This window comes from Hordeum vulgare, chromosome 2H, assembly GCF_904849725.1.
Source record: "Hordeum vulgare subsp. vulgare chromosome 2H, MorexV3_pseudomolecules_assembly, whole genome shotgun sequence".
Classification (NCBI taxonomy): domain Eukaryota; kingdom Viridiplantae; phylum Streptophyta; class Magnoliopsida; order Poales; family Poaceae; genus Hordeum; species Hordeum vulgare.
Window position 1 is genome coordinate 211,348,830 of NC_058519.1, and position 72,089 is coordinate 211,420,918.

Sequence of the window (72,089 nt, forward strand, 5' to 3'; positions counted from 1 at the left end):
ATGAAACTATGTTGTGTTCTAAAGTGGAATGGAGCGTGTCTCTCTCCCAAACAAGGTAGGCTAGGTTATGATTTGTTATGAAAAGCAAGAAAAACTAAAACAAACTAAAAATTAAATAGCAGGACGCTCCAGGCATGGCACATATCATATGAAGTGATAAAAATATAGTATGGAGACGGACGACCTGAAGATTGTTGATAGAGAAGGGGATGCACGGGGGCATCCCCAAGCTTAGACGCTAGAGTCTCCTTTGAATATTTCTTGGTATGCATGGGGGCATCCCCAATCTTGAGCGTTTGACACTCCTTTATCTTCTTTCATCATCTCTCCCATCGCAATACTTGAAAACTCCCTTCACACAAAACTCATCATAAGCTGATTAGAGTAGTTAGTTCCCTTAATAAAATAATTCAATACCTGCTGGAAATAAAGGTTATCATGAAAAGCTACTGCTTCTCATGAATGCCAAAAGATTTTTGCAAATAAAGTACACGCTTAGGATTCGCAAAACAATGAAAACACAAAACATGGAAGAATCTGTGAAAGACAGAACAATAGGTAGTAAATAATTTGTTCGGGGCACTTATGCAACTTGAATTAAAAAAACTCAGAACAGATGCGAGAAAGACAATTATATAGAGCATTCTTTCAAAAAAATTCAGATCAAAAAGATGATCTGGTGATTTTTGGCGATTTGTTCCGTCAAGCAGACAAAATATGTTTGTGGACAACATGTCACGATTCTTGATCTTCCTTGCAATCGGAGGATATAACTTGGCACAAAACTTAAAAATAAAGATACAATGATGTTGCTACAATAGTAACACACATCAATACCACTAAAAAAGAAAGTAAAAACATATTGGGTTGCCTCCCAACAAGCGCTTTCTTTTATGCCTTTGAGCTAGGCATAATGCAAGAAGGAGGATCAAAGTTCTTCAAAGTTGTTAGAATTATAAAGACCTTCAAATGGAGCCTCAACAAGTTCATCCTCATTTTTCCTAGGGAATAGGTACATACCTTTCACTTTCCCTCGTAAGCGTATGTGTCCTTTACCTAAATAAATGAAGCCTCGCATGGCTTGGAGGAAGTCCCTTCCAAGCACTATATTCCCTTTGTTGGCTCCATGATGAAGAAATCAATTGTTGCACTCCTTTTAGAGAATGTAACTTGGACATCTTTTACCTTTCCCTAGATCTCAGAAATATCACCATTATCATGTTCATGATAAGATGAAAAAGTTTCCATGTCTAACCAGAGAGAATCATAAACAACTTTTGGCATAGTAGAAACCATGGATCCAATATCACAATAAGCAAGGAAGTATTGGTTAGAGATGCTAATTCTATCGAAAGGCTCCCAGTCATCATTTATTTTCAAAATATGCTCCTTATCAACCATGTGTTTCTCTCTTTCTCTTAAGTCTAGAGCATATATTTTTCCTTCAATAGTAGCAAGTCTATATATAATAGTGTCATAACCATGATTATAAACAAGATTATTAGATAGACCATGTATAATATCAAGAGCTCTTGCCTCATCACACTCTAAGAAATCTCATTTAGCTATAATATCAAGAGAGTGTTTGCACCATATAAAGAGACCATGATAAAAAATTCTAAGCACAATTTTGATGGGTATCCAAGGCATAATTCTTTTGTGTGCTTCAGAAATTCTATCCCATGCTTCGTTTATATTTTCTCCATTCCTTTGATGGAAGTCTAGGACCTCAGATTCCTTCCAGGAATCAAACCTTAACATGCTTGAAAACTAAAGCAAATTAACTAATATTTTTGTGGTTTTTTGTATAGGACTCTAAAGCAAAAACTAGAAAGCAAACTAACAAGACTAAGAAGCAAAGGTAAAAGATAGTGTGCAACTCCCCTATCTTGAAGAGTGGACTCCCCGACAACGGCGGCAGAAATTCGCTTGATGACGAGTTGATGTATATACTTCTCACCCCTCGTTGGATACCCCAAGTGGAAGGTGGAGATGTAGTCAGCAGCGAATTTACCTTACACGGAAACTGTAAGGTTTATCGATCCAGGAGGACTCCTAGGTTCAACAAGTAGGTGTCTTCCACCCTGGCGCTAGCAGAAGACGCAGACCTACACACACAACAAATAACTTTTCTCCCAACGAGTACAGAGATGTTGTCAATCTCTCCGGCCTTGTGGTTTGCAAACGATCAAAACACAAGTGAGAAGGTAATAGTGATTGCAACGGCAAAGTAAAGAAAGTGGTAAATGATGGAGGTGTAAACAATGATGGTGATATGGGCCAGAGTCAGATAACGTTCACTAGTGATGTCTCTCTCCCAAAAGACGATAAACAACTATGCTAGTGTAAACAAATCACAGTTGGGCAAATGACAGAATTATGTTCCTTGATAGTTAGAGGTTCAATAGTAATGGGAAATACACCGAGACAAGTAGACCGTTTATTCATCAACATCTACTTACTGATCATCCACCTTGAGATATCTATCTAGAACATCTCTCCGGTATTAAGTTGTGAGCCCCACCCAAAGTGTAAACTCAAAGCAACGGACAACTGCATTAACGAACTATGTGTAAGGTAAACAATCCTTGCAACCGTGGTCACAAACACCGTTGTTTTCTCCCTGGTGGCAACAAGCACACCCCCTAGTCTCATGTTTCTGTCACTCAAGCTAGACATCGAGGGCCCCGAACCCACAATCATGCATAACGCTCCCTCTTGGAGTTACAATCTACTACTTGGCCAAAGCAATAAAAAGCAACATAGAACATGCAAGAATCACTAAGGAACATAATATAAAAGGATAATAAAATATATAACTCATAAAAATCTGAACATAATCTCATAATCCATCGGATCCCAACAAACCGAGCATAGCAATAGCAAGAGAATTACAAAGATGCCTTGATCATGTAGGGAAGCTCACAAGGACTAACCATTGAAGCACAAGATTGGAGAGAAGAGACCACATAGCTACTGGTCATGGACTCATGGTCCAGGGGAAACTACTCACGACACATCCGGGAGGCGTCCATGGTGGTGGAGAAGCTCCCGGAGGTCAATCCTCCCTCTGACAGGGTGCCGGGAAGAGGTCTCCGGACGCTCTCGATCTCGGAAGCGCTGCGGCGACGGAACGATGGAGAAATTCGCGATTCCAGAAAGTCTCCGAGGGTTTCCTCACGAAACACTAAATAAGGGCCAAAGGAGGGCACCGGAGGAGGTGGGGCCCACCCAGGCGACCTCCTGGCGTGGCCTAGGGCCAGGGCGCGCTAGCAGGCCGCCTGGGAGGCCCCTGGCCCTCCTTCGGTGATTCCGAAGCTTCTGTTTTGCTGATTTTTTATATATTTTTCTGGATTTTTTCGGGCTTCGGAAAATTGGGCAAAATCCCCTTCAAAAAAGACATCCACAGACAAAAACTTGCACTGGGTGCATTAAGTTAGTAGGTTAGTCCAAATATGTGTAAAATGATATAATAGTATAGGAAAACATATAACAATGTCACCCAAAAGATCATGGAACAAGCAGAAATTATAGATACGTTTGGGACATATCAGAGGCCGTTGAGGAGGAGGAGGGATCGCTATCTCGCCGCCTCGTTGTCGCCGCGCCTCACTGCCTCGCTGTCGTCACGCCTCGCCGCCTCACCTCCTAGTTCTCGTCGTGCCTCCCCGCCTCGCCGCTTCGTTCTTGACGCGCCTCACCGCCTCGCTGTCGTTGCACCTTGCCGCTTCACTGTCGTCGCGCCTCGCCGCCTCACCTTTGCTTCACCCCCTTGCGGACACCGGCGCCAGCGCCCCCCTGCGGCGCACAAGACGAGAGGTGGATATGGTTTTGAGAGAGACAATGGGGGAAAACGATGGGAGATGGTATGTATGGGATACCGGCGTCTTACGGGTGTAAACGAGAAAACCAACATAAAAATTACAGCCCGAAAACAACATATATACCAATTACCTGTGCGAGGCCCATCCGTATTTTTTTCACATGGGTATATTTTACATGTGTTTTTGGGTCCAAAATGACGAACCAAGTAGGCCCTAAACAAGTGATGCACATTTTTTGAAATTAAACTTTGATCCTAAATAAAATAAATAATATATCTTTTTGGGATCTTAAAATTATAACATCGAAAACTTCATTTAAATACAAGTTTAATAGAAAGATTTTTATCACATATAATGCACTGGTTGGTCCAAGTTATGGTTAAAGTAAATTTTGGGATACATACACTACATGATAGAAGTATGTAATTGATGCCATGTCCCACCAACAAAGCATGTGTTTGAATGATCTCTTAGAGTAGAGAAAGTTGCATAAACCATCAACTTTCCATAGAACACTATATATTGACACTACTTATGAACTCTTCATTGAAAGGTTGGAACCGGATTGCTATCTCTAACCTTTCAATTTCATTATTTGGCTGCACGCCAAATTCGCAGTTAAAATGCAATATGTGGGATCGTGAAGAAATGTCTAGAGGGGGGTGATACGTACAAAATGCATCACTATTTTGTATCATAATTTATCTCTATTCATTGATATATTTCACAATATGATGCTGTTCTTATAGTGTTTTGGCTTATTTTACACATTTTACAACTTTTCGGTGCCGAAGCAGCAGACGCAGGATTTAGCGGAGAAAAGAGCATGAAGAGTTGCCATATCAGAACATCTCCAACTGAGATGAAATTTACGGAAAAGAAGTTTCCGAACAAATCATGAAGACAGGCCGAAGAAGGGCCGGAGGGGGCCACAAGGCACCCAGACGCCCTGGTGGCGCGGGTCCCCCCTAGGCCACGCTAGGTGGCCGCCTAGGCGGTGGGTCCCACCTCCGGTGCCCTCCTTTGGCCTATATTACCCTCGTGACCTAAAAATGCCGAGGAAAAGAAGTTTTTCCGGAGTTCCATAGCCGCTCCGCGATGAAAACCTACAAAGAAGAAAAGACCTTTCCGAAGGGTAGATTCCGCCGGGGAGAACTCCTCTCGGAGTGGTAGATCGTCCTCATCGTCATCACCATCGTCAGGGGCATCATCACCATCATCTTCATCACCAACACCATCTCCATCTTCACCCCATCTCACTTTACCATTGCAAACGGAGTTGTACCTTGCACTATTCATCCCCTTTACTCTACCAGTGTTGATTACTCTTTTGTGGTGAATGCTATTGAGTTTTGTTGGAGAATTATTGTTATGACTAGGTTGTTCATCATATTTTCATCCCCTCCGATCATGATCTCTTTTATGCCTTGTGAGTAGTTCATTTAGTTCTTGAGGACATGGGAGAAGTCTAGTTGGTAGTAGTCATATGATGTTGAAGTAATATGTGTTGATTGATATTTAATTTGTGGTGTTATTCTTCTAGTGGTGTTATGTTAATGTAGACTACATAAAACTTCGCCTTTTTAAGGACCTAGAGGAATGCATCGTGTATAAAGAATGCTTATGGTGGGTTGCCGAAGTGACAGAAACCTGAACCCCAGTTTGCAAGTTTTGCACGAGGGAGTGTTGGATCCTAAAGTTTATTTCTATGGTTAGACTTTGCCTTAATTTCTCTCTTGTATTTGTGGATGCTTGAAAGGGGTTTAACCAGAAGAGTGTACTTGTCTTAGCCTAGACGGTGCACTAGCAAAGATCCCCCACATAACACTTATCAACACAAAACATAGTACTAGACGGAATTTGGCGAAAGCACTTGACTATCTCTCCCGTGTGTCCTGAGTAACGCCTTAGTCTTTGTAAGTTTAGTCCCCCGGCTTATCCTTTGTGTTCAAAAGGATTGGGCCACTTGCTGCACCTCGGCACCATTTACTTTCTGTGCATTTATTTCCTTGTTTCTTATACCAGAAAACCCATAAAAAGTTACCTTTGAGTGCTTGCAGTTATTACTTGCTCAAGATCGCTTGTTAGTACCTTCTGCTCCTTGTTGGGTTCGACACTCTTACTTATCAAAAAGGCTACGATGATCCCCTACACTTGTGGATCATCAGGACCATTTTCTGGCGCCGTTGCTGGGGAGTGTAGCGCTATTGGTAAGTGAAATTGGTAAGGAAACCTTTACGCTGTACATGCTGTTTTTATTTTACTATTTCCGCTTCTTGTCCCCATGGACAACTCTTCTCTTGGTTTGTTTCTTGTGGGGAACCGAACCACCGCTATTGTGGTGGAGAAGCCTCCCCCACCTACGAAAATCGTGCACTTTAAAATACCAACTAGTATTATTGATTGTGTCTTGGCTAATCGATATGCAGGAGATAGACATCCAGGCGAACACTTGCTATATCTTTCACAACTATATGCTCCTTATTTAAGCTTGCAGGTATATCGATGGCTTTTGTTATGAGAAAGCTATTCTCTCTATCATTAAAAGATAAGGCTTTGGATTGGTATAGGCTTCTTGATAAATCTCATTTGCTAAATTGGCAAGATCTTATGCCTCTCTTTTATGCAAAGTTTTATCCTCTTCATGAAATACATCGAGACAGGAACTATATTTATATCTTTTGGTCTTGTGACGGAGAAAGCATCGCTCAAGCTTGGGGGAGATTGGAGTCCCTAATGCTCAAATGTCTCAATCATATGCTCCCCAAGGAAATCATTCTTACAAATTTTTATGCAAGGCTTTCTCGTCAAGATAAAGAGATGCTTGATGCCTCCTCTAGTAGGGCATTCTCAAACAAAAGCACCGAAGCTAGGTGGGATCTGATTGAAAGGATCGAGAAGAACACTAAAGATTGGGAGATTGATAAAGGTATTGAACCATTATAAATTATGAGCATGATTACATTGAGAGCTATGTGAAAATTGATTACTTCAATACCTTTTGTGCTATGATTGGTCTTGATTCCCAGCTTATAATTGATTTTTGCAAAGACTTTGCCTCTCATATTGATTCCTCTAAGAAGGAGGATCAGCACCATAAACATTTTAAGGAATTACCTGTTGATATCAATATTGCTGACCCTATCTTGCCTACAGATTTATATGAAAAGCCCCCTTTCCCCACAAGGATGAGGGAGCATTCTTTTGTCACAGGCATACTGAATAAAAGTGAAAGAACGTCTGATGAGCATGAGGACCTGATTAAGTTTAATCCTCAAGTTGCATTAGTCAAGGATCTTGTTACTAGTATTATTGAGGATTCCAATATAAATTTTTGTGTTGTTTCTACTAACCTTGTTACAGCCAAGAATAAAGGCCTAATTTCAGGTACTCCAGTTGCATCTGTTAAAATAGGAGATCATAATTATTACGGGCTATGTGATTTGAGATCCAGTGCTAGTGCTATTCCTTTTTCACTTTATCAAGAGATCATGCATGATATTCTACCATGTGAAATTGAAGACGTTGATGTTACTATTCATCTTGCAAACAAAGAAACTATCTCTCCTATTGGAATTGTACGAGATGTTGAAGTCCTATGTGGAAAGGTAAAATATCCTACCGACTTTCTAGTACTCGGTTCATTGCAAGATAGTTTTTGCCCTATTATCTTTGGTAGGCCTTTTCTCAAAACTTGTGGAGCTATTATAGATTGCAGGAAAGGAAAAATATCTGTTGAATTAAATGGTGAGCCATACGAATTTAACTTTTCTAAATTCTCAAAGCAAACTCGTGGTACTCATTTGCCTAGTAATGATAACATTATTGAATAGATTACTTCTATTGCTACTCCTCCTAACGATCCTTTGCACCAATTTATGGAGGACCACGAAATTGATATGCATATGCACGAAGGGAATGAGCTAGACGACATATTCTTGAGACAACCTGCTATCCTAAAGCACAACCTTCCGATTGAGCCTTTGGGAATTCTATCGAAACCAACAAAAGACCCAGTGTTTGATCTTAAACCTCTTCCCAATACGCTCAAGTATGCTTATTTTGATGAAAATAAAGTATATCCTGTTATTATCAATGCTAACCTTTCGGTATATGAAGAAGAGCGATTATTGGAAGTCCTTCATAAACACTGAGGCGCTATTGGCTATACCATTGATGATCTTAAGGGGATTAGTCCATCTATTTGTCAGCATACTATCAATCTTGAGCCTGATGCTAAACCGGTTGTTGATCATCAATGATGGTTGAACCCGAAGATGAAGGATGTTGTGAGGACCGTAATCCTCAAGCTTCTAGCCGCATGTATTATCTACCACATAGCTGATAGTAAGTGGGTAAGTCCGGTACATTGTGTTCCCAAGAAAGGAGGTACGACTGTGGTTCCTACTGATAAGAATGAACTAATACCTCAAAGAATTATTATTGGATATATAATGTGTATTGATTATAGGAAGCTGAACAAAGCAACCAGGAAGGACCACTACCCGTTGCCGTTCATCGACCAACTGCTTGAAAGGTTATCCAAAAACATTCACTTTTGCTATCTTGATGGGTATTCTGGCTTCTCTCAAATTCATGTTAACACTTCCGATCAAGAGAAGACCACTTTTACTTGTCCCTTTGTTACTTATGCTTATAGACGTATGCCTTTTGGTTTATGCAATGCTCCTGCTACTTTCCAAAGGTGTATTTTTGCTATATTTCATGGTTTTTGTGAGGAAATTGTGGAGGTTTTATGGACGATTTCTCTGTCTATGGAACCTCTTTTGACCATTGTCTCCACAACCTTAATAAAGTTTTGCAGAGATGTGAGGAGACAAACTTGGTACTCAACTGGGAGAAGTGCCACTTCATGGTCAATGAGGGAATTGTTCTTCGCCACAAGATTTCTGAAACGGGAATCGAGGTGGATAGGGAAAAGGTCGAAGCAATCGAGAGGATGCCTTATCCAAAGGACATCAGAGGTATTCATAGTTTCCTCGTTCATGCTGGTTTCTATAGAAGATTTATTAAAGACTTTCTAAGACTTCAAAACCCCTCACTAATCTTCTCGAGTAGGATATTCCTTTTATGTTTGATGAAGATTGTAAGGAAGCCTTCGAAGTTCTTAAGAAAGCTTTGCTAACTGCCCCTATAGTCCAACAACCTGATTGGAATTTGCCTTTTGAAATCATGTATGATGCTAGTGATTTTGCTGTTGGAGCTGTGTTTGGACAAAGGGTTGATAAGAAATTGAATGCTATACATTATGCTAGCAAAACCCTTGATAGTGCTCAAAATATTTATGCTACTACCCGAGAAAGAGCTTTTAGCGGTAGTGTTTGCTTGTGATAAGTTTAGGCCTTACATTGTTGATTCCAAAGTCATCATTCATACTGATCATGCTGCTATTAAGTATCTTATGGAAAAGAAGGATCCCAAACCAAGGCTTATCAGATGGGTCCTTCTTCTTCAAGAATTTGATTTGCAGATTGTTGTTAGGAAGGGAGCAGACAACCCTATAGCAGACAACCTTTCCAGGATGTAGGACACATCACACGATCCTATTCCGGTCAACGATAGTTTTCCTGATGAACAGTTAGCTATTTTGAGGGTACAATCTAATTCCAATCCATGGTTTGCAGATTATGCTAACTTTATTGTTGCAAAGTTTTTGCCTCCAGGTTTAACATTCGAGCAAAGGAAGAAATTCTTCCACGACTTGAGGTATTACTTTTGGGATGACCCACATCTTTTTAGAGAAGGTGCAGATGGGATCGTGAGGAGATGCATACCGGAGCATGAGCAGAAGGATATCTTGATACAATGTCATGACAGTCCTTATGGATGACATCATGCCGGTGAGAGGACCGCACACAAGGTTCTCCAGTCAGGTTTTTATTGGCCTACTCTCTTTAAAGACGCTAGAAACTATGTTTTATCTTGTGATAAGTGTCAGAGAGTTGGTAATATTAGTAGGAGAAATGAGATGCCTATGAATTATTCTCTAGTCATTGAGCCTTTTGATTGCTGGGGTTTTGATTTTATGGGTCATTTTCCTCCTTCACACAAGTACACTCACATCTTAGTGGCTGTTGATTATGTGACCAAGTGGGTTGAATCAATCCCCACTGAAAGTGTTGATCACAAGACATCTTTGAAAATGCTCAAGGATGTAATCTTCCCTAGGTTTGGTGTACCTAGGTACCCCATGACCGACGGAGGATCACATTTTACACATGGTGCTTTTAGAAAAGCTCTAGCCAAATATGATGTTAATCATAGAATTGCTTCACCTTACCATCCTCAAACAAGTGGGCAAGTTGAGCTCACAAATAGAGAGATCAAGTTGATCTTGCAAAAGATAGTGAACAGTTCTAGAAAGGACTGGTCCAAAAAGTTAGGAGATGCCTTGTGGGCGTATAGAACTGCTTACAAAAATCCCATGGGAATGTCTCCGTATAAGATAGTCTATGGCAAGGCATGCCATCTACCTTTAGAGTTAGAGCACAAAGCTTTTTGGGCTGTTAGAGAGCTTAATGTTGACCCAAAGCTTGCTGGTGAAAAGCGTCTCATGAACTTGACTTCTCTAGATGAGTGGAGAAGTGAAGCTTACGAGAGTGCAAAAATGTTCAAAGAAAAGGTATAGAAGTAGCATGACAAGAGAATTTTTAAACGTGAATTTAATGTTGGTGATAAAGTTTTGTTGTATAGATCTCGTTTCAGGTTTTCTCCAGGTAAATTACTTTGCAAGTGGGAAGGACCATACCATATCGAAGAAGTCTACCGCTCCGGTGCAATCAAGATTAACAATTTTGAAGGCACCAAATCACAAGTTGTGAATGGGCAAAGACTCAAGCATTACATGGAAGGAGACCCCGTATATGTAGAGGTGGATGTGATACAGATAGCCACTCACGAAGAACATATTGCAATACTGTGTCAGACACCACCATAAGCAGAACAAGAATAGGTATGTAATACGGTAAGGAAACTTCACGATCATCAATAGAAGTTCTGTATTATGTGTTTTTGCAAAATTAGGAAAATTCCGAGCCGAAGTGGAGCCCGAAAGGAGCTCCCGGGGCTCCAGGCGACCTGGTGGCATGGCCTGCCTCCTGGCCGCAGGGAGCCTGCTTGGGCTACCAGGAGTCCGTCTCCGACCCCACTTTGGCTTGTTTCCTTCCTTTCGGTGCAACAATTTTTTCTATATATTTTCCCGGATCGTCCCGGTTTGTATCTTGCGATTTTGTGTGTTTTCTTTTTGATCTGTTTATGCGAGGAGAACTTTCAGCAAACCTAGGTGCCATGGCTTCCCGAAAGTCCCCCAAGGACAAGTTCTTCATCAACGTCATCAACCCTTACCCCGCAGAGGTAAAGAGACACCCTTAAACACTTTGGGTGGAGGATGGTGTCCTCCACAAAGAAGATCTGAAGGGACATATCAAAGAGGGGAGCACCAAGGCCACGATGGAAGAAGTGGAGCCAGAAGTCTTCAAGTACAAGTTGATGATCGAGCATGGTGTCGAGGCCAACTTCGATATCATCGCCGAGCTGAAGAAGCAACATGAGGAGGAGATGAAGGAAGTGTGATGAAGCATATACTCACTGGAAACCAAAGTGTTTGAACTTCAAGGGCACATCTATGACCTCCAAAACCAGAAATGTGAGTATGAACTAAAGTTTTTGCGCATGGGCTTATCTGCCGAAAGCAGGATCCCGGAGAATGAAGAATCCTGTGTGGAGGGAGAACCTTTGCCATGGAATCTTTTCGCTAAGGATTACCCGAGGAACAAGAACAAGGATGAAGAGTGAAATCTTCATGGGTAATGGCATCCCCTTAGCTTGTTGCAAGCTTGGGGGAGTGCTCGGTATCTTTATCTTTATCGTTTATCTTTTATGGTCAAGTCTAGTGTCGTATCATGTCTAGGGAAGTTATATTATGAATTAGGTGTTTGCATTGAGGTCTATCACTCCTTTGTGGAGAGTCTTGTATCGGTGAGTGTGCAGTTGTCTATAATGGAATATTAATGAGAAGTCTATTGGTTTCTTCGCTGCACCTGATATTCTCTTCATTCAATCGACCTTATATGTTGATTCTTATGAGAGTATTGATCTTATATATCAAGTATGGCTTTGAAAACTTTATTTAATCTTGGCAAACATAACATTGGTCATAAAAACAAGCATGAGGTTTTTAGTAGGGACATAGCCTAAACCTTAATGTTCTTATGCTTGAAGTGTTATGTTGACAAGGAAGACAACATGATGTTTCATGCCAATTCTTTATGTTAAACTTTATATTGTTTTGCATCCAAGTCAACATCATTTGTCTGCTTTCAAAAGCCTTTGCTAGACAACCCTTGTACTAAGTGGGAATACTGCTTGTGCACCCATACCTTGAAACCTCAGCCTTCCCAAGAGTCCACCATACCTTCCCTATATATGGTATTTCACCACCACTCCTAAAGTATATTACTCATGTGCTATCTTTAAACCTTCAAAATATTATTCCCTGTTTTGTGCCTGTTGACACCGATTTCGGCCGTAGTAAAACATAGTGCTTAGATATTATGCAAATAAAATCATTTACATAAAATAATCAAACAAGATAGTGAATCACCGAATACACGAAAAAAAGGATACAATTATTAAATTTCGCCGCGCGTCTCAATATAAAATAACAAAAACTAAAAAAGAGACATATTGTCGTATAAACTACATGACATATGACTTTCATATACATACGCCATCATCAGCGGCTAAATTCCAACGTTGACCCAAATGCAAATATCACCAAAATGTTATTTATGAACATTATTCTGTCACCGCTAAAACAAATATTGGCACAATAATGTCCGTATAAAATAATATAGCATGCAATGATGTATGAGGGTAAATATCAAACCGTCATATAATTATCAGTAGAAGAAATGCTTTTCCATGTCACAACAACTAATTTGTCCTAGCTAGCCCAATCATACAAATGGCTACGTACATATATGGTGCAAGTACAAGCTACGTGCATGCATGTATTATACATGGATTAATTATGTGGCTAGATTAGGAACTAATGAAGTAATTATCTAGCCCATGCCCAAACGCATACACCCATATAGCAACATCATACGAAATGGACGTCCTCCTCCCATGCTTAGGCGTGCATGCATGGATCAGGCTCCAATTATATCAAAGGCCCACAGGTGAGCACCACAGGAGCGCGCCCACAAGAAAAAAAGACCACAACTTAATTTAGCCCATGTCAGATGATGGGACGTTGCCGGTCAATTATGAATTAAAGAAATAAAAGAAAGAAGGAAAGAGAAGCGAGCTCCACGATCTCACATGATCGCATGATCGAGGATCGTGGGCACGCGCCACAGTGTCCCGCTGCTCGCCCGCTTGTTACAAATAGCTGCTCGTTCAGCGTAGAGGAGCTGCTCGCCGATCCATCTTACGTTCATTCAGTCCATTGCTGCTTTCATCCATCCAGCCACTGCTTTCATACACATCAGCCCATCGTCAAGCACATCATCCATCCATCGCTTCGTTGCCGCCGGCCGTCTGCTCACCGTCATCGCCACCGGCCGTTCGCTTGCTGCCGTCATCGTCATCCGCTCGCCGTCGTCGTCGGCCGTTCGTCTCGTCGTCGTCGACATCACCGCCGGCCGCTCGTCCGACTCTACTGCCAAGGTGAGAAACAAGGCAAATTGAACTCATACTTCTTTTGCCCTTGCACTACTCCATACGTGAAAGAAAAAAGACTTGAAGAAGATGGGATTGTAGTTCTTTTCTTGCTCTTTGGTTGGTTATATTGACACAACCATGGAGCTTCCTTTTCCTATTCCCTAGTTTGGTCATATTGACACAAACTAGGAAATATTTCTTCATATTGGCTACATGATTTTTACTTCTTGGTTGGTTATATTGACACAACCATGGAGTTTTATTTCATAATTCTCGAGTTTGGTTACATTGACACAAACTAGGGAATCTTTCTTCATATTTGCCAGATGTATTCTTACTTCTTGGTTGGTTTTATTGACACAACCATGAAGTTTTCTCCTCATAACTTTTGGTTTGGTTACATTGACACAAACCAAGTTGCTATTAAAAATTGACATCTTGATAAAATATTGGCCCTTGGTTTGGTTATATTGACACAAACCAAGTGGCACTAAGAACATATATTCCTGAAATTTGACATTTATTGGTTCATGATGGTATTATCTAAATATCTCTAAATTCACATATCATTAAATTGGGCCTCTTGGTTTGGTCACATTGACATGAACCTAGTTGCACTAAAACTATTTAACTTGATAAAATCATGTCTTTGGTTTGATCATATTGACACAAACCAATGTGTACTCTAAATGTATCTAGAGATAAATATTGTGCTTGGTTTGGTCATATTGACATAAGCCAAGTCACTTCAAATGTATATCACTAAATCATGTTGCACCCTCCATATGTGTCATTTATCCTATGATGCAAAGTAAGATGAAATCAAATAGTATGCCTTGCTAAACCAAAACTATGTTATCACACCAAATATTTTGGTAGTAAAATAAATGAAGCTCGCGAGGTAAATATGTTAACTCAAACAAAATATTGTATGACAAGCATACCATGCATCGCTTAAATTCTCATGCATGTAGGAAATACCACGAACATGATCCTATAGCCCTTTAGTGCATGCGACAATTAATCATTAAGGAAAACCATGTAGTATAATCAAAAGTACAATCTGCTTATGATAAAAAAACATAAAGGTTGATTAATTGATCAGACATATTAAATAACCCGTGCATGCACTTAGGAATATTTCGCATGATCAAACTAATGTGAGTAAAATCAAGTAAATATGATGGTTAAAATATGTCATGTATATATTACCAAACATCATGATTATTTGAAGAAGATTAAATGCTCCTTCCAACATCCGGCGTCAACGACAGCGAGGAGGATCTTCCATTTTATTTATATTTTTGTAATAGTCATATGTGATGTAATCCTTTGTATTAGAAATGTTGGAATTCTTAATCAGGGGTTTTCTCTTCGGAGATGTAATTAAGAGTTCTTTTATGTAAATGTAAGAGTGCTGGAAATAAAGTACCCGCAATACTTGATATTTGTCTCGTTTACATTCGCGCACTTTAAATACTATATTCTATCTGTCTCTATGACGTGGACGCGTAGTTAGTATTTGTCTATCGCCCCATTTTCCCGTCATCAGTGCCTCTCTTTTAGCTCATGAGGAAGTAGTAGATAATTCATGATCTTCTCATACTAGACAAGCTTTATCCTGGGTTTGCATGTCTAATCTACGAACCCCTAATACAAGGAGGGACTGGCATGACCGCGCCCAGCTCGTAAAAGATAATAGCAGCAAAGAAAACCTTCTTCACGCTTTGTTGATGAGAAATCAGAAAACTTTGGTAGTGATAAACAAAGGAGACTAAGGGGATGTGATCATCCCCACTTTGGGAGCCGTTCCTCCAAACTTGTCCAGCATGAGAAGTATTGGGCTATCTGCTAGCATTTGTTGACGAATTATGCACCTCCCACAAGCTTGTTTTACAATCTTATTGATTTCAGAATCTCTAAAAGCTCTAGCACATGAGTTTTCCCTACTTCCCTCTGTGAAGGGCTAATCCTTTAATTTTATGTTGAGTCAGTAAACCTACTTCTTTCTATCCTATAAAGAGGAGACACCTTATGTTGACAAAGATGCATGCATTTATATTGTTTCATTGAGAATTTCCATGTCACAACTTTGTTGACATTGTCATTAATATAAGTAAGTTGTTTGTTAAGCCTAGCTAAAGCAAACATCTTCCTTTGTATTAGCATTTTCACTTCTTGACTAATAACATGTTCTTTCAAAAAGCTTCAATTGATCTCATCAAAATATAAGAGGAAGAGTAAAAGTTAAAAGTTATTAGTTGTTCTTTGACCAAGGATATGTTTGCCATGGTTTGATGAGTTTCCTTAGCCCTGCTTTTGATTGTAATTAATATTACTCTTTCATATGAACCTTATGAGTTGAGATTGGTGTTGAGGATGGTTGAGTTTAGTACATAAATTACGATGCTTCTTGTGTGTATTCTTATTTACCGACACTTCACTCTTTAAACTTGTGGACAGGTTTATCGAGCTTAGTATTCGCTTGGGGACAAGCGAGGTCTAAGCTTGGGGGAGTTGATACATCCAAAATGCATCACTATTTTGTATCATAATTTTTCTCTATTCATTTATATATTTCACAATATGATGCTGTTCTTATAGTGTTTTGGCTTATTTTACATAGTTTACAACTTTCCGGTGCCGAAACAGCAGATGCAGGATTCAGCGGAGAAAAGAGCATGAAGAGTTGCCATATCAGAACATCTCCAACTGAGCTGAAATTTATGGGGAATAAGTTTCCGAACAAATCACGAAGACAGGCACAAGAAGGGCTGGAGGGGGGCCCCCAGGAACCCAGGCGCCCTGGAGGCGCGGGTCCCCCCTCCGGTGCCCCTTTGGCCTATACGACCCTTGTGACCTAAAAATCCTGAGGAAAATAACTTTTTCCGAAGTTCCGCCGCTGCTTCGAGGCAGAAACCTACAAAAAAGAAAAGACCTTTCCGACGGAAAGAATCCGTCGGGGAGAACTCCTCTCGGAGGGGGAAATCATCCTCATAATTGTCACCACCGTCACGGGCATCATCGATATCATCATCACCATCATCTTCATCACCGGCACCATCTCCATCTTCACCCCATCTTACTTTACCATTACAATCGTAGTTGTACCTTGCACTATTCATCCCCTTTACTCTACCGGTGTTGATTACTATTTTGTGGTGAGTGCTATTGAGTTTTTGTTGGAGAATTATTGTTATGACCAGATTGTTCATCATATTTTCATCCCCTCTGATCATGATCTCTTTTATGTCTTGTGATTAGTTCATTTAGTTCTTGAGGACATGGGAGGAGTCTAGTTGGTAGTAGTCATATGATGTTGAAATAATATGTGTTGATTGATATTTAAGTTGTGGTGTTATTCTTCTAGTGGTGTTATGTGAACGTCGACTACATAACACTTCGTCTTTTTAAGGACCTAGGGGAATGCATCATGTATAAAGAATGCTTATGGTGGGTCACCGGAGTGACAGAAACCCGAACCCCAGTTCACATGCTTTTGCACGAGGGGGTGTTGGATCCTAAAGTTTATTTATATGGTTAGGCTTTGCCTTAATTTCTGTCTTGTATTTGCGGATGCTTGCAAGGGTTTAACCATAAGAGTGTACTTGTCTTAGCCTAGACGGTGCACTAGAAAAGATCCACCCACATAACACTTATCAACACAAAACATAGTACTAGACGGAATATGGCGAAAGCACTTGGCTATCTCTCCCGTGTGTCCTCAGGAATGCCTTAGTCTTTATAATTTCAGTCCCCCGGCTTATCCTTTGTGTTCAAAAGAATTGGGCCACTTGCTTTACCTCGGCACCATTTATTTCCCCTGCATTTATTTCCTTGTTGCTTATACCATAAAACCCATAAAATGTTACCTTTCAGTGCTTGCGGTTATTCCTTGCTCAAGATCGCTTGTCAGTACCTTCTTCTCCTCATTGGGTTTGACACTCTTACTTATCGAAAAGGCTACAATAGATCCCCTACACTTGTGGGTCATTAGGGGGTAATTACACTACTTGACCAAATAAAAACTTAGCATTTTCTCAATTTTTATAGTTGACAAGTTTTGGCGACTATACCAAGTCAAGCACACTTTACACATACAAGTCTATGAGTATATCAGCGGAAAAGTAAATACATTCACATATAAGTAGAGTATAGGGATTGGAAGATCAAATGCGACGGGGACTCAAAGATTTTTCCCGTGGTTCCGGTAGGTGGTGCTATCGTACGTTCATACTGATAGAGACTTCAACCCGTGCATGTAAAGGCTCCGCGATTCCATGGAGGACTCCACCCACGAGGGGTCCACAAAGAAGCAATCTTGTCTATGCCATCCTGACTTAGGTCCACGAATAATTAGCCTCACTCGTGGTAGATCTTCACGAAGTAGACTATCTCATTACCCTTATAAACTTCTTGGTTCAACTCCACACGGAGTCGGACGCTTCCAAGTGACACCTAACCAATCTAGGATCCACCACTCTCTAAAAGGTAATAGATGTGGCATGTATGATGAACTCATTGCTCTTGTGCTTCAAAAGATAGTCTCCTCAACACTCAATCACTCTCTCATAGATTTGGCTTGTAGAATAGATTGATTGGATGGAAAGCAACTTGGGGAGGCTAGAAATCAAGATTCATATGGTAGGAGTGGAATATCTTGATCTCAAAACATGAGTAGGTGGTTCTCTCTTAGAACATGAATGGGGCTAGTGTTGGCTTGTTGTGGGTGCTTCCTCCACGAATGAAAGGCACCTGCAGGGGTATATATATAGGCATCTTCAAAAATCCAACAATCACAACATTATTGCCCAACTCGGTGAAACTGAAGCAAAATCTCGGTTGCACCGGCTAGTGCAAAATGTGGCAACTTTTGGCATTTCGATGATACCGATATATAATTCTTGGTGAGTCCGATTTGGCTGTCCTAGGCAGTTACCCAAACTCGGTGGCATCGGTTTGAAAAAATCAAAATTTTTTATTTATAGCAAATGGACACGAAGTAGTTGGTTAGTGTTTTTCGGTTGCACCGAAATCAAACTTGGTGGCACCAGGATGCTAGGGTTGGCTCTAGATTCTATCTAGGATCAAACTTGGTAGGGTCGACTTGGAAGTATTGGTGGCGCGGAATTTGGACAATGGGGTTTGGATAGAATGTTTATGTGGGAGAATTTCATGAGGGTTTTTGGTGGCTAACTCTAAGCACTTTAGAAACCATATCATCATAAATACCCCATACCCTTTTAACTGTATTGGCTTTCCTATGGACTCTAATGTGATTTCTTACAAAATGCAAAATGTAGAGTCTTGAAGCTTGGACAATCCTATTGTTCACCTTCCTTGGGGCTTCTCCTCACATTCCAGCCAATTCTCTCCATGGACTCCATTTGAAATAAACTAGATAAAACTATTAGTCCAAGAGACAATGTATGTTGTCATGAATTATCAAAACCACCAAGGGGGCATATGTGCTTTCAATCTCCCCCCTTTTGGTAATTGATGACAACATACAACCAAAGCTTCAATTTAAGATATGCATGAGTATGTGATAGCTTTGAAAGGCACATGACTAGGATAAGCTCCCCTAAATGTGTGCAATCCTTTTGAAAGTACACTTGCTTTGGAATGCATGGACACACACATAGTAGAGAGGACATGATGGGTCATGCGTACCTTGGATATATGCGTCAAATGTATGTGAATAAGGTGTCCCCATGTTCAGGACTCACTCTTGCAAACAATATGTGCAAGAAACAACAAATCATCCTGACCAGGGATATGATGCATATACTTACCTTGAAGTTCTTGAGCATTTTAACAGTAGGAACACACTTGAAAAAACAATGTTAGATAACACAAGAGTATTCTTCTCATCCAAATGAAAAACAATCCAAATTTACCAAGGTATAGAAGACATATAGGAACTATTATTTCTTAAGATTGATATGTCTCTGATACGTCTCCAATGTATCTATAATTTTTGATGGTTTCATGCTATTATATTGTCAAACTTTGGATATTTTGTATGCCTTTTATATCTTTTTTGGGAATAACTTATTAACTCAGTGCCAAGTGCCACTTCCTATTTTTCCTGTGTTTTTGACCCCTTTCAGAGGAGGATTTTAAACGGACTCCAAACGGAAGAAAACCTACGGAATGATTTTTTTCCATAATAGAAGACGCGCAGGAGACTTGAGAACCAAGGAAGGGAACCTCGGAGGAGGTCACAAGCCCACCAGGCCCGGCCTAGGGGGGGTAGGCGGGCCTAGCAGGCTTGTGAGCTCCCCGTGGCTCCCCTGCCCTAGGTCCTTCGCCTATATATTCCCTAAAATTCTAGAAAAAATCAGGAGATCATCGGAAGAACTTTTCCGCCGCCGGAAGCTTCTGTCTCCGCAAGATCCCATCTGGAGCACGTTCTGGTGCCCTGTCGGAGGGGGGATTCGGATACGGAGGGCTTCTTCATCAACACCATGAGCTCTCCGATGATGCGTGAGTAGTTCACCATAGACCTACGGGTTCATAGCTAGTAGCTAGATGGCTTATTCTCTCTCTTGGATCTTCAATACAAAGTTCTCCATGATCTTCATGGAGATCTATCCGATATAATCTACTTTGCGGTGTGTTTGTCGAGATCCGATGAATTGTGGATTTATGATCAGATTATCTATGAATCTTATTTGAGTTTCTTCTGATCTCTCTTATGCATGATTTCATATCCTTGTAATTCTCTTAGAGTTGTGGGTTTTGTTTGGCCAGCTTGATCTATGATTCTTGCAATGGGAGAAGTGCTTGATTTTGGGTTCATACCGTGCGGTGACCACACCCAGTGACAGAAGGGGCAGCGAGGCACGCATCGTGTTGTTGCCATCAAGGGTAAAAAGATGGGGTTTTCATCATTGGTTTGAGATTATCCCTCTACATCATGTCATCTTGCTTAAGGCGTTACTCTGTTCGTCATGAACTTAATACACTAGATGCATGCTGGATAGCGGTCGATGTGTGGAGTAATAGTAGTATATGCAAAAAGTATCGGTCTACTTGTCTCGGACGTGATGCCTATATGTATGATCATTGCCTTAGATATCACCATGACTTTGCGCGGTTCTATCAATTGCTCGACAGTAATGTGTTCACCCACCGTAATATTTGCTATTTTGAGAGAAGCCTCTAGTGAACATTATGGCCCCCGGGTCTACTCCACACTATATTTTCAGCCTTACACTTTTACTTTGTTGCACTTTCCGCCTTCAGATCTCACTTTGCAATCAATCTTGAAGGGATTGACAACCCCTTTATAGCGTTGGGTGCAAGCTCTTTGTGTTTGTGCAAGTACTCCGGACTTGACGCAATTCTCCTACTGGATTGATACCTTGGTTCTCAAACTGAGGGAAATACTTACTGCTCTTGTGCTGCATCGCCCTTTCCTCTTCAAGGGAAAAACCAATGCAAGATCAAGATACGACAAAAGGTTTCTGTGCCGTAGCAGAAGGATTTCTGGTGCCGTTGCCGGGGAGGATCAAGTCAAGAACTCATCCAAGGAAGTGTCGCAAACTCATCTCTTGCATTTACTTTTTTACCTCTCGTTTTCCTCTCCCCCACTTCTGAAAAACAAAAAATTACAAAAATATTTGCCTTTTTCATTTGCGTTTTTTGTTCGCCCTTTTCTCCCGCTTGCTTTTTGTTCGTTGATGTGGGATAGTCTACCTGTCCTCATGGCTAGATCCACCACTTCGAACGATACTCCCGAGAACGAAGTTCTCAATTTCAAACAAACTGAGGGAGAAAACTTAAAGGACGCTTGGTATAGGGTTTGCAATGCTGAGAGTAGATCTACTCATAAGCAATCTACTACCGTCCTGCTTCACAGTTTTTATGTGGGTATTTCTCCTTAGAATAGGTATATTCTTGACACCATCGTAGGTGGAAATTTCTTGGGTAGCCATATCGTTGATTCTTACGAAGCTGTAATAAATTTGGTAGGCTCACCCCCACTCATGGTTAATGGAACTACCTTAACTCTCGAACATGTGATGCGTAGGCTGGATGTCATTGAAAATAAAGTTGCTACGATCGAACTTATTGAGTATTTGGATAAAAAGATCCACAATCAAATCACCGAGTACGGATCCAAGGTGGGAATGGTTTTGAAAAACTTAAAGGAGAAGGAACCCACAGTTAACGAGAAACTAGGTCATGATTCCGCTAGGATTGGGAAACTAGAGGATGTTATAACCAACTTGGCTTCCGCTTTTGCCCTTGTGCAGAATACTCCAAATTTTGCCCACAATAAGGTCACCAAGTCTATTTTTGTTCCTAAAAATAGTGGTGAATCTTCTAGTAAGAAAGATGAAGACCTTAAGATGATGAGTGATCACGCTACTTATGGTTTGAGCACCAAAGACGACGATACGTGATTCTATCGCTTTATGCCTAGCTAAGGGCGTTAAACAATAGCGCTTGTTGGGAGGCAACCCAATGAATTTATTTCTTTTTATTTCTATTTTGTTTCATCCACACCATGATAATTCTGTTATGGTTGTGTATTTTGTGTTTCCTTTTGTGTTTGAGCCAAGCAAAACCTTTATGACTAGTCTTGATGATGGTTGTTTAATCTTGCTGGAAAAAGACAGAAAGTTTTCGCTCACGAGATGATTTTTCATTTTTATTAAGAAAGAGATTTTGAGTTGATTCTTTTTGCTGCTGGTTGATATGCCTTTTTCACAGGCATTCGTAATGTTTCAGAATTTTTGAGATACCATAAGAATACGAAGTATACAGATTGCTACAGACTAGTCTGTTTTTGACAGATTTTGTTGTTGTTGAGTTGGTTTCTTGTTTTGATGAAACTGTGGATAGTATCGGGGGGGGGGGGGGGGGGGGGGTACTAGCCATGGCAAAGTGAGAATACAGTAATCTTACTCCAATATAGATAGAACTCAAGTTTGCTACAGTACCTAAAGTGGTGGTAGTTTGTTTTCTGGTGCTAATGATATCACGAGTTTCTGTTTAAGTTTTGTGTTGTGAAGTTTTCAAGTTTTGGGTGATGTTCTCATGGAAAAAAGGTAAAGAGTGGAAAGATCTCAAGCTTAGGGATGCCCAAGGCATACCAAGCCAAATTCAAGGACACCAAAAAGCCTAAGCTTGGGGATGCCCGGGAAGGCATCCCCTCTTTCGTCTTCAATGAGTGCATCCATCCTTGTGTTCTTCCTGGGTGTGTCCTGTTTCTCCATAGATCTTGCATGCACAAGTCTTCTCCTTCGGATTATCATAGCACTTCTGAATAAGTCGGGATCTTAATAGAGTGTCCTTGAATTCGTCCCGAGTTTCTGCAACACTAAATCCTGGTATGGCATGGTGCATTTTCCGCCAGATAGCATCACTTTGGGTAAAGTACTGGAGAGCGTGTTCCACTTCATACTTCCTTGAGATCAAGTTGCTCCCGAAGTGGTTCTCCATGTTCTGAATCCATATTTCAGCCTCTAGCTGGGTCATTGGTCCAGAGACTACAAGTCCAGCTTCATACTCCATCAGGTAGGGTTGAGGTTTTGGGGATGAGACGGGTAAGAGAGGGAGGGAGATACACACAATGCAAACAATATTTTTTTGAGAATAGGTTTTATTTGTGGCCGTCGGAAAACACACACCAATGATGGCTCACAAATCATCGTATCTAACGTGAGTATATAAAAGGGGTTTGGACTTCTAATGATCATATAATTATTGGAACGCTTCAGGGTCTTTGAATTCTTCGGGTCTGGAGAGTCTTCAATTGGTGCAGCTTCAATTCTTCAATGCATGATGAAATCCTCTTTACTTTGAAGTGGGACTCAGTTGATCCTTCATGTGGTCAAAGGGGTAAGGGTATTGTCTAACTATTTGAGATGAGAGGGAACCTTCGATGAAATCAGAAGAGATGAGAAGTAAAAGGTGTTGTTGAAAATAATTTTTTTCAAGAGATCCTATCCTAAGAAGTTTCCAGTTTCTAGGGTCACGTCCTACAGTCAACATGTGCTCTGATACCATTTCTGTAGCGACCCGACTCAAAACGAGTCAAGCCTGTGTGTTTCTGTGCCATCCCTGGATCAGTATGCTGGCACACACAGTACATCAATGTATATATCAAAGTGCAATCACATGTAAATAGCGTAAAACTGATATATACCTTAAATATTTCAGCGGAAGCAGTCAAGGGAGTGGAGTCCCAATAAACACCAACTGCAAGTTGAGAGTGTAGACCGTAACCCTGAATCGTACTCTTACTCGTCGAAGAAAAATATCTGCAACATAAGACGTTGCAGCCGTGTAGGTCAGCATATTGAATATGCCGGCAAGTCACATGAGAGAGGGGTGAAAAGTAATCATCTATACTATATGCATATATGGCAGGTGGGGCTATGAGTTTTTAGCGAAAAGCAAGTTTTCTCCTACATCAAGAGAGGGCTAAAAGCAAAATGTTACTACGTTGTTTGTTGTTAACGAGATGGTTCCGCCAACCAATTCTCGTACCCATGTTGTCAATAATAACCACATCAATATTATTATTTGTGTTGAGAATTTCAGATAACTTCAGTTCCTTTGGCTCAATTTGTGCATGATCGTGGACACGGCTAATCGATTAGGTTTGAGTACTCTGCAGAGCTTTGCACACGTTCCCCACAAGATTTCATCGCCTCCGTGTATGTCCTCGCACTTCAGGGTGTTTGAAGACCGGATGATCAAAACATGGTCTTTTAACGGGTCCCTCTGAATCCCTGTCGGTGCCCATCCATTCCTACAGTTCTTCTACATCTGCTAGCACCGCCTGTCCAGAGTCGCCGTGTTGTCCAACCAAGCCAGAGCCCATAATGACTTGTGGCTGTGCAGGTAAGCCTTGGGTCTTGAAAATATCCGTCCGTCTCTTTGAGCCTGGGTGAAGCTTTCCGCAGGATGTCATGGCCGTCCCCAGCATCCCGGGTCATCCACTGGGTTCTCCAAGGAGCCGATCAACCGTCCTTCACCCAGAGTTGCATTGCGTCATGAGGTCTTGAAAATCTTGTCTTAACCGGTCTTGATTATTTAATCAACCTTGCATCACTCGTGTTATGCACTCAACCGAAATCCCGTCTACTCAAGCAATGCAATATGAAACTTGTCGCCCCGAAGCCAACTATCGGGGTTGTTTTGTGCCTACCACATGATACTACAATCTATACTAAAATTTCCAAGTACCTACTCGGCATGCAATTGGGCATAGGATGGTAGAACTACGATGCATAAAACATAGGTGATAGTATGATCAAAGTGACATGCCTGGTAATGTTGACGAAGAAGAAATTTCTCGAGAAATAACTTGATAGACTACTCGTCACTCTCCGATGAAATCTATAAAACAAATATATCCTTCACATAAGCACTCATACTAGCAATCATTCTAGCAATCAAAACAAAAGAGAGAGCGAATAAGAATCCGAAAGAAACTTCAAATAAGTCTAGGGAGTCTTCTACTACATCAGACACTAAATAGTTTTTGTCCAACGGAAAATAATAATAGGGAACTAAGATATAAATTTAATTAAGATAAAATAAAGTATTTTTCACAAAACTATTTGAAAGTATTTCCAAACGGGATTTGAAATAGTGGAGAAACCAATTGCAAGTTATTAGGGAACTAGAATTGATTTCATGATAACATATAGAAATAAAAATCAAAACTTGTTGCAAACCTACTGTTAACTAACAGAAACGAAACATAATCTTTCTGAAATATAAAAGAAAATAATTTAAAAACAATTATAGAAAAGGAAATAGTCATAATCCTAAAAGAGGTGAAACAGAATTTGTTTGACAAGAAACAATGAGCTAAAATACTCAAATAAATCTGAAATTTTTACCACTGATAACTAAAATCACTAGTGATCAGTAGCAAAAGGAATCATTTTAAAAGCTATTTTTAAACTCCTGGAATAAGCAAAACAAGGTTTAAACTAAATCTGATCTAATTCAAATTTGAAAAATTTCAAACATAGACAAATTATATGTTTTTTAAAAACTACAGAAATTTTTTGATCTACTGGAAAAGAATCAACCTCATTGGACTTCGGGATCAAAATCTATGATCCAAACAAACTTGAAACTTTTCTGTTTTTGGAACTAAACAGATAAAGAAAACAGATTCTAACCGAATACGTGGCAGTCCCTGATTGGCTAAGGGGTGAGTGCTGCAGGGAAAACTAACAAACGGCCGCTATTTAACTAAAAACTCCGGCTAACTAATAAGTAAAGAAAAACCGCCTCAGTCTTTTAACTAAAACCGAAGGGGTATCTGCAATCTAATCTAACGCGTATATTTGAGATCCAACGGCTACGGGAGGGGCTGATGGGGTGCTCACAGGGGCTGCCGGCGATGGCCCTGTTCCGGCGAGGCAGAGGAGTGGCGGAGGTCGGGGTGGGCTCTCCAGCGATCTCCGGCGGCGTTCGAAGGTCCAGGAAGATGGCGGAGCTCCTCCTGCGTCCGTTGGCACTCTCGGCAGGGCGCGTGGGCGACGAGGGCGAGCTCCTCGAGCTCAGGGCCTTCGGGTGGAGGTCGGGCTCCGGCGAGGTGATTGCAGAGGCGGCTGGGTGGAGGGCTCGGGGTTTTGGGAAGGGGAATGGAGTGCGGAGGGGGCGGCGGTTTCTCTGGTGGCGGCAGGGGGCGCGGGGAGGTGCGGCGGCTAGCTGTAGGGGCTCCCGGAGCTTCGTCTCCGGCGAGGTGGTGGCGGGGCGGTGGAGCTTGGGCAGGTGCGGCGAGGAGGGGGAACAGGGCGAGGAGAGGGGTTCGGGGCCGGCTTAAATAGGGGGAGGGGTGCTCGGGATGGTAGGAGGAGGGGGATCCGAGGCGAGATCGGCCGGCCGGCGTGGATGGCAGGGGATCTGGCGTGGGAAGGAAAGAGAGAGGAGGGAGAGAAGGAAGGAGGAAGAAGGGGTCGGTCGGGGGAGTGGGTCAGACGCGGGCCCCACTGGGCAGAGAGAGAGAGGGGGTGGCGCGCAGGCTCGGTCGACCGGATCGTAAGGGATTCGGTCCCGGGCCAAAAGATACGGGCCGATTCGGCTATAAAGAGCCCGAGGCGCTTTCCTAATTAAAAAAAAACCTTCCCGATTTTTTTGATTTTTAATAAAACAGAAACTAAAAGGAATAAAAAGGAAACAAAATAAAATAATTAATATAGGGTATTATATACCAAAATTTTCAGAAAAATATCCTCTACTCGATTAACATTTTTCCAAGGCAAAAATAAACACTTTTAAAAAATGTTTTTCAGAAAATCCCCTAAATGCTTTATTTTGTTTTTGCAAATATTTTCGCGATAAAACCTTGGCTTTCTTGGCCAAATATTTCAGAGATGCCTCACATTTTTGGAGGGTCATTTTCCTCCGCTCTTTCTTGCGTGCAAGAATTTTGTCGGGGCATTTTCTCGGGGAAGAAAAATATAGAAAAGCAAGGGCAAATTTTTTGAAAGGATTCGAATGCAAACTCCGTTCAAATTCTTTATAGTTGAAGAAGTCATGTCATCTTCTCTCTTTGTTTTTAAATTATTGAATTTGAATTCATCGGAGAAGGGGAAAGTCATTTTATTCCCTCTCATTCAAAAGTTTTGAAAAGTTTCAAATTTCACACAAGTTTCAATCACTCAAGCAAACAAACAAACAATCTAATTATTATGTTAACATTCCAAAATTTGGGATGTTACATTGTGTCACAATCATCCTTGCTGCACACCTTTTGAGAGATACATGCACTCATCGTGATTTTGCTAGAATGCTAATCGTGCTTCACTTATATCTTTTGAGCTAGATAATTTTGCTCTATGTGCTTCACTTATATCTTTTAGAGTACGGCGGTGAGTGACTTGGTAGTTGGCTTATGCTATGAAAGTAGTCCCAAAGGTGATAGTTACCCAAAGAGCATACAAAAACCTCTATCTTCATGTGCATTGAGTAGAAAGAGAAGTCTTGATTCCTCTCAATTAGTTTTGAGACATGGATTTGGTAATATTAAGAGTTATGTTAGTAGGGTGTTGTGAATCTAGAAATACTTGTGTTGAAGTTAGTGAATCCCGTAGGTGAACCGCTATGTTAGGAAGTCACAGCATAATTGATCTATTGATTGTCATCCTTTGTGTTGAGGTCGGTATCGCGCGATGGTTAACACCTACCAACCCTTCCCCTAGGAGTATGCGTTTAGCACTTTGTTTCGATTACTAATAAAAACTTTTGCAACAAGTATGTGAGTTCTTCATGACTAATGTGAGTGCATGGTATAGATGCACTTTCACCTTCCACCATTTCTATCCTCTCTAAGTACCGCGGAATTCTCGCCGGTGCACAAACCCACCATATACCTTCCTCAAAACAGCCACCATACCTACCTACTATGGCATTTTCATAGCCATTCCGAGATATATTGCCATGCAACTCCCACCGTTCCGTCTCATGACTTGTGCCGTCACTCTCATATTGCCATTGCATGATCGTAAGATAGCTAGCAAGATGTTTCAACGTCATACGCCAAGCTTGGTCGTTGCACATCCCGGTACACTGCCGGAAGCATTTCCTATAGAGTCATCATCATGCTAAGCTTCGAGCTGTGAGTAAATAAAAGTGTGATGATCATCATTATTGGAGCATTGTCCCATGTGAGTAAATAAATAAATAATAAAGAAAAATAGGCCAAAGAGCCAAAAAAATAAGAGGCCAAGAGCCCAAATAAAAAAAGAGAGAAGAGAGAAGAAGAGAGAAGGGACAATGCTACTATCTTTTTCCACACTTGTGCTTCATAATAGCACCATGTTCTTCATGATTGAGAGCCTCTCGTTTCGTCACTACCATATGCTAGTGGGAATCTTTATTATATAACTTGGCTTGTATATTCCAATGATGGGCTTCCTCAAACTTGCCCTAGGTCTTCGTGAGCAAGCAAGTTGGATGCACACCCACTAGTTCTCCTTTTGAGCTTTCACGTACTTAAAGCTCTAGTGCATCCTTTGTATGGCAATCCCTACTCATTCACATTGATATCTATTAATGGGCATCTCCATAGCCCTTTGATACACCGAGTCAACGTGACCATCTCCTCCTTTTTTGTTCCAGAACCACCACCACACTCTATTCCACCTATAGTGATATATACATGGCTCACACTCATGTATTGCATGATATTTATAAAAAGTTTGTGAAAGTAAGAGTGCGAAAACAGTTACTTGGCCAATACCGTGGTTGTGCATCAATTAAATTAGTTGTGTGAGGATGATGGAGCATGGCCAGACTATATGATTTTGAAGGGATAACTTTCTTTGGCCTTGTTATTTTGAATGTTCATGATTACTTTGCAAGTTTGCCTGAAGTATTATTTTTTTCATGTCAATAGCAAACTATTGTTTTGAGTCTTACGGATCTGAACATTCATGTCACATGAAAGAAGTTACAAAGGACAACTATGCTAGGTAGAATTCCACAACAAAAATTCAGTCTTTATCACTTCCCTACTCGAGGACAAGCAGGAGTTACGCTTGAGGATGCTTGATATGTCTCCAACGTATCTATAATTTTGATGTTTTCATGCTATTATCTTGTCAAACTTTGGATGTTTTGTATGCCTTATATATACATTTTTGGACTAACTTATTTACTCAGTGCCAAGTGCCAGTTCCTGTTTTTTCCGTGTTTTTGACCCCTTTCAGAGGAGGATTTTAAATGGAGTCCAAACGGAATAAAACCCGCGGAATGATTTTTTCCATAATAGAAGACGCGCAGGAGACTTCAGAACCAAGGCAGGGAACCTCGGAGGAGGTCACAAGCCTACCAGGCCCGGCCTAGGGGGGGGGGCTAGCAGGCTTGTTAGCTCCCCGTGGCTCCCCTGCCCTAGGTCCTTCGCCTATATATTCCCTAAAATCCCAGAAAAAATCAGGAGATCATCGAAAGTACTTTTTCGCCGCCGCAAGCTTCTGTCTCCGCAAGATCCCATCTGGGGCATGTTATGGTGCCCTGCCAGAGGGGGGATTCGGATACGGAGGGCTTCTTCATCAACACCATGACCTCTCCGATGATGCGTGAGTAGTTCACCATAGACCTACGGGTCCATAGCTAGTAGCTAGATGGCTTCTTCTCTCTCTTGGATCTTCTATACAAAGTTCTCCATGATCTTCATGGAGATCTATCCGATGTAATCTTCTTTTGCGGTGTGTTTGTCGAGATCCGATGAATTGTAGATTTATGATCAGATTATCTATGAATCGTATTTCAGTTTCTTCCGATCTCTCTTATGCATGATTTCGTACCCTTGTAATTCTCATCGAATTGTGGGTTTTGTTTGGCCAGCTTGATCTATGATTCTTGCAATTGGAGAAGTGTTTGGTTTTGGGTTCATACCGTGCGGTGACCTCACCCAGTGATAGAAGGGGTAGCGAGGCACGCATCATGTTGTTGCCATCAAGGGTAAAAAGATGGGGTTTTCATCATTGGTTTGAGATTATCCCTCTACATCATGTCATCTTGCTTAAGGCGTTACTCTGTTCGTCATGAACTCAATACACTAGATGCATGTTGGATAGCGGTCGATGTGTGGAGTAATAGTAGTAGATGCAGAAAGTATCGGTCTACTTGTCTCGGACGTGATACCTATATGTATGATCATTGCCTTAGATATCGTCATGACTTTGCGCGGTTCTATCAATTGCTCGATAGTAATTTGTTCACCAACCGTAATATTTGCTATTTTGTGAGAAGCCTCTAGTGAACACTATGGCCCCCGGGTCTACTCCACACTATATTTTCAGCCTTACACTTTTACTTCGTTGCACTTTCCGCCTTCATATCTCACTTTGCAATCAATCTTGAAGGGATTGACAACCCCTTTATAGCGTTGGGTGCAAGCTCTTTGTGTTTGTGCAGGTACTCCGGACTTGATGTGATTCTCCTACTGGATTGATACCTTGGTTCTCAAACTGAGGGAAATACTTACTGCTCCTGTGTTGCATCGCCCTTTCCTCTTCAAGGGAAAAACCAACGCAAGCTCAAGACACGACAGAAGGTGTCTGTCGCCTTAGCAATCTCCAAGAACATTTAGAACTTTCTCCCCTGAGTATGAATTTGTAAGTCTTCCTCCCCCCTCAATCTTAGCATGCATATATTGAGAGTAGGTAGGGTGAGATAATTCTAACACTTAGGCAATCTAAAAGACACTTTCTCTCTCCTTTAAAGATGGATAGTAGATTTGATCTCTACCCCCACCCCGTTAATGTTGTGTTACTTAATATTTTTCCCCGTGAATATTTCTCCCCCTTTGGCATTAATTTCCAAAGAGGGTCATAGGGTGAGGGATCCTTGAGAGGAAGGTTCATTGAGAACTTTGTCAATAAATCTCAGGAGTATGGCAATGAAATCCAGTAATATCAAAAGTCAGAGACTCAAAGGCAAAACTTGTAGGTAGAACCGAAAATGACCTTAGGGCTTACGGAGAAATCGGTAATGCCGAAATGTCCCGTGTCGGTTGTACCGAAGGGGTTCTTGGCAATATATTTGATATGTCGGTGAAGTCGATTTCCCTGATCCGGACGATCCGAGTTGCAATTTTTTTTGCCAAAGTCATTCTTGGCCATTTTGTTGAACAAAATTTCAGAAAGACTTGACACATTTTGCGAGAAAGTTTTAAACAGTTTTGCAAGGAATTTTCATAAGATTTTCAAAGAATATTCCAAAATATTTGGAAGGAATTTTCAAAATATTTGCAAGAAAATTTCAAAAGATTTGCAAGGAATTTTCAAAAGATTTCCAAGGAATTTTAATAAGATTTGCAAGGAATTTCCATCTAGGTTAGAGTTGAATGGAAGTGTCAAGGTAGGCAACAAAAGGGAAATTATCCATTGAATTATTATATCGAGATGTTGGGTGGTGACTCATTCACCTATATTAGAGTATATAGACTAAAGGAGCCATTAAAGATTGCTTGATCATAGGTCATACTCATTGTTAAGCTCAAAATGGGGTTACCAGTTTTTGTTAAGCATTTTCATGCCTTCATATCACTTGACTTGCCTTATCTCGTGACTTGGAGTTAAGCTTTTTCAAGGATAGGAGAACATAGCTTTGAATGATGTTGATGAAATGGCATGTAGGTGAACTTGTTGTGGATGCTCAAAGTTGATGAAGTTCATCTTGAGTTGGTAACAATCCTTCTTGTTTTGGTTCGTTTCTTACCTACACAGGTTAGTCATGCAAGCAAGAACTTATATATATATATATATATTAATATTGCTGCCATTATATACTTTCTTACATTTTTTATGTACTGAATCAGACAAAATTTATGAAACATAAAATTATGTACATTGATATGAAAATAGAGGGGGTGAAGAATAAATATTCCTCGCCTAGGGTGATGAATAGTCAATCCCTATACCCGTGTGGGGGCACCTAGGTGTTTGGGCACCTTGCCTAGAAACCGTTGAATTACATTGAGATGCGTGCATCTGTAATTAGTATTAACAATAATGGGTCAACCCATTAGCTCTTTATTACACTAGTAGAAAAGAAGGCTTTGGTCCAGGTCCTGAAATCCTATTAGGCCCGGTTCACTCATGAACCGGGACCCATGGGGGCATCGGTCTTGGTTCGTGAGGCCAGGGTGCCGGTCGGGCATCGTGGGCCATTGGTCCCGGTTTGTGTCACCCCTTTGGTCTCGGTTCCATACACGAACCGAAACCAATAGGCCGGCAACCATTCGTATCACCCTTTAGTCCCAGTTGGTGGATCAAACCGGGACTAAGTGGTGGTGGAAACCGTTTGTATCACCCTTTAGTCCCGGTTGTTGGCTTAACCCGGGACTAAAGGTCCAAACGGTTCGCCTCCCACGTCGTTCCAGTGATGAAAAGCACAACCGAAGCAGAGTCTCTCGCCATTCTCTATTCTTTTCCTCTCTCGCTCTCCTCTTTTGTTCCTATTTTCTTCCCCTCTCTTCTTCCCTTCTCTTCTTCCACCATGCCAACAACTCGCTTCAGAGAGGTGCTCGCACATGGCACGACCAAACTCGATGTCGTGTACATGAACGACAGCAGGGAGGTGCCTCATTTTCCTGGATAGATGCAGGGATGGCTTGACACCGCGGAGGAGCATGGGAATTTCTTGAGGCTTGATCTGGAGTGCACGACCAATCAACAAGGTGTTGCCGTAATCCAACTATGTTTCAAAATCCATGTCTTGATCTTCCAATGGGAGAGGTATGTTTTGAGGCTTTCTTTGATCCAAGGTTATGAAATTGCATATAGTGGTCTCTCTTGGTTCCATTGGATAGCAATATGCAGTTTCTATATATGTTCCATTGGATAGGTAATTGATGGTTTTTGATCAATTCATAGCATATGAAAATTGCATAGGACAGCAATATGTTCCATTGGAATCCTATAAAGATCAATTTCTCTTTAGTTGTAGTGAAACGATTTTCCTCGGCGTTCTTTGATCGAAGGTTATGAAAATTGCATATAGTGATCTCTCTAGGTCCCATTGGATAGTAATATGCAGTTTCTATATATGTCCCATTGGATAGTTAATTGAGGGTTTCTTGATCAATTCATAGGATATGAAAATTGCATAGGATAGCAATACGTTCCATTGGAATCCTATAAAGAAAAAATTTCTCTTTAGTTGTAGCGAAACAATTTTCTGCGGCGTTCTTTGATCCAAGGTTATGAAAACTCCATATAGTGATCTCTCTAGGTTCCATTGGATAGCAATATGCAACTTCTATATATTGGATAGTTAATTGAGGGTTTCTCGATCAATTCATAGGATATGAAAATTGCATAGGATAGCAATATGTTCCATTGGAATCCTATAAAGGTCATTTTCTATTTAGTTGTAGTGAAACAATTTTTCGCAACATTCTTTGATCCAAGGTTATGAAAATTGCATATAGTGATCTCTCTAGGTTCCATTGGATAGCAATATGCAGTTTCTATATATATTCCATTGGATAGTTAATTGAGGGTTTCTTGATCAATTCATAAGATATGAAAATTGCATAGGATAGTGATATGTTCCATCGGAATCCTATAAAGATCAATTTCTCTTTAGTTGTAGTGAAACAATTTTCCGTGGCGTTCTTTGATCAAGGTTATGAAAATTGCATATAGTGATCTCTCTAGGTTCCATTGGATATCATTATGCAGTTTCTATATATGTTCCATTGGATAGTTAATTGAGGGTTTCTTGCATAGGATAGCAATATGTTCCATTGGAATCCTATAAAGATCAATTTCTCTTTAGTTGTAGTGAAAAAAAATTCCTTGTTGCATATTTGCAAAACCGTGGGAGAATATATATATGTCATAGTTAATTTACGATTTCTTGATAAATTCATAGGTTATGAAAATTGCATAGGATAGCAATATGTTCCATTTGAATCCTAAAGATAAATTTCTCTCTAGTTGAAGTGAAACATTTTTCTTTGTTGTAGCAGTATGTAAAATTTATTCCATTTTAATTTGTTGTTGTTGCAGTAGTGACAAGCATTGTCCAAAACTCATGGACTTCCTTCGCAGCGGCATACGTTTTGCTAGCGTTGACATAAGGAACGACAAGCTGAAGATCAGGCACAACTTCGGTATTGAGATACCAGCTGACTGACACATTAATATCGAAGAGAAATTTAGGCTTGAACATGACAGGACTTCGATGGCTCATGTGGTAGTCACGTTGATCGATGAGGAGTACGCTGATATGAAGAGCAAATTCCCAAAGCATGAGCACAAACAGTGGGAGAGGACCCCACTTGACCCTATCAACAACGAGTATGCAGTAAAAGATGCATACGTTTCATACGAGTTGTACCGCAAGATTCGAATCATGAACCATGGCCAGCATCACCTCACACCAGCTTGGGGACATTCTGATTCAGACGAGTAGTGTTCACAACGGCGAACACTTGTATATATATATTTGTGCTAGCTATTATTATGTACTGGTTGGACGAGTATTATTATGTACTGCTTGGACCAATTTATATATGTCTAGTTTCTGTTTGTGCCATTATAGTTTCAAAATTTGAATGGTTTAGCTCTTTCTAACTTCATTTGCTACTTTTCTTGGTATCATGCATTTCGACCACATATATATAGCACGCTTCATTTTGACCACATGCATGGTATTCAGAGTTCATTTGTAGTGCTTTTCAATTTCTAGGCCATTTAGCTAAAAAAACAGTAAACGCATGAAAAATACCAAATAAAGTCAGAAAGTGTTGAACACTGATGATGTGGCCTTGAATGGTTCATTTTGAACACATGAAAAGTCTGGAGTTCAAATAAGTTCAAAAAATGAAATCCCTTTTGTAGCAGATGAGTTTTTGTAAGAAACCCCGATACTTCGAAAGTGATTGGTTGGTTTGTACACGAAGTGCATCCAGTTTTTGCCACAACCCTATCAACTTTTTAGCACATGCACTACAGGAATCTAAGAATTTGCCGTCCGCCATGGCGGACGGCAAAGGTGGGAACCACGGACAGCAAAGCCTTTGCCGTCGGTCAGCAGACGGCAAATTAGACGGCAAAAAAAAATCCGGTGAAGAGGTTCTTTGCCGTCTGCTTTTTCAAAGAGGACGGCAAAGAATCTTTGCCATGAGGGGGCAGACGGCAAATTAAATGGGACGTCATATACTGCAACGGCCCCGTTAAGTGTTAACGGCAGGCGTCCCCTCTTTGCCGTCTGCCCTCCCCCCTTTGCCATGAGGGGGATGACGGCAAAGGGGGCACACAACCCCTCTCTCTCCCCTCTTTGCCGTCTGCCCTTCCCCCTTTGCCATGAGGGGGCTCACGACAAAGGGCTGGCAGATGGCAAAGAGCCTGTATTGCTCCTTTTTTGTCTGTCTTTTTTATTTCCCTACATTTTTATACTATATCTATATACATATTTCACAGCATATATAGTTTTAGACATCTTCAACACATATATTTCACAGCATATATATTTCCAACATCATCATCAAATATTTAACATGCTAGAGAACACATAGGCTAGCACATTATACTATATCTATATACATATTTCATAGCATATATAGTTTTAGACATCTTCAACACATATATTTCACAGCATATATATTTCCAACATCATCATGAAATATTTAACAAGCTAGAGAACACAAAGGCTAGCACAATACGTAGTTTCACATAGTTCATCCATATATATACATACATAAGTTTTACATCGTTTGTCAATACAAATGAAAAAACTAAACACTAACAGTCCATCAATGCCTGCTTCCATGAAATTAATCAAATCTGCAAAAAGGAGAGTAATTTAAAAAGTTAGAAGAAGTAGAAGAAGAAAAAATACTAAAAGAATAATAAGTAAAAGAAGAAGAAGAGGTAGAAGGTGCATATATGCGGGAATGTTCATTACTTATATGTAGACAACTTGTTAAGGCCTGACAAAAAAATACTAACATTACAAGAGGCATCTAATGTGAAAATCAATAAGATTACATCTACTTTCAACATACAATCAATGAAATACGACTACCCAACAGATTATGAAATCGATGCAAACTAAATGTAGTGTTGTATCTCTCTTATGACAAGTGAAGCTGCTACTCAAGATATATATGCATTGATCCAAAATCTAGTTGAAGAAATAGATGACCTTAACAATCTTATCAGGGAACTTCTCTGCAAGATCTTCAATGCTCGTTGCTCCCTTGGCACAAGCTATAATGAACTGGAAAAAAATAAGAACCTTAGCAATCAACCCTAGAAAAAAAACTCTCAAAGCAGGAGTCTCTGCAATTGAAACAAGGGAGAAAGGACATTATGTAGCTCTAGGTTTGATTGATAATGTACATTTTTAGATGGATAAAGTACAATATAGGATTTAGAAAAAGAAAAATGGCCAAAACAACAAAGAACGCTCGAGGACTAGGTCGCATCACCCCAAATGTTCAGTTCATACCTATATCAAAACAAATACAAAAGTAGAAAGACTGTGATATGTTCATATTTTAGATAACTATTGAGATGAGAATATCTTCCCATGTGTTCTCTTCCAAATGATCCCTTATTTTAGAAGCTCTAGTAATTAGCTCTGTTTTATATGGCTGACAAGGTATCATATTCTTCTCCTGCAGCTATAATCAGGATTCACAGTGTGAACGACGAGTCATCTTTGTGCAGCTATATTGCTTCCAAATCTAACCTGGAGCATGAAAGTATATTATGTAGTATAATCCTAGAGCCCGTTCAAACTATAGGTTCTGTTGTGGAACATTTTCAGCCAGTTTGTTATTTTTTTCTCCTTTTTCCTTTTTGTTCTCAGCTAATGTTGTGTTAAAAAGTAAAATAAAAATATAACAACTTGATTTGGCTCTTATAAAACTATAAAATAAAAATGTGCATATTGTTGATCCTCTTTTGCAATAAATGTGCACATGAGTCTATATGTTTATCCATATAGTCATTCGATAGAGTAGTAGAAAAAAAAAGATGGAGTCATTCTCCCTGTACGAAAACCATGCATAGTTGTAGGATAAATTCATCCTATACTTCTACTTGATTCACTATGTGATCATGTTGATATTCTTCAGACCTTTTTTCTGATAAGGAGCTTATTCGGACTTTGATATGGTTGGTTGTCAAAAAATCAGCTAGAATTCAAAGACAAATCATATGTCATTTATTTGCTAATTTAATCAGCCAGATCCAGAGATCCTCATCCATCAAACTTACAAATCGGAAGGGGATTGATGTGGGGGCGACGGCCGATGGCGTTGCGGTTGGAAGTGGCTGCTGCTCCTCAACAGCGATGGCGGGAAGTTGCTGCTACTCCTCTCCAGCGTCAACTTGGCCGTTTCTACCATTTGAATAGCCATGGCAAATTGACATCACATCTATTTCTGAACCATGTACACAAACAAACAAAATGCTTCACAATAGCAGTACGAAACTACAAATGCCGCACATGGTGAACATGCTAGGAGCTAATAGGAACTAACAAGCCAGGCGCATTAAAGGCAGATGGTGGACAAGCTAAGAGCTTGCGAATGTGACTCAAGAATCTGATGGTGCAGGAGCATTGTGAAATACATCTAACTGAACCAAAAATTGAAGAAGAATGGCCAAGTTATAAACATCATACAATATTTTTATGAAATACGACACTATATATATAGTCCACATTCATTACAATTTACCTCATGTTAGTTATTAGGTCCATCCTATATAATGTGGACAGATAAGTAAAATTAGGAAGGAAGTGGTCGTACTAAACCATTGTTTGCAACCTTATGGAAGTACATGTGACAATCGATCCAATGCAAGCCAAAGTAGCACGAACAGCAAAGGGCAGACCCTGCAGTACATAGTCGATGTGAGATCATCCATCCTATCATAATTATCACTAAAAACACAATCAAGCTTATGCAAGAAATATAATGGTTTACATATCTGAACTTCAACAAATTTTGTAAGAGAAGTAGGAAATATTGACGCAATCTATGGACACCGAAGAAGTACAACACAAGTAGGAAGCATAAGAAGAGTGTTACTTGAACTAACACAAGTTCGTGTGGCCTTTGTGTCCCATAAATTACATTATTTCAAGCAACCACGTCATATCCTGCATTCTTTGAGCATGGAAATGTACATATGGACCAAATGGTGATAGTTCAACACAAATGAAATGTAGAAGGCTGAATTTGTAGTGTAGATAAGTTTGTGTTTTCTTCCTTTAAATAGTCAAGATTCAATGATGGTATTATAGGAAGCACCTTTCATGTGAACAAAATGCTGAAAAATTAGAACATGAACAGCCTAATACAGCACAGTAATTGATGCGAGCATTAAACGGTTCACAAAAGTATATGCTTCCCTATACATATTCTGTTGTGGGTTAATGAAAACGGAATATACTCTAATGTAGGATCTTCAAATTACCTTCAATTGGCTACACTTCACTCAGATCAAATACAAGCCAGTAACAACATCGCTGCTACCTAGGCCTTTTGTTCATAACAAAGAGTGACGCATTCCAGCCCTTGCTTATCTACATTACTGTACCCCTGCTTAGTTGCATTGCTACAGAATTAAACTGATCTAGTATTTCTATTGCCTAAACAACTTAACCATCACAAGACATGTAGCTTAAGAAACCTACAACTCATAATATCAGACCCGCTCATAGTAATCATCCATAGCCAGTAATTCATCCTTTACTGCTATACCGTGGAAGTACACTATAGGTTATAGTTAGTAAGCTAGAACAAATTAGGAATCAGTAGGCACAACCTACTATACAAATTTCTAATAGAAAGGAATATTTCCATTCTTAATTAATCAGTCAGTCACATACGGATGTCATCGAACCAATTGAACAATGTAAAATAGAGTATACCTGAAGCATCCTTTTATTTGCCAACACCAATGCTTCCTGAAAAAGCCTACTGATTGATGTCCCTCAAATATCAAATGATTGGTTTGCTGCCCCTAATATCAGGAATTTCTGCAAAATCGACACCACCAGATGCAACCACTCCATTAGCCTTTAAATCCAAATTGAAAATAAATAAATTAGTGAATCAAAAGAGAGGGTAAGTGCAGTTGTGAAGGCAGAAGAATCCAAATAGTCTTCGGTCGAGCGGGTCGGGGATGATGTGGAGCTCGGCGAGGCTAGAGAGGCGGAGGCAGCGGAGGCGCGGGCAGCAGAGGGCGACGCTGCGGAGGGCGTCGCTGGAGATTCGGTCGAGCAGGTCGGGGCTGATGTGGAGCTCGGCGAGGGCCCCGTGGCGCACGGCGAGGACGGCGAGCGCGGCGTCAGTGAGGTCGCGGAAGCCAGAGAGGCGGAGCGAGCTGAGGCCGGCGGTGCGAAGTAAGGGCACGACCGGCGAGGCGGAGGCTGCAAAGGTGGGGCGCGTACCGGGGCATGAGGGTGACCGCGGCGGCTGGGTCCAGGCGTCGGAGCTGGAGCGCGGCCCAGAGGCACGGGGAGACCCCAGGGTGAGCGAGGGGGAGGAAGGGAGGGGGCGGTGCGGTGGTGGTGGTGCGGGCGGCGTGGGAGAGACAGAGAGGTGGGGAGTGTGGGAGAGAGATAGAGGTCGGGAGTGGGGGAGAGAGAGGTGGGTAGATGGGGTGGGAGGGACCGAGAGCTGCCGTTATGTGGCCATCCCCTTTGTCGTCTGCTAGCAGACGGCAAAGAGGGAGAGGCACACGGCAAAGATGGAGCTGACGACAACAATCTTTGCCGTCTGCCTTGCGCATCTTTGCCGTCCGCTGGCAGACGGCAAAGAGGTGGCCGACGGGAAATAAAACCTTTGCCATCAGCAACCTCTTTGCCGTCTGCTTTGTGCCAGCTGACGGCAAAGAGCATCTTTGCCATGCGTCAGCAGACGGCAAAGGCACGACGGACGGCAAATTTATCAATTCCAGTAGTGATGCTATGTGGGTGAAATGATGATACCATGCCAACTTTCAACCTATTCAGAGTTCATTTGTAGTGCTTTTCAATTTCTGGGTCATTTAGCTCAAAAAATTTAGTAATGCATCAAAAATACCAAATGAAGTCAGAAAGTGTTGAAAATTGATGATGTGGCCTTGAATGGTTCATTTTGAACAAACAGAAAGTCTGGAGTTCAAATAAGTTCAAAAAAATGATACCCCTTTTGTAACACATGAGTTTTCGTAAGAAACCCTGATACATCGAAAGAGATTGTCCGATTTGTACATGAAGTGCATCCAGTTTTTGTCGCAACCCCCTCAACTTTTTAGCACATGCTATGTGGGTGAAATGATGATACCATGCCAACTTTCAACCTATTCAGAGGTCATTTTTAGTAATTTTCAATTTCTGGGTCATTTAGCTAAAAATATCAGTAAATGCTTGAAAAATACCAAATGCACTCAGAAAGTATTGAAAATTGATGTTGTGGCCTTGAATTGTGCATTTTGAACACACAAAAAGTATGGAGTTCAAATAAGTTTTTAAAAATAAAATCCCTTTTATAAGAGATGAGTTTTCGTAAGAAACTGTGATACTTCGAAAGAGATTGTCCGATTTGTACACGAAGTGCATCTAATTTTTGCCGCAACCCTCTCAACTCTTTAGCACATCCTATGTGGGTGAAATGATGATACCATGCCAACTTTCAACCTATTCAGAGTTCATTTGTAGTGCATTTCATTTTCTGGGTCATTTAGCTCAAATACAAATCAGAAATGCATGAAAAATACCAAATGAACTCAGAAAGTATTGACAATTGATGATGTGGCCCTGAATGGTGCATTTTGAACACACAAAAAGTCTGGAGTTTAAATAAGTTGAAAAAAATGAAATCCCTTTTGTAACAGATCTGTTTTTGATTAAAACACACATTTAAAATAACCTAAAACCTACCAAATTGAATATAAAGATAAAACACATTAATATTAAATAGCAGGAAAAATAATCAGTCAAAAATTTATTTTTACTAAAGTTATTCAGAAAATAAAATAAATTAAGTAAAAAACAAATTTTTTTTGGATTTTTCTTTAAAAAAATGCCACCTACTAGGCCACCACGGCCTAAATATGACTAGAAACCCGACCACAGAGTTGGGCAAGGATTCAGGCCCGTAGAAGGCCCAATAGGCCCACAGGTAGTGACAGATTAGGCCCGGAAGCCTGCAGTTGAGAGGAGCTCGACACGGTCTGTGCACGAGTGCTTATAAATCACTCCCGAGCTCTCTCGGCTAGCAAGGTGGGACTAAACATCCAACCGCACCGCGGCTGTGGCACGTACAAGCCTTTCATGTCTGTTGGTGGCACCAACCAGGACCAATGACGCCCTTTCATGTCGGTTGGTGGCACAAACCAGGACTAAACGTCTCTTCTTCCCGTCCTTTGGGATGCTAAAAATTGACCTTTAGTCCCGGTTTGCAGCACCAACCGGGAAGAAAGGGTGGCATTGGTCCCGGTTTGTGCCTCCAATCGGGACCAAAGGTTTTCGCATATAGACAGGAGTTGTCGAAATTTCCCCCAAACTCTCCCATTTGCCCCGAACCCGTCCTCCTCGTCGTCGCCGCCGTCCCAAGCCCATCGTCCTCCTCGTCGTCACCGCCGACCCGAGACCGTCCTCCTCCTGGTAGTCACCACCGCCCCCGATCTAGTCCTCCTCGTCGTCGTCGCCGTCCCCGAGCACGTCGCCCTCGCCTTCTCGAGCTCGCGTCGTCGCCCCTGAGCCCGTCGCCGTCGCCCAGAGCCCGTCATCGTCGCCCCCGAGCCCGTCGTTGTCGCCCTCGAGCCCGTTGCCGTCGCCCCGAGCCCGTCGTCGTCGTCGTCGCCCCCCAAGCCCGTCGTCCTCGTCGTCGTGCCCCGAGCCCGTCGTTGTCGCCGCCCCAAGCCCATCGGCCCCGGTGAGCTCGTCCACTACCTAATTAAATTGCTAGTTTTAGATGTATTTTAGTTTTAGATTTCATATTCAATTGGATGAGTCAAATATGAGTCAAAGCTTTTGCAAATTTAGTTTTAGATGTATTTTAGTTTTAGATGTATTTTAGGTTTAGTTTTAGATTTCTTTCTTTTGCGGTAAAAGATGAGTCAAAGCATTTGCAATTTTGTTTCTCTATTCCTGCCCATTGCTACCTAATTAAATTGGATTTGCAAACAAATCATCAGCGATATACACTATAGGAATTAGATTCTTTGCCGTCTGCCATCACAGACGGCAAAGAGTAAATCCCAGAAGGCAAAGAGAATATCACAGATGGCAAAGAATCTCACGTCCGGCAAAATTTCTGCGTCAGCTTACGACGGCATCGTAGCTTCTTTGCTGTCTGTCTCCCCCAAGCGGACGGCAAAGCTCTTTGCCGTCCGCTTTTCATAGGAGCAGTCGACAAAGTGGTCGAGACGGCAGCCGACAGGCGTTGCCTCCGTTAGGGGCTAACGGAGGCTTTGCCGTCTGCCTCCCCCCTCTTCTTTGCCGTCAGCCTCCCCCCTCTTCTTTACCGTCTGCCTCCCCCCTGTTCTATGACGTCTGCCTCCCCTCTCCTCTTCTTTGCCGTCATCCTCCACCTCCTCCACCCCTCCTCTATGCCCTCTTCTTTGCCGTCTGCCCCCTGGAAGCAGACGACAAAGATACTATATGACCAGCTGCTACTTCCCAGGTTGCACAGCTGGGCGCCACGTGGCACCTTTGCCGTCGGCCAGTTGCCGGCAAAGGCCTTTGCCATCAGCAGGCAGACGACAAAGAGCCTATATTGTCACATTTTTTTTATTTTTTTATTTCACATCACATATACATATAATTCATAGCACATATATGATAAATAGGTCACAACACATATATGATATACATATAAAGCTCATCAATGCCAGTTGTTCATCAACATACATCCCATATATCAAAAGAACCAACACATACAAAGTTTCATCCATATATACATACATATAGTTGCACATATATTATTCATCCATATATACATATACATATAGTTCCACATTGTTCATCAACTCAAATAAAAACGGAAACTAAAGCACTCCAATGCCAGCTTCCATGCATGTAGTACATCCAATCTGCAAAATGGGAATATGAAAGTCAGAAGAAGAACAACAACAACATATACATGACAAATGAGCTAAATTTAATAAGAAAGAGAAGAAGGAAGAAGAGAACAAGGAGAAGAAAAACAAGGAGGAGGAGGAGGAGGAGGAGGGGAAGGGGAAGGAGAAGGAGAAGGAGGAGGAGAAGAAGAAAAAAGAAGAGAAGGATAAGGAGAAGAAGGAGGAGAAGAAGGAGGAGAGAAGAAGAAGGAGGAGAAAGAGGGCTCCTTCTCCTTCTTCTCCTCCTTCTCCTTCTCCTTATCTTCTTCTCCTCCTCCTTCTTCTTGTTCTCCTTCTCCTTCTCCTTCGATTCGTCTTCTCTTCTTCTTCTTCTTCTTCTTCTTCTTCCTTCTTTTCATTTCTCCTCTTCTCCTCTTCTTGGAGCTAAATTAACTAACTATGTCTTTTTGGGGCTAAATGGGCTAATTATGTCATTATAGAGGAAAACAAGCTAAGTATATAATATTTATGAGCTAACGAAGGTTCTTATGCCATTTTGAGCTTATAATGTCTTTTAGGAGCTAAATTGGCCAATTATGTCATTGTTGGGGAAATTAAGGCAAGGATAATATGAAAGAGGAGAAGAAAGAGGAGGAGGAGGAGAAGAAGAATAAATAAAGAAGAAGGAGGAGAAGGAGGAGGAGGAGGAGAAGGACTAGAAGGTCCTTGGCCTTCTCCTCCTCCTTCTCCTCCTCCTCCTCCTCCTCCCTCTTCTCTTCTTCTTCTTATTCTTTCTTTTCATTTTTCCTATTTCTTCTCCTCTTCTCCTCTTCTTGGATCTAAATTAGCTAACTATGTCTTTTTGGAGCTAAATGGGCTAATTATCCAATTTTAGAGGAAAACAAGCTAAGTATATAATATTAATGAGCTAACCAAGGTTCTTATGCCATTTTGAGGTTATTATGGCATTTTGGAGCTAAATGGGCTAATTATGTCATTGTTGGGGAAATTAAGGCAAGGATAATATGAAAAAGGAGAATAAAGAGGAGGAGGAGGAGGAGAAGAAGAAATAAAGAAGAAGGAGAAGGAGGAGGAGGAGGAGGAGAAGGACTAGAAGGTCCTTGGACTTCTCCTCCTCCTTCTCCTTCTTCTCCTCCTCCTCCTTCTCTTCTCTTTCTCTTCTTCTTTTTGTTCTTCCTTTTGATTTCTCCTGTTCTCCTCTTCTTAGAGCTAGCTAACTATGTCTTTTTGGAGCTAAATGGGCTAATTATCCCATTTTAGAGGAAAACAAGCTAAGTATATAATATTAATGAGCTAACCAAGGTTCTTATGCCATTTTGAGATTATTATGGCATTTTGGAGCTAAATGGGCTAATTATGTCATTGTTGGGGAAATTAAGGCAAGGAGAATATGAAATAGGAGAATTAAGGCAAGGAGAATATGAAATAGGAGAAGAAGGAGGAGGAGGAGGAGAAGAAGAAGAAATAAAGAAGAAGGAGTAGAAGGAGGAGGAGGAGGAGAAGGACTAGAAGGTCCTTGGCCTTCTCCTCCTCCTCCTCCATCTCCTTCTTCTCTTCTTCTTCTCCTTCTTCTTCTTCTTCTTTCTTTTCATTTTTCCTATTTCTTCTCCTCTTCTCCTCTTCTTGGAGCTAAATTATCTAACTATGTCTTTTTGGAGCTAAATAGGCTAATTATCTCATTTTAGAGGAAAACAAGCTAAGTTTATAATATTAATGATCTAACCAAGGTTCTTATGCCATTTTGAGCTTATTATGGCATTTTGAAGCTAAATGGGCTAATTATTTCATTGTTGGGGAAATTAAGGCAAGGAGAATATGAAAGAGGAGAAGAAAGAGGAGGAGGAGGAGGAGAAGAAGAAATAAAGAAGAAGGAGGAGAAGGAGGAGGAGGAGGATAAGGACTAGAAGTTCCTTGGCCTTCTCCTCCTTCTCCTCCTCTTCCTCCACCTTCTCCTCCTCCTCCTTCTCCTTCTTCTCCTCCTCCTCCTTCTCCTTCTCCTTCTCTTCTCTTTCTCTTCTTCTTTTTGTTCTTCCTTTTCATTTCTCCTCTTCTTGGAGCTAAATTAGCTAACTATGTCTTTTTGGAGCTAAATGGGCTAATTATCCCATTTTAGAGGAAAACAAGCTAAGTATATAATATTAATGAGCTAACCAAGGTTCTTATGCCATTTTGAGGTTATTATGGCATTTTGGAGCTAAATGGGCTAATTATGTCATTGTTGGGGAAATTAAGGCGAGGAGAATATGAAATGGGAGAAGAAATATGAGGAGGAGAAGAAGAGAAAGAAATAAATAAGAAGGAGGAGAAGGAGGAGGAGGAGGAGGAGAAGGACTAGAAGGTCCTTGGCTTTCTCCTCCTTCTCCTCCTCCTCCTCCTCCTCCTTCTCCTTCTTCTCTTCTTATTCTTCTTCTTTCTTTTCATTTTTCCTATTTCTTATTCTCTTCTCCTCTTCTTGGAGATAAATTAGCTAACTATGTCTTTTTGGAGCTAAATTGGCTAATTATCTAATTTTAGAGGAAAACAAGCTAAGTATATAATATTAATGAGCTAACCAAGGTTCTTATGCCATTTTGAGCTTATTATGGCATTTTGGAGCTAAATGGGCTAATTATGTCATTGTTGGGGAAATTAAGGCAAGGAGAATATGAAAGAGGAGGAGAAAGAAGAGGAGGAGGATAAGAAGAAGAAATAAAGAAGAAGGAGGAGAAGGAGGAGGAGGAGAAGGACTAGAAGGTCCTTGGCCTTCTCCTCCTTCTCCTGCTCCTCCCCCTCCTCCTCCTCCTACTTCGTCTCTTCTTCTTCTTCTTCTTTCTTTTCATTTTTCCTATTTCTTCTCCTCTTATACTCTTCTTGGAGCTAAATTAGCTAACTATGTCTTTTTGGAGCTAAATGGACTAATTATGTCATTGTTGGGGAAATTAAGGCAAGAAGAATATGAAAGAGGAGAAGAGAAACTTACTGTAGTGGTCATCAAGGAGGAGAAACACCTGGAGAAGGGTCGTGCGATGCCGCTCGGGAGTTATTCTGTAGAATAGATATTTTGGAATGTCTCAGTTATCATGATGACACTCAATTATTAATACTAGTTTATAATGAAACTCACCGTGCCAATCGAAGAGAAGACGGGCATCGACGGAGGGACTTGACCGCTCTTCTCGCACAGACCCTAAAGAGTGGGTCGTATTAGTTAGTAATGAAACAGACATTACACACATGATTTGGCTAATGTGAAAAAAAAGTTACCACAAAAAGCTCGTACAAGGCCCGTTGACCCGCCTCATTCCGGGACCTCTCCTCCTCAATCAATCGTGCCGTGGTCTGGTCCTTCTCATCAAGAGCAGCCTTACATGCCAATCTCTCTTTCTCAAGAGTAGTCTCAAGAGCAGCCTGGCTTGCCAATCTCTCTTTCTCAAGAGCAGCCTGGTTTGCCAATCTCTCTTTCCTAAGAGCAGCCTGAAACACCATTCCTCGTTACCACAGTAATGATCTATGGTGACACACATAATGAAATGGATGAAAGTGTTCTTAGTCCGTACAACTAACCTCGATGGCAAGATCGATTGGCAGTGGACGACGCATTATCTCAGGACAGCTGCTCGACTGGTGCGCCTTGATCTCCGGGAGAGTGAGTGGATAACGTATTATACCATCTCCAATGGATATCGAGCCATGGGGCCTCCCGCCACCAGATATCATCACTAGCTCTGGATCCAAAGGTTCCTCGCTAGGGTTAAAGTCATCCCCTTTCGTAGCCTTCCCCGCATCCCTGTATGCCACGAGCTTCTGGTGGGATGATATGTTGGTGAAGTTATTGGGATCATCCAGGTCAGACTCAGAGAATGCCTTCGCCTTCTTGTACGAGGCAGTATGGGCCATGACATAAAGGTCGTACAAGTGTGGCATCTCCGTCTTATTGTGATGCGCCTAAAAGAGAGGAACAAAATATTAGCATGAAGAATGAATTACATGAATCATGAAGCAAATCACATACCCAGTTTCGTCCAAACTGAAGTAAGTTGGCGCTACCTTGATGGTGTGGCACACCAACCATTTGGCTACGCCGATCCTTCGCATTCTCATGGACGGCTCGCCAGCTGGCTGTGCACCACTCATCAACCAATGCCTCCCAACAATCCATCTTATCCGCACAGCATCTCGGGGGCACCTGTAAGTTATTAGAAAGAATTTTGAGCGCTATGCCTACGAATGAAATCAAGAAAACTACGTAGAAGGACTTAAGAATAGATAATTACCTTCATGTATTGCTCCTTCTTCAGAAACTTTCCGCGGCAATCCTTCTTCTACTTCTTAATACCACGCGTGGCGTAGTAATCTCGAATAGCCTGCGGCCGAGCCTCGTGGTGTAAGTTCTGTAGTAACCGCCTACACTCGGCCTCGAGAACCCTGGCCGCCTCCTCCTCATATCCATCCTCACACCTATAGAAGGTCTGCAATCAAACGTGAAAACACCGATTAGTACAATAATTAGCTATATTGTTAATTTTAGATTCTGTAAAAGGATAATTTACCCAAAAGCTCTTGATCACCATCTCGGCCCTCGTGTGGCACAAGACACCATCTATAATCTTCTCCGGCGGGGCCTGCGCAGCCTAGTAGTGCTCCCAGGAAAATCCTAGTGTAGGAACCTGACCCTCACGAGGCAACGTGACAAACCCCGGGAAATTTGTCCGGCAAAGCACACCAAGGACGGAGTTCGGCCTGTGGACTCCGAGAGGGTGTACCCATCCCCTGCAGTATGATAAGGTCAACGCATTAGATATTTGAACAAACTTGAAGGCTAAAGCTAAAAAAAGAGTAAATGTACTTACCTATCTCCTTCAGGTTTAATCACCGGCCTCTGCTCGCGGGTAGCCGGCACGACCGGGGGACGTGTACTACCACGCTTGTACACGGTGGCCCCGTCCACCTACACATCGCCCTCACTATCCGTAAGCTCATCCCCGCCATCCCCGCCCCCTGAGCCTCCCATACCCTCGGTCCAATCCGGCAACTCGGTCCAATCCGGCCAGGTCTCCCATCCGGGCCTCTCCACGTCGGGTGAAGCCTCCGGAACCGTAGTCTCATGGGCCGAATGCACCTCCACCCGAGGCTGCTCGTGGACCGGAGTCTCATGGGACGAATGCCCGTCAACTCCAGGTTCCTGGAATGGAGTCCCCATAGCCTCCTCCGCAAACGGGTCGACCATAGTAGTCCTATGCTCGGGTGACTGAGCTGGTGGTGGTGGCGAGGACGGCTCAACAGTCCTCCTGGATCTTCCTCGGCCACCACCTCTCCCTGTACCCTTCCCCTTCTTCCCTACCCGACCAACACCTCTCCCAGTGGGCAATGCCTCCGACGAAGAAGAACCCACGGGTGGTGTTGACAGACTGTCTGCCAAGGCTCTACGGAGAGATAGGGGTGGAAGGGAAGATCCACCCCTCGTGCGGGGTGCGTGGGAAGAACCCGTCGAGCGATCTGGACCAGCGCCCACCATCTTTCCACACCTGGTGACCTGCCATGATAAAGATGAAAAGAAATTAGTACAACATAAAAAATTTGAATAACTGACATGAATAATAATATGTACATGAATAATAAAGATTAAAATATATATAATTTAAGTTGTGAATCTTACAAACTAATAATCATCATATATAAATGCATCATCATCATCACTATCACGCATGTCTTCATGAAGGACGTGCTCATCGGGTTCAACGGCGTGAAGTTGTGAAAGGCCTTCCTTTAATCGTTGAAGCATTGATAGGTCATCCGCATCAGTAACCTCTACGAGTTCCAGGTCTTCTGGTTCTGGCTCACGGCTGGAGTCGGATTCATTGTCGTTGTCTACTTCCATGTTCTTGGGTGAAGCACGACATTTCTTAAAACATATCTTGGAAATACGTGTTTCTTGGAAGAATTCTCCATCATATGTGCCTGGGTTAATATGTGAGGTTCATAATCCTGTTCATTTGGGAGAGGTGGTCTGACATGTGGCGGCACTTCATAAACAACATAGCAACCTTCTAGTTTGGCATGCCCACGGTAGATAGAAAACTTGGGTCGCCTGTTGAGCCATAATATAGACACCGGGAACATCTAAATGGGTGTTTGGATTGATTTTGACTAGTCCTATATGTTCATGAGTCCTTCTAGTCTTCTTCGGCTGGAACCAATAACATTTGAAGACTACGACGTTCGGTGGGTTTTCACCATAGAATTGAAGTTCATAAATTGCTTCAACTCTTCCATAATACTCGATAACACCTTGGCCGATAGCAGAGACACCACAATTTGTAGATTTCCGGTCGGGCATAGATAGCTCTTTGCCAAAGGTACGAAAGAGATACGAGTTGATGTTGTATTTCTCAAATGAACGGACCTCATAGTCAAAACCATTAGCGACTTGTCTTAATTCGGCATCCATAGACTCTGAATTAGCCTACAAGTTTAATACAAAACGATTGTTGCATTAGCCGCAAGTTAGACCAAGAAATGAAACGGTCCATTATTGATAATTACCGTTTGTTTGAACCAAGAGATGAAACCAGGATAGCCGCCTCCTGTCTTTGACAGAAGCTCATACTCTTCGACGGAATCATTTTCGATCACCGCTCCATCCGAGAATTTGGCGACGTAACGGCTGTATGAAATATCCGAGAATAAGAGCAGTTCAAATGAATTAGAAGTTATGGGAAAATGTGCCGAGAACTCACTCGATGTACGGCCGCACTTCTCTTAGGTTGTTGAAGATATACAACGAAATGTTGCCGTTCTTCGACATCCAACATTATTGGTTTCGAAGCACCGGCTGGTGCGAGCTTCCCTTTGAATAGGCTGAGGTTGGACCCACCTTTTTAGGGTCTGCATCATTGTGTCGAGGCTTCGGATTATGCAAATGATGATTTTTGGCTTCGTAGTGTGCTGTCACAAAGTTTGCCACCTCCTCAGTAATGAATGCCTCAGCCATCGATGCTTCAATTCTATGCTTATTTTTACATTTAGCTCGAAGGGTCTTCTGCATCCTCTCAGTTGCATAGCACCAACGATCTTGCACGGGCCCACCCAATCTTGCCTCGGTCGGTAGATGTAAAATCAAATGCTGCATTGGATTAAAGAAGCCCGGTGGAAAGATCTTCTCTAACTTGCACAACAACTCCGGTGCAAACTCCTCCATGTCTTCTACCACGCCAGGCGACAATTCTTTCGCACAAAGAACACAGAAGAAATAGCTCAGCTCCGCCAGTACTAGCCATTCATCCTCAGGAATAAAGCCACGTAACATCACCGACATTACCCGCTCTAGCCATATGTGCCAATCATGACTCTTGAGACCAAATATTTTTAATTTTTCAAGACTCGCTCCCCTCTTTAGATTCGCTGCATACCCATCGGGGAACATCAAGTGCATTTTGACCCACAAGATAATTTCTCTCATAGCTGGCCTTCCAAGATTGAACCAGGCCTTTGGATTCGACCACTTCTGCTTTCCTTTGCCATCTCGCATGTTTTGTAACGGTCTATGACATAGTGTCTCTTGATTGACTCTAGCCTTAGTATTATCCTTTGTCTTCCCATCAATGTCGAACAATGTACCAAAAATAGCCTCTCCGATATTCTTTTCGGTGTGCATCATGCCGATATTCTTTTCAGTATTCAACCCCATTTTATTGTTTCGCCAGGACGGGAAGCGAAAGAATATTCTCAAGTATTAGCAGCTGAATGTGTCAGATTCAACCACACCTGAAAGATTAGTGTCTGCAAGCAAAGTATCAGTAGCAAGGTAGTATGATAGCAACGGTGCCAGAAACGAGCTGTTGACACGACAGACTATTCCTAACAGTTGTATCAATGGCGCCAGCACGTCGACGGGGGATTATTCTTGAGAAGAATGCTTCCCCGGCTACGGCTCCAACAAAGTCTTGCAACAAGTAACAACAGAGTAGTAAGGAACAGCACTAGCAGCAGCAGCAAAGTAACAAGTAACAACAGTAGTGACAGCAGCAGCAAAGTGGCCCAATCCCTTTTGTAGCAAGGGACAAGCCTATGCAAAGTAACGTAGTGAGAACCAGTAGTAAAAGACTTGTAGGAAATGGATCGGTGATGGATGAGTATTATGGATGTGATTCATCATGTAAGAGCTATAACACGGCGAGATATATAACTAGCTCCTGTTCGTCAATCTAATGTAGGCATTTTTTCCGTATGTAGTCATACGTGCTTAGGGAAAAGAACTTGCACGACATCTATTATCCATCCCTCCCGTGGCAGCGGGGTCCTAATGGAAACTACGAGATATTAAGGTTCTCCTTTTAATAAAGAACCGGACCAACGCATTAACACGCGGTGAATACATGAACTCCTCATACTATGGTCATCTCCGGGAGTGGTTCCGGCTATTGTCACTCCGGGGTTGCCGGGTCATAACACATAGTAGGTGACTACAACTTGCAAGATAGGATCTAAAACACACATATATTGGCGACAACATAATAGGTTCAGATCTGAAACCATGGCACTCGGGCCCTAGTGTCCAGCATTAAGCATAGCCAAGTAGTAGCAACATCAATCTAGAACATAGGGGCTACTAGGGATCAATTCCCGTCCAGAACTAATTCGATTACATGATAGATCTCATCCAACTCATCACCGTTCAGCAAGCCTATGATGAGATTACTCACGAACGATGAAGAGCATCATGGAATTGTAGATGGAGAAAGGTTGATGATGACGATGGCGACGATTTCCCCTCTCCGGAGCCCGAAATGGACTCCAGATCTTTCCTCCAGATGAAGAACTAGATGTGGCGGCGCCTCCATATCGCAAAACGCGATGAAACCTTCTCTCTGATTTTTTTCCAGGCGAAACGGAAGATATAGAGCTGAAATTGGGGGCGGTGGTGCCACGTCGGCCCCACAAGCCTGCACGGCGCGGCCAGGGGGGTGGCCGCGGTCTGTGGGCTTGTGGCCCACTGGCACGCCCTCTCCGGTGGATCTTTGCGCACGTATTTTTCTTTTATTCCAGAAAAAATCTTCGTAAATTTTCAGGATGTTTCGAGAACTTTTTTTTCTACACAAAAACAACACCATGGCAATTCTGCTGAAAATAGCTATAGTCCGGGTTAGTTCCATTCAAATCATGCAAATTAGAGTCCAAAACAAGGGCAAAAGAGTTCGGAAAAGTAGATACGACGGAGACATATCAACTACCCCAAGCTTAAAGCCTTGCTTGTCCTCAAGCAACTCAGTTGACAAATTGAGATAGACAAAAGAAAAACTTTGACGAACTCTATTTGATCTTGTTGTTGCAACTATGTCTAACTCACAACCAGAATTTCTGGAAGATCACAATCAAACCACATAAGCAAATGACATCTAGGTCTCACGGTAAACTCATATCAAAGGCATAATCAACTAGTGAGAAAATAATAATAAGTCTCAAACGTCAACACTTCAATCAAATCAACATGAAGCAGTACGAGTAGATGGGATCTCGCTAGCTCTTTCTAAGACTGCAAAACATAAATGCAGAGCACCTTCAAAGACCAAGGGCTGACTAAATATTGTAATTCAAGGCAATGAAGATTCAGTCATAGTCATACTCTACACAGTTAAAAGCAAAGCATAAAAATGATAGCGGTGCTCTCTAATTGGTGCTTTTGTAAGAGGAGGATGACTCAATAGGAACATAAATAGACAGGTCCTTCACAGAGGGAAGCATTGATTTGTAGAGGTGCCAGAGCTTAAGCTTTGAAAACCGAGATAGTAATTTTGGGTGGCATGCTTTCATTCTCAACGCAATGACTAAGAGTTCTCAATATCTTCCAAGCTACTCATGCTATAGGCGGTTCCCAAACAGAAAAGTAAAGTTTTGACTCCCCCACCACCAATCAATCACACTCCACGGCTAGCTGAATCCTCGGGTACCGTCCATACCAACAACAATCCTGGGGGAGTTTTGTTTGCAATTATCTTTTCGATTTGAGCATGGAACTGGGAATTCCAATTACCGACCCCTTTCTCGTGAATGGTAGTGAATAAACACATATCGAGGATAACCCGCCTAGCATGGAAGATACCAATAGCCCCCTGTCACCACATGAGCGGTTCGGGCATGCAAAACAGATTATTTCTTGAAGGTTTAGAGAATGGCACATGCAAATTTACTTGGAACGGCAGGTAGATACCGCACATAGGTAGGTATGGTGGACACATATGGCACAACTTTGGGTTTATGGGAGTGGATGCAAAAGCAGTATTCCCGCTTAGTGCAAGTGAAGGCTAGCAAAATACTGGGAATCGACCAACTAGAGAGCGACAACAGTCATCAGAATGCATTGCGATTAACTAACATTCAGTGCAAGCATGAGTAGGACATAAATCACCATGAACATGAATATCATAGAGGCTATGTTGATTTGTTTCAACAACATGCATGAACATGCACCAGGTCAAGCCACTTGAATCATTCAAAGGAGGATACCATCCTATCATACTACATCATAGTCATCTCAACATTCATGTGGGCATACAAGACAAACCATTATAAGCTCCTAGCTAAGTAAGCATGACATAAGCAACTATGATCTCTAAGTTGTCATTGCAAACATGTTTCTCTCACAACAAAGCTGAATCAAGCATGATGAGGTAGTCATATTTACAAAAACAAAATAGATGAGTTCATACCAGCTTTTCCAGGCTCAGTCACTTCATCATATATCGTCATTATTGCCTCTCACTTGCACGACCGAACGATGTGAAAAATAATAAGCGTGCTCGTGCATTGGACTAAAGCTGGAATCTGCAGGCAAACACAAAGGAGAAGACAAAGTAACGTGGCTCTTTGAAAGCTAAACAGGTATGCATGCAAGAGCCACTAAACATTGTAACCAATATCTTCTACCTTGACCCAAAGAAAAAGAAAACCATCTACACGGGAAAGCTCCCAACAAGCAAAAGAAGACAAAGAAAATCTTTTTGGTTTTTCTCAAACTAGACAGACACACGAAAAGAAAACGAGAAAAAGAAAATAAACTAGCATGGGTGATACAGTGGCAAAGTGTGAACACCGGCTAACAAAGTGAAATCATAATAAAGAATGTAAAGTCGGTTAAAACACGTACTCCCCCAAGCTTAGGCTTTTGGCCTAACTTGGTCTACTCCCGTGGAGGGAAATAACCAGATCCGGGGTACTCCGGAGTGGACTGAGGATGCCACTGCTGTGTGAGTTCCTCTGGCTCCCACTGATAAGCTGGCGTCTGGTACTCGACTGGCGGCTCGGTCATGGGCACCTGTGGTTGGGCCAAGCCCAATATGCGTAGATGTCCGAGGGCATAATAGTGTACCTGCCTGTATGAAAATTGAACAAAGAAGGAGCAGGCAAAGTAATAGTCTCACGAGTACCCTGACTAAATACCAGGTTATAAATCATCCTTCCACATATATCTCTATCAAGAAAGTAATGGCGAACCATGCTATCATAATCTAGATATCTCTCGGGAAGAAGAACCTCTTCTTCCTCCTCCAGTCTAATGGGTATCTCAAAGTGTCTGGCAAGACGGGTAGCATAGATACCTCCATAGACAACACCTTTAGAACGGTTCAGGTTCAACCGTTGAGCTACTATAGTGCCCAAGCTTTAAGTTTTATTGTTATAAAGGGCTTCGCTCAAGACCGAAAGATCTGGGGAACTAAGTGACCCAGCCTTCCCACGGCCAATCAAACATTTCCCACAAATAATGAGAAGTACCGAAGCACGGGAAAATGAATGCTAGCAGCTCTAGCGCAAGACACTCTCTCTCCTCTCCTACAGCAATTGTACCGATGGAAGCTTCCAAGTCCTGTGGACGAGGTTCATGAATATCCCCAACATAAGGTAATTTGCAAACATTGCAAAAATCCTCGAGTGACATGCGCTGGAGGATATCATAAAGTTTGAACTCAACCATAGGAGGATTCTTCCTCGGATAGAAGTAAAAGCTTTGTATGAAGATCTTAGTGAGGAGGATGTATTGCGAACACTTAACTTCAATGAAGGAGGTAAGGCCTGCGTTCTCCACCAAGTTATAAAAGTCCTCATAAATTCCCGTGGCACGTAAGAACACGTCGCTTGGCCACTCGCACGCTCGAACTTCCGTGACTCGAGGGACCGGATACTTGGGCTTCTTCTTGCTCCCATCATCCTTGGGGTCACGGCTTGACGAGCCTCTCAAGAACCTCCTCATCTTTTCCCTTTTCTATCTCTGAAAATTTATAAATTTTTTAGTGATTCTAAGGAAAAGTGAATAAGGCTCAATGAAACTCATAGAAACTACTCCCACAAGTGCCTAGAGGCCATATTACGCATCAAAACTACTTGGGACCAGCTAGAATAAGCATACAAAGCTCAAGAACATGGTCACCAAGGCAGCAAAAATACGCGGAGTATAAGGCACTAGAGAAAAAACTAATTGGACCAATGGAGGAGTCACTTAACAAGGAGTAATTTCCGTAAAACAGTTCGGAGAACGGTGATTTGAGGAAAGAGATCAAAAATCCCAGCAAGAGGAGCAAGAACACGGGTTTGAGCTGCGAAACGATTTTTTCTAGAGGTAGGAGAAGCAGATGAGAGCAAGAACGAGTGGAGGGGGTGCCTGTGGGCCCCACAAGCCTGGGTGGCGCGGCCAGGGGGGTGCCCGCGCACCTAGGGCTTGTGGCCCACTGGTGTGGCCCCCAGACAGACTCTTTGTCCTAGTATTTTTCAAATATTCCAGAAAAAATCATACTAGATTTTCACAGCGTTCGGAGAACTTTTATTTTCGGGGTATTTTTCCATGGGACTCTAAGACAGAAACAGGGAAAACTAAACTAAACCTATAATTTTTCTTCTAAGCAGCGTGAAGTGAAAGCTTGGAACAGAGGTTTGTGACTCGTTGATTCATCCATCTCATGATCATCGAAAGAAATCCGTCAATGGGGTTGATCAAATCCCCTCGACAAAACTTTCTCGAATTGCAAAAGAGAACGGAGAATTTTTGAATAGTCACTAGGTCACCTCAATGGGGATGTGTATCTCCCCAACAAGCAAATCATACTTCATCTTGACACGAGGAATAGGGCATTCAAAGCTCCAAATAAGAATCGATGAAGTTTTTTCGATAGCATTGATGCAATGTACTCGATATTGTTTCTTCGGAAGTGCACCGTATGCTCATTACCGTTGACATGGAAAGTGACATTGCCTTTGTTGCAATCTATAACAGCCCCTACAGTGTTTAAAAAGGGTCTTCCGAGGATGACAACCATGGCATCATCCTTAGGAATATCCAAGATAACAAAGTCTGTTAAGATAGTGGTGTTAGCAACCACAATAGGCAGATCCTCGCAAATGCCAATAGGGAAAGCAGTTGATTTGTCGGCCATTTGCAGAGAGATTTCAGTGGGTGTCAACTTATCTAGTTCAAGTCTATGATAAAGAGAGAGAGAGGCATAACACTAACACCGGCTCCAAGGTCGCACAACGCAGTTCTAACGTAGTTGCCTTTCATGGAGCAAGGTATAGTGGGCACACCAGGATCACCTAGTTTCTTAGGAGTTCCACCCTTGAAGGTATAATTAGCAAGCATGGCAGAAATCTCAACCTCAGGTATCCTCCTCTTATTAGTCACAATATCTTTCATGTACTTAGCATACGGAGACATCTTGAGTATATCTGTCAAACGCATCTCCAGAAAGACAGGTCTGATCATTTCAACGAATCGCTCAAAATCCTCATCATCCTTTTTCTTGGATGGTTTGGGAGGAAAGGGCATAGGTTTCTGAACCCATGGTTCCCTTTCTTTACCGTGCTTCCTAGCAGCATAGTCATTCTTATCGTATCTCCTAGTCTTAGGTTGTGGGTTATCAAGATCAACAGGTTCAATCTCCACATCCTTATCGTTGCTAGGTTGAGCATCTTCATGAACATCACTATTGATATTATCATTAGGCTCATGTTCATCACCAAATTGTGTTTCAGCATCAGAGATAGAGGCATCGTTTGGACTCTCAGGGGTAGCAGCAACAGGGCTGCTAGCGTGCATGTTCCTATCATCTTTCTTCTTCTTTCTAGGATGACTAGGTGCATCAGTGCTAACTCCTTGAGAATCTTGTTCAATTCTCTTCGGATGACCCTTAGGATACAGAGGTTCCTGGGTCATTCTACCACCTCTAGTAACGACTCTCACGACACTGTCATTCAACTCGTTGAGCAAGTCATTCTGAGCTTTAAGTACTTATTCTACCTGAGTAGTAACCATAGAGGCATGCTTACTCAGAAGCTTAAGATCATTGACATTTCTGTCCACACAAGCACTTAAATGACTAAGCATACGAGCATTCTTTTCCAATTGTCTGCTAACATAATCATTGAAACTTTGTTGTTTGACAACAAAGTTATCAAATTCATCCATGCATAAGCTAGCAGGTTTATCAAAAGGAATATCACTCTCATCAAACCTATGCAGAGAATTTACTTCTACTACCTGTATCGGGTTATCGAGACCATGGATCTCTTCGATAGGTGGTATATTTTTGACATCTTCAGATTTAATGCCTTTCTCTCGCATAGATTTCTTGGCTTCTTGCATATCTTCAGGACTGAGGAATAGAATACCTCTTTTCTTTGGAGTTGGCTTAGGAGGTGGTTCGGGAATAGTCCAAGCATTCTCATTGCACAAGATGTTATTCAGCAGAATCTCAGCTTGTTCTACGGTTCGTTCCCTAAAAACACTACCGGCACAACTATCTAGGTGGTCTTTTGAAGCATCGGTAAGTCCATTATAGAAGATATCAAGTATCTCGTTCTTCTCAAGAGGGTGATCTGGCAAAGCATTTAGTAGTTGGATGAGCCTCCCCCAAGCTTGTGGGAGACTCTCTTCTTCAGCTTGAGTAAAGTTGTATATTTCCTGCAAGGCAACTTGCTTCTAATGGGCAGGAAAATATTTTTCAGAGAAGTAGTAGACCATATCCTTTGGGGGAGCAACCAGGAGCAAGAGAAGTGAACCAGGTCTTAGCATCATCCTTTAGCGAGAAAGGAAACAACTTGAGCATGTAGTAGTGGCGGATCTTTTCCTCACTAGTGAATAGGGTGGCTATATCATGCAGTTTGGTAAGATGGGCTACAACCGTTTCAGACTCATAACCGTGAAAAGGATCAGATTCGAACAGAGTGATTAACTCAGGGTTGATAGAGAATTCATAATCCTTATCGTTCAAAAATATAGGCGAAGTAGCAAACTTCGGGTTGTATTTAATCCTAGCGTTCAGAGATTTTTCTTTCCACTTGCGCAGAAGTTTCTCAACATCATAGCTATCCTTACACGCAAGGAAGTCCTCAGCTATCTCTCCTTCCATAACATAGCACGTATCAGGCATAACAGGCAATTCTGGCATAATAGCAGTTTCTACTTCAATATTATCAGCAGTTTCAGAAGTATCATCACATCTAGCAGCAACTCTATGTCACATCCCTAACCCTTAAGCAAGATAGCATTGTGCTCATGTCTTATTTGCATTTGCATCTAAGAAGTTTCAACAAAAACAACAAAGGGGCAAAGGAAAAACTCAAAACCCTAGTCACCATTTCAATTAAAGGAAATCTCAAACTAGTTCAAAATCAATGAACCCAAAATGGCCTCAAGAAATGTTCAACCTTTCTGATAATTCATGAGAGTAAATGAGCATTGGAGAAAACTATTTTCTTGACACTATAAGCATTTTAAATTCTTACAAAAAGCCACTGGTTTCAAATTTTAAATTTGAAATCACAAGCTATAAATTTCCAAAAATGTTGAAAAGCTTGGAAATGGTTGGGGATATTATAACAAATATTTCAGGAGGTCTAAAATAATTTTTACCACCTTTTTGGAGCTGAAATAAATAGCAAAACAATAGTTAGCAAAACAGAAAAAAGCAAAAACAAAAGAAAAAGGAAAAACCTTACCTGTCGCCTAAGCCTAGCCCGGCCCATCTCCCCGCTCGTCCCCTCCCTCGTGCCAGTAGGCAGCAGGAGGTGGCCGCCGCCCCCTCCGGCGCGGCCACGCACCTGCGTGCCTGCCTGGCCGCCGCCTCGCGCTGGCGACAACGGGGATAAGCTCCCCACAGCCTCCCCTATCCATTCCCCGCCTCGGTTCTCCTCCTCCTCCCGGATCTCCTCCTCCTCCTTGCTGCCGCCATTAGAGCCGAGCTCGAGCTCGAGCTGCTCGTGCCCCTGGCCATAGGTTTCCCTCCCCGAGCACACCATTAGCTCCGCCTCGTCGCCCTGGTCATCTCTGCAGAAGCCGAAGCTTCCTCGAGCCCTGCAACGCCCGCAACGCCGTCGTCTTCCACCTCCGGCCGCCGGACCTCTCCCGTCGATTCGTCGCCTCCAGGCCTTCTCCGAGCCGTCTGAGCTCTGCTCTGCACCCCCCCGTGAGCATGCGGTCGTTTCCCCTAAGTTTTGCCTGTCGATTCCCTCCTCTAGCTCTAGTTTCGCCGGAGCCCGGCGAGGACCGCCGCTGCTGCTTGTCGCCGGTAGCCCTCCGATGATCAGCTCGTCCCTCCAAGGGCACCAGCAGCTCCAGGACGACGTGTAGATGCCGTAGCAACTAAGAACCAAGCGTAGATCCCCCTGATCCAAAGACCCCGAGGACGCCCGAGCTTCGGCCGCCGCTCCGGCTCGTCGCCGACGCCTCTTCCGGCGGCTCTAGCCTCCCCAGTTGGTCCTGCCAGATCGGCCACTTCGCGAGCATGCTGTAGCTGCCAACCGCGTGCGTTTTGGTGCTGTGCAGCGCCGCCTAGGTCGCCTCCGGCGAGCCCTCTGCTGCGGGTCTGGTCGCCGGCGACCACCCTCCGGTGGGCGTCGACGTGGCCGACCATCAGGGCGTAATTGCCCTCCCCTCAGTCGCTGCCAGAGGGCTCCACGCCTGGTCAAACCCCAATTAGGGGCTGGTCAGCGCGGGATTAGTCCCAGAGAGGCTGAGCAGTGGGGCCCCCCCTGTCAGGTTTGACCTGAACAGGTCGGCTGACCTGCTGACGTCAGCCTGATGCAATAAATAGAATTTCCAGTATAAAACTAATTCAGGAAATTGCTAAAAATTGGAAAAATCATAGAAATTAATCTGTAACTCCAATGAAAATAATTTATATATGAAAAAGTGTCAGAAAAATTCAAGGATTCTGATTATGCTATTTTCAACCATGATTGAAAAAGTTACAGAACCCTAAATTGTGGAATAAGGAATAATTCAATTCTTATAATCACTTTTTAAATGGAATTTGCAAAAGTATTCAAATTTCATTATTTTTGCAATGATCACACACTGCCCTAATTACAAATCAGTACCTAACATGAAATTTCATGCATGCTAAGATCAAGTTGATCTGAGCATCAGGTCAAATCAATTAAACGGTAACCGTGAATACCCGTTTGAATTGATATTCGAATGTGGTTCAAATCAACTTTAAACCTAATCCATGTTGAAGACAATAACTTATCACCTTGCATTCTCATGCCATGCTCATGCATCATTTTGATTGCATATGATTGTTATTGAATGTTGCCATTCGTTTCGGTAGGCTCCGCACCCCCGGATTCCACCGAATATCCGTCTGACGGATATCGTTCCTCCTCTGAGCAACAAGGCAAGCAACCCCTTTGATCATCCCGATAATTCCCATGTTCCTGCTCCTGCACTTATTTATTGCATTAGGATCAAATGCTTCAACTGCTTTTGCCATGATAGTTGAACCCATTTCCTTTGCATGACTTAACCTTGTCACAGTAAATAGCCAAACCTTGCAACCTAGCATACCTGGTAGTTGATTGAGCTGTGATGTGCCTTATCCTGCTATGCATGCTATGCTTAGAGTTGTGTATGGTCTGTCATCTGGGAGATGAACAGAATTGTGGAACATGTTTGGTGAGCAAAGGTTGTGTGTTGAACCTGAGTTGGTAAAGGTACCGGTGAAAGGCCGTGTAGGAGTACATGGTGGGTTGTTTCATTGGAACCGTCCTTAGGAACTGAGTTCCGTGTATGTAATCCAAGACTAGATACTACCACATGCTGGGCCCTGAAATATGACCCCGCTCGGCCTATTAATCGCGTAGTACTCGGTCCAGGAGTTGCAAGTAGTTTCTGGTGTTTTTAGTAATGCTGGAGGCCGTGCATGGTGCTGACCTGAGAGGTGGACCGTGATGCGGTAGGCAGTGGTACGGTGTACCAAGTGGCACCCGGATGGTGGGCTTGGGAACCCTGCGCACATCGTTTGAGGCCGTGGCGGAAACCTCGGCCGGACTTCCGTACGGGTTACTCTCAGATAGGCGATAAACCTGGACCAGGTACTAGTGTGGTTAACGGTCGTGGCCGACTCCCTCGCTGGGCTTCCGCTTGAAGGTTGCCGAGGTGCATGACGTGCACATGGCGATAAGTGGCGAGAGCGTGTGTGACGAAGTACACCCCTGCAGGGTTATGATCTATTCGAATAGCCGCGTCCGCGGATATGGACTACTTGGAGACATATGTTGTTCATAGATAACTTCAATGGCTACTCATAAAAATTGTCAAGATAAGCGTGAGTGTCGTGGACGGCATTTCCGTATGGAGACGGAATGATTCCACGATAGTGTATTGTTGTGGTATTAGTGGACTCGTGTGTGAGAAATCAAGTTGTCAAAACTAATTTCAAAATGCAAGTTGTCTAGACACGAGTCAAATGCTGGCTTCCCGCATGAAACCCCACAATACCTTTTGATACCTTGCATGAGTAGTTAGTTCTCCTAAAGTCTTGCTGAGTACCTTCGTACTCATGTTTGCTTAAAAAATGTTGCAGAGGTTGCTAATGACCCTAATGGAGGGTTCTTCGTAGACATCGACGACGACGAGTAGCTGGTGTCCCAGCTACGATCTGGACCTACGCCGGCTCTGTAGTATAGTCAGGCCATGTGCCTTCTAGTTGCACTGTCTGTACCCAGACAGTTTATAACTCTTCCGCTGGCTTGTATTTGTATGACTGCTATTATGGGTCCTGAGACCCTTAATGTGTAATATTATGTGTGTGGCTCTTCCGAGCCTCTTAAATAAAGTTTGTATGTTTGTGGTTATGTTGTGATGCCATCGATGTATCTATACATATGGGTATGCCATGCGTACGTGTGTCATGCTTGATATGTATGGGGTTCGATTACCTAGTCGTGATCTTTAGTAGCACTCCTTACAAGGAAATGCCCCTTTGTGATCCAACGAGCCTTGGTAGTTCTCTACTGCTCCGGACACATTGGTTGACCGGCATGTGTCCTTCTTAGCTGCTGTGTCTGTCCCCTTTGGGGAAATGTCACGCGACGTAACGGAGTCCTTGTAGCTTGCTACGACTCGTCTACGTTCGCTGATGACCGACACCTGCTTTGTTGGGTCATGTATGCCTGTCCTTGTGCGGAACTGCCACTTTGGTTTATGACTAGACATGTTGATCCGGGTTCTTTGACATTGGATTGCTAGCGACACTATCGCATACGTGAGTCAAAAGACGCAAACGGTCCCGGCTAAGGTAAGGCTACAGCCGTGGAGTTAACCGTACGTGAGACCACAAAGGGATGCGATGTGTTACAGGCTGGATTCCTATGGCTTAGGATGGGGTCCCGACAGCGTTGGTATCAGAGCCTGACTGACTGTAGGATTACTAAGCCAAACTGGTCGAAGTTGAGTCTAGAATTTCTTTAGCTATATATAAGGGAATTGTTTGTGGAAGGGAACGTAAGATTCTTGTTCTCTTCTCAAGTTATTCTATTCTGGTCATCCTCGTCTTTTCTGCGGGAATTAAGGCCTAGGTTACTCATCTTCTTCTACGCTCGTGTTCGGATTGGTAGATTACAGGACTACGGGTCGAGAGATATTGGGTTTCTTTTATTCCTAGGAAGCAGGAAGTAAGTTTGATGATCAGAGAGTTGAACTTGATAGTTGAGTGGTTACGCTATTCCATTTTGGGTTGTCTCAAAATTTGTTTTTGAGCATTTACAGCCGTTATGCTGCCCAATTTTGCATTCAGAGCTCTAATGCTTTTGCATTATTCTCTATTACAGATGCCTGGCCGTCCTTCTCGTCAGGTGGTACGTCTGACCAGGTGCATTGATGTACCGGGTCATACGGCCATGCTGGTCAGGGTGATGTCGGTGTGCGGTTACCGCTGGTACCCCGAGTACACAGTGGAGGAACAGTACCGAGACTTCAACCAGAGCCAGTACATCTGCACTGTTAGGGTATTTCCAGACTACCCTGGAGCTGAGAAGCCAATCCATTGGTCCTATGGGTTGGGGGTCACCGTTGACATGGCAGTACAGGATGCTGCCTATTCAATGCTGACTATTATGAGAGCAAGACATGCACTGCTGCAGAATTCAGAGTTCTGCTATGTTCCGGCCTCTCAGTCTGGTGAAGAGGGATACCTCAGTGGAGTCTATTTTGATTCTTCTATGGAGGATCCACTTCTGCAGTCCACTGTTGAGATGCTAGAGAACAGAGACAGGGATGCTCGTGCTCTCCGCATGGAGCTTTATGCTACCCATGCCCGTGTGTGGACAGCTTTGACGCAGCTGGCACTGGTAGTCGAAACAGGGTATGGAGAGGTGGAGATGCTGAACCCTGTTAGGACCCATCTTCCGGCTCACGTTGACTGGCCAGCTATAGGAGGAGTCACACCTCTTCGGGGACCCCTCTTACCACCAGTCAGGGGACCAAGGCCACATCCGTGTCCTTATGGATCCCAGGGATCTCAGGCTAGAGTGTTTCCTGATCCGCAGGTTGAGCTTCCAGGTCATGGAGGTAATCTCTATGAGATGTTCTATGCGGATGCCTGAGCTATGAGCGGAAGGAGAGTATGGTAGTAGCCGTACGTTCACAGTCCTGCGTGACTTGTGAAGTATGTTAGTAATGTGAAACGAATTCCGGAGGCCTAGATAAATAATGTATAGGAAGCTTGTAAGCCTCTGATGAGTAGTTCCACCATTTCAGTAGTTTGCTCTTCGGGTAAGTTTGTACTGAACTATGTAAGGGTGTGTATGAACCATGGTGTATATATAGCAGTTGCTTGTTACCATGTTGTTCGGATATTCATTTCCGCATTCCGTGTGTTCAGTACATTCTTAATCCATAGCTAGTATTGATATGATTTTGGTCTAAGCTATGAGTTTGTTTGTCAGGATGGTGTTCACCAGGTTGAACCGTGCCCCTGCTCATGAGCAAGGTGAGGGTAGTCAAGCGTCGCAGGAAGACCTGCCTCACCCACCTTCTCTGGTAGAAGTGATGCTTGAGGCAGAAAAAAACAAAAGGGAGACCAACCGACTGCTAGAGCGTATTGAGCAGAATACGGCTCATCAGCCTAGGAATGCTGCAGTGTCCCTCAATGACTTTGTGAAGCTGAATCCTCCAAAGTTTCATCATTCCGTCGATCCCCTCGACGCTGATGACTGGTTGTGCAGCATCTCACGCAAGATTCGCTCTGCGAATGTGTCTGAGGCCGACAAGGTGACCTTTGCGGTGTATTTCCTGGAAGGACCCGCCAATCTGTGGTGGGAGAATTTTGAAGCTATGCGTCCCGCTGAACCAGCGGCCACATGGGCAGACTTCAGTGCAGCTTTTCGTCTGCACCATATTCACTCAGGGCAAGTAGTCTCTGGATGCCTATAGCCGCGAGTTCGGTAACCTCGCCCGATATGCAACAGAGGAGGTGTCTACTGACGCCAAGAAGCAAGCAAGATTCCGTAAGGGTCTGAGCCCTGAGCTTCGTCGAGACCTGCGCCTCCATGAGTGTGCAAGTTTTCAAGCCCTGGTCAACAAAGCGATCAGTGCGGAGACTGGTCATAGTGACTTCGAAGCCACAAGGAAGCACTCCCGTGACTTTGGCTCATCTTCTGGTTCCGCGTTTCCAAAACGCAGGCTGTGGGTTCCAAACAGTTCTCTGCCGCCAAGATACACTCCGAGGCCATCCTACGTGGCGCCTCAGACGAATCAGGCCAACCCTCCAGCAAAAGCTTATGGTGGTCCAGCTAGCAATGTTGCACCACGTGCCAACCAAGTGATATGCTACAAGTGTGGAGAACCAGGGCATTATTCCCGTGAGTGTCCTCAGAATGTGGGTGCCAAGCAACCCGGAAAGACCGTCGGGCAGGCCAAGTCGGGCAAAGCATACTATGTGAAGCCAACTCCTGCACGTGGCCGTGTGAACTATGTGTCAGCAGAAGCTGCTGCAGAGGATCCCGACGTCATGCTGGGTACGCTTCTTGTTAATCATCACCAGCGTCCGTTCTCTTTGACACTGGGTCTTCTCATTCCTTCATTTCAGAAAGTTATGCACAGTTGCATAACATGTCATTTTGTGATATGCCAATCCCATTGGTTGTCCAAACCCCTGGTAGTAAATGGCAAACCTCTAGGATAACCTATGGCAATGAAATTCTAGTAGACAGGCTAGTTTTTCTAGCCTCATTGATAGCATTGAAATCTTCGGATATTAATATCATCTTGGGCATGGAATGGATGTCAGCTCACTATGCCAAGATTGATACTCATTCTAGAAATGTCCAGCTTACCCATCCCTCGGGTGAGATAGTAAATGTCTCTACTCGAGTTGCCAAATGCCAACTCTATTCCCTAAATGCTAACCCTCTTCCAGAACTTGAAGACATTCCGGTAGTCCGTGACTTTCCGGATGTTTTTTGAGAGGAACTGCCAGGAATTCGACCTGACAGAGATGTAGAGTTTGTGATAGATCTTGTTCCGGGAACTGTCCCAATAGCCAGAAGACCTTATAAGATGGCACCCCTAGAGCTAGCCGAACTTAAGAAGCAATTAGATGAGGCCTTGAACAAAGGTTTCATTCGACCTAGCTCTTCTCCTTGGGCTTGTCCCGTCCTCTTCGTCAAGAAGAAAGACGGAACGGATCGGATGGTTGTAGATTACCGACCAGTTAATCTGGTCACCATTAAGAACAAGTATCCGCTCCCCAGGATCAACGATCTGTACGATCAGCTCGCTGGATCCTCAGTCTTCTCCAAAATGGATTTGAGGTTGGGATACCATCAAATCAAGATCAAGAACGGGGACATCCCAAAAACGGCTTTTGTTACTCGTTATGGCCAATACGAGTACACCGTTATGTCCTTCGGTTTAACCAATGCCCCAGCCACTTTCTCTCGGCTGATGAACTCAATCTTCATGGAGTATTTGGATAAATTCGTCGTGGTATATCTCGATGATATTCTCATCTACTCGAAGAATGAACAAGAACATGCCGAGCATCTAAGGCTGGTATTGATGAAACTTCGAGAGCATCACCTTTATGCCAAATTTTCAAAATGTGAATTCTGGTTACCAGAAGTGAGCTATCTAGGACACGTAATCTCTGGTAAGGGTATTGCTGTCAATCCCGAGAGAGTTCAAGCTGTCCTTGATTGGACTCAACCTGAATCGGTTAAGCAAGTTAGGAGTTTTCTTGGTCTAGCGAGCTATTGTCACCGCTTCGTCGAGAATTTCTCCAAGGTTGCAAAGCCTCTAACTGAACTCCTCAAGAAGGATAAAAAGTTCGAGTGGACACCACAGTGTGAACATAGTTTTCAGGAACTGAAAAGACGCCTGACTTCCGCACCTGTGTTGCTACCACCAGATTTTTCTAAGGACTTTGTTATCTATTGCGACGCCTCGCGACAAGGATTAGGTTGCATTCTCATGCAAGATCGTCATGTGATTGCATACACATCCCGACAGTTGCGTCCACATGAGGATAATTATCCCACACATGACCTTGAGCTTGCAGCTGTGGTCCATGCACTAAAAACCTGGCGACACTATCTTTTGGGTAATCGTTGCGAAATATTCACTGATCACCAAAGTCTGAAATATATCTTCACCCAGCCGGATTTGAATCTCAGGCAAATACGGTGGGTTGAGTTGATCTCGGATTACGACTTAGGGATAACTTACACCCCGGGGAAGGCCAATGTTATGGCCGATGCACTAAGTCGTAAATCTTATTGTAACAATTTGATGCTACAACAAGGTCAACCACATCTCCATGAGGACTTTCAGAAGTTGAATCTTCATATTGTTCCTCAAGGATTCCTTTTTACCCTGGTGGCGAAGCCTACTCTTAAGGATCAAATTATAGCTGGCCAAAAGGGTGACAAGGGTATATCACGGATCAAGGAGAATATTTTTAGCGGAAACGCTAAAGAATTTTCCATGAATGATCAAGGTGTTGTGTTCTTCCAGAATCGTTTAGTGGTTCCTAAGAACCCACATCTAAGGAAGTTAATCCTTAAGGAGGCTCATGATTCTCCTCTCACCATTCATCCCGGTAGTACTAAGATGTATCAGGACCTACGCCAGAGGTTCTGGTGGACTAGGATGAAGAGAGAAATTCCTGAGTTCGTTGCTAACTGCGACGTTTGTCGTCGAGTTAAGGCAGAACATCAAAGGCCTGCTGGCACCCTTCAACCTCTAGCTATTCCTGAATGGAAATGGGATAAATTTAGCATGGATTTCATTACCGGATTTCCCAAGACCAAGAAAGGAAATAATGCTATCTTTGTGGTCATTGACCGTCTTTCCAAAGTGGCTCATTTTCTTCCTGTTCGTGAGAGTATAACAGCTAGCCAGCTAGCAGAGTTATATATCTCTCGAATAGTGTCTCTTCATGGTGTTCCCCTGGAAATTAACTCGGACCGTGGCAGTATCTTTACTTCTCGCTTCTGGGAAAGTTTTCAAAATGCCATGGGGACTCACTTATCTTTTAGCACTGCTTTCCATCCTCAATCAAGTGGTCAAGTAGAAAGAGTGAATCAAATCCTAGAAGATATTCTCCGAGCTTGTGTTATATAGTTCGGTATGAATTGGGAAAAGTGCCTTCCATTCGCCGAATTCGCTTATAACAATAGTTATCAATCAAGCTTGGGCAAAGCCCCTTTTGAAGTTCTCTATGGACGAAGATGTCGAACCCCTCTTAATTGGTCAGAAACCGGAGAGAGGCAACTCTTTGGCCCGGATATGATCCAGGATGCAGAAGAGCAGGTTAGCATTATTCGTGAAAAGTTGAAAACAGCCCAGTCTCGTCAAAAGAGCCAATATGATCGTCATCAAAAGGCTGTGACCTTTGAAGTTGACGAGAAGGCTTACCTTCGGGTTACACCTTTGAAGGGTACCCATCGTTTCGGTATCAAGGGCAAGTTGGCTCCTCGTTACATTGGACCTTTTCGCATTCTTGCCAAACGAGGAGAAGTTGCCTACCAGTTGGAACTTCCTCCGCATCTTTCCAAGGTTCATGATGTTTTCCACGTCTCGCAACTCAGGCGTTGCTTTTCGGATCCTATCCGTGAAGTGGACCATGAAACGCTTGATCTACAAGATAACCTTTCATACCGAGAATACCCCGTGCGTATTCTTGATCAAGCTGAGCGTACCACTCGATGTCGAAACCTCAAGTTTCTTAAAGTTCAATGGTCAAATCATTCTGAAAAGGAGGCAACTTGGGAAAGAGAGGATCGTCTCCGAGTTGAATACCCTGCGTTATTCCCGACGACTTCTAAATCTCGGGACGAGATTCTTTTGAGTGGGGGTGAGTTGTCACATCCCTAACCCTTAAGCAAGATAGCATTGTGCTCATGTCTTCTTTGCATTTGCATCTAAGAAGTTTCAACAAAAACAACAAAGTGGCAAAGGAAAAACTCAAAACCCTAGTCACCATTTCAATTAAAGGAAATCTCAAACTAGTTCAAAATCAATGAACCCAAAATGGCCTCAAGAAATGTTCAAACTTATTGATAATTCATGAGAGTAAATGAGCATTGGAGAAAACTATTTTCTTGACACTATAAGCATTTTAAATTCTTACAAAAAGCCACTTGTTTCAAATTTTAAATTTGAAATCAGAAGCTATAAATTTCCAAAAACGTTGAAAAGCTTGGAAATGGTTGGGGATATTATAACAAATATTTCAGGAGGTCTAAAATAATTTTTACCACCTTTTTGGAGCTGAAATAAATAGAAAAGCAATAGTTAAAAAAATAGAAAAAAACAAAAACAGAAGAAAAAGGAAAAACCTTACCTGTCGCCTAAGCCTGGCCCGGCCCATCTCCCCGCTCGTCCCCTCCCTCGCGCTAGTAGGCAGCAGGAGGTGGCCGCCGCCCCCTCCGGCGCGGCCACGCACCTGCGTGCCTGCCTGGCCGCCGCCTCACGCTGGCGACGACGGGGCTAAGCTCCCCAGAACCTTCCCTATCCATTCCCCGCCTCGGTTCTCCTCCTCCTCCCGGATCTCCTCCTCCTCCTTGCTGCCGCCATTAGAGCCGAGCTCGAGCTCGAGCTGCCCGTGCCCCTGGCCATAGGTTTCCCTCCCCGAGCACGCCATTAGCTCCGCCTCGTCGCCCTGGTCATCTCTGCAGAAGCCGAAGCTTCTTCGAGCCCTGCAACGCCCGCAACACCGTCGTCTTCCACCTCCGGCCGCCGGACCTCTCCCGTCGATTCGTCGCCTCCAGGCCTTCCCCGAGCCGTCTGAGCTCTGCTCTGCACCCCCCCGTGAGCATGCGGTCGTTTCCCCTAAGTTTTCCCCGTCGATCCCTCCTCTAGCTCTAGTTTCGCCGGAGCCCGACGAGGACCGCCGCTGCTGCTCGTCGCCGGTAGCCCTCCGATGATCAGCTCGTCCCTCCGAGGGCACCAGCAGCTCCAGGACGACGTGTAGATGCCGTAGCAACTAAGAACCAAGCGTAGATCCCCCTGATCCAAAGACCCCGAGGACGCCCGAGCTTCGGCCGCCGCTCCTGCTCGTCGCCGACGCCTCTTCCGGCGGCCCTAGCCTCCCTAGTTGGTCCTGCCAGATCGGCCAGTTCGCGAGCATGCTGTAGCTGCCAACCGCGTGTGTTTTGGTGCTGTGCAGCCCCGTCTAGGTCGCCTCTGGCGAGCCCTCCGCCGCAGGTCTGGTCGCCGGCGATCACCCTCTGGTGGGCGTCGACGTGGCCAACCATCAGGGCGTAATCGCCCTCCCCTCAGTCGCTGCCAGAGGGCCCCACGCCTGGTCAAACCCCAATTAGGGGCTGGTCAGCGCGGGATTAGTCCCAGAGAGGCTGACAAGTGGGGCCCCCCTGTCAGGTTTGACCTGAACAGGTCGGCTGACCTGCTGACGTCAGCCTGATGCAATAAATAGAATTTCCAGTATAAAACTAATTCAGGAAATTGCTAAAAATTGGAAAAATCATAGAAATTAATCTGTAACTCCAATGAAAATAATTTATATATGAAAAAGTATCAGAAAAATTCAAGGATTATGATTATGGTATTTTCAACCATGATTGAAAAAGTTACAGAACCCTAAATAGTGGAATAAGGAATAATTCAATTCTTATAATCACTTTTTAAATGGAATTTGCAAAAGTATTCAAATTTCATTATTTTTGCAATGATCACACACTGCCCTAATTACAAATCAGTACCTAACATGACATTTCATGCATGCTAAGATCAAGTTGATCTGAGCATCAGGTCAAATCAATTAAACGGTAACCGTGAATACCCCGTTTGAATTGATATTCGAATGTGGTTCAAATCAACTTTAAACCTAATCCATGTTGAAGACAATAACTTATCACCTTGCATTCTCATGCCATGCTCATGCATCATTTTGATTGCATATGATTGTTATTGAATGTTTCCATTCGTTTCGGTAGGCTCCGCACCCCCGGATTCCACCGAATATCCGTTTGACGGATATCGTTCCTCCTCTGAGCAACAAGGAAAGCAACCCCTTTGATCATCCCGATAATTCCCATGTTCCTGCTCCTGCACTTATTTATTGCATTAGGATCAAATGCTTCAACTGCTTTTGCCATGATAGTTGAACCCACTTCCTTTGCATGACTTAACCTTGTCACAGTAAATAGCCAAACCTTGCAAGCTAGCATACCTAGTAGTTGATTGAGCTGTGATGTGCCTTATCCTGCTATGCATGCTATGCTTAGAGTTGTGTATGGTCTGTCATCTGGGAGATGAACAGAATTGTGGAACGTGTTTGGTGAGCAAAGGTTGTGTGTTGAACCTGAGTTGGTAAAGGTACCGGTGAAAGGCCGTGTAGGAGTACATGGTGGGTTGTTTCATTGGAACCGTCCTTAGGAACTGAGTTCCGTGTATGTAATCCAAGACTAGATACTACCACATGCTGGGCCCTGAAATATGACCCCGCTCGGCCTATTAATCGCGTAGTACTCGGTCCAGGAGTTGCAAGTAGTTTCTGGTGTTTATAGTAATGCTGGAGGTCGTGCATGGTGCTGACCTGAGAGGTGGACCGTGATGCGGTAGGCAGTGGTACGGTGTACCAAGTGGCACCCGGATGGTGGGCTTGGGAACCCTGCGCACATCGTTTGAGGCCGTGGCGGAAACCTCGGCCGGACATCCGTACGGGTTACTCTCAGATAGGCGATAAACCTGGACCAGGTACTAGTGTGGTTAACGGTCGTGGCCGACTCCCTCGCTGGGCTTCCGCTTGAAGGTTGCCGAGGTGCATGACGTGCACATGGCGATAAGTGGCGAGAGCGTGTGTGACGAAGTACACCCCTGCAGGGTTATGATCTATTCGAATAGCCGCGTCCGCGGATATGGACTACTTGGAGACATATGTTGTTCATAGATAACTTCAATGGCTACTCATAAAAATTGTCAAGATAAGTGTGAGTGTCGTGGACGGCATTTCCGTATGGAGACGGAATGATTCCACGATAGTGTATTGTTGTGGTGTTAGTGGACTCGTGTGCGAGAAATCAAGTTGTCAAAACTAATTTCAAAATGCAAGTTGTCTAGACACGAGTCAAATGCTGGCTTCCCGCATGAAACCCCACAATACCTTTTGATACCTTGCATGAGTAGTTAGTTCTCCTAAAGTCTTGCTGAGTACCTTCGTACTCATGTTTGCTTAAAAAATGTTGCAGAGGTTGCTAATGACCCTAATGGAGGGTTCTTCGTAGACATCGACGACGACGAGTAGCTGGTGTCCCAGCTACGATCTGGCCCTACGCCGGCTCTATA